The 61,128-nt window shown below is 45.8% G+C and overlaps 1 long non-coding RNA gene across 1 annotated transcript; it reads right to left on the reverse strand.

Moving 5' to 3' along the window:
• Positions 1-31,314: 31,314 nt before the first annotated feature.
• LOC119458382 (uncharacterized) lies at positions 31,315-57,852 on the reverse strand. The gene is made up of 4 exons (XR_005193496.2): positions 57,706-57,852; positions 53,076-53,202; positions 45,025-45,078; positions 31,315-40,240 (listed from the first exon to the last, which is right to left on the reverse strand). It is a non-coding gene; the product is annotated as an uncharacterized LOC119458382 (long non-coding RNA).
• Positions 57,853-61,128: the final 3,276 nt, after the last annotated feature.

Consider the following 61,128-nt stretch of genomic DNA (forward strand, 5'->3'; position numbering starts at 1 on the left):
AGCGGCGACCAACAGTAGCACTTGGAAGCACATGGCCGTGGTTCCTTTGCCGTACTGCGTGAGTGAGAGAGAGAGAAGTTTCACAGCTTTGTTCGGATACGGTAAGAAGAAAATTTACCTGAGGAGGTCCTATCTAATTCCATCGAAACGGAGAAATTCTTTTTCGCAGCAATTATACTCTAAGATATTTATGGAGTTTGTTGCATTTGACAGTACAAGTTCATATATGGCGATGGTGAGGACTAGATTATTCAGTTAGGCCATCAATCTTTTTCCATAAATTCTTGGTGTTATATAATATTTGAAAACCTATCATTAAAGTTCACAGCCCTAACTCAGCAATAAGAAACGATATGAGTCTCTAAACTGCACCTGTTGAGAGGTGTGAACTTGATGTACTATATACCGCTTTGACATATACCACTAATTTGAGAATAGCACTTTAGCAAAACCCTCTTAAACACTATAGCAACTTTACACAAGCTGTACACTTACGTATCACGTTTACCCCATTTAAATGCTCTAACAGATGTAGTTTAAGGAACTTCGATATCTGCTTTTGTTTCGAGGCGCAAATTTCTAAGGCTTGTCATTCGGTTTGTTCTTATTTACAGCGAAGCTGTTAGCCTCTAGTTGGTCGGAATTTTTCGTGTCCGCGTGCACTGTGCTCACACAAAAATTTAGGCCAATTCCGGAGACAGTGCAAAGAAGCGGGAAGCGCACTGTGTGCTGCTTCTCCAAGAGGCATCACATGACGTCATCAGGTGACATAATCACTTGACGAAGACATCATGGCGCGACGTCACGTTTGGCGAGATGACGTCATCAGATTATGTCATCAGGAGATATCGCCAACTTACGATGCAGTTCTCGTACATTAGAATTTCAATCCGAGCTATCATGTCTCCAGCTTGTGCGTCAGTCGTACTTGACCAAGCGTAAGTCGACACTTGACGAACGCTCTGACGCAGTTTACTTTGAGAAATGCAGTTAGTTCAGTAATGGACTTGAGCTTGGCGCAGTGCGTAAGAGAATGAGGATCTATACAGCACTTACGCACACGTGCGCGTGCGCGTGACGTATACGTCACTTGTTGTGGTTGTGCGTGTCTAACGTCGGCAACAGCTTTGTTCCACATAAACTTTCACAGCGTGGAATGGAAGCGGATTTTTTTTGTACCGCTTTCCGGTAATTTCTGAACAAAATTGGAGGCTTTGAATGAAAATACTTCCTACAGTCGATAAAATTAAGCTTCAGCGGTTGTTTCATCAAAACAATTCTATTTCTTCGTCTTGCAGGTATTTGAATCGAGAACTCGGAGTTGGCCCCCTGAGTAAGCCTTCTTCTTGAGCACGTGTCCCTGATCTTACCTCTGATCTTTCCCATGGTATTAATTCCTCCTTTTTTCTAACGAGAACGCGGTGTGAAGACGTGGTCATAAAAAAATAATTGTCAAATGAAAATATAGCGTATCATGAAAGCTGTGTATGTGGCTTAGTGTTTTCGACTGCTTTTTTGAAGTCATTCGAAGAGCAGCAATGTGCAGGAGTGCCGCTGCTAAAAGTCAGGTGCCGAGATAATGTCATTTGCCATGATTGCCACCACTCGTCTGACTCTTTCGAAAAAACAAGTTGGTTTGATTTTTCTAATTAGTTGTTTATTTACTACCTAAAGTCGTATGAAAACGCAGTAAGATGTTTAAAATGCTATCCCGGGAAAATCGTTTCAATATCGCAACTTCCTCCTACTTGTAAAGAATTTCAAATGTATTTTCTAAGACGTCAACTGCGCTCTGTACATCTCTAAAGCGATCCTTTGATGTTGTATTGACCCTTTTTGCAGAGCAGTTTGTTCTCTAGAAACTAGATGGAGCTTTCGGCGGCGCGCCGCAGGTTCCCTCATCGAAAGCGCACGAATACGAAACCGTCACCGCTTCTGCCCAGTTTCTGTTACTATAGCGGTAATACATCTTTGCTACAAGCTATTACAAAGTACAGAACAGCTACGTTCCAAGCTTGCGGCAAGAACAAATATATTGCAACTGAGCACACCCCCGAGCGATTAGACAGAAAATAATCTGATAGTGGTCACATCGACGAACTTCACTGAGTCAGAAACGTGGCAAGCCGCTGCTTCAAAGTATTTGCCAAATAAAGAACGAAGAGCAAAACACACTGATCCTGATTCAGTTAATAAGAGGAAAGTTTGGATGGCTTGAAATACATTTTTAGCCTCGCTTTTAGGACAAGCAGCATATAAACTACTCGCACCGTTGGAAAAAGCATAATGAGCTCCGAAAGCGCTTTTACATGTCCTCTGAAGCTGTGGCCAAAGCTTCGTGTCGTCGACCCAGTCAGCGTCTACGATATCTCCCGAAACAGAGGTTCCGTGAGCCGCTGCGGTCGTCATGTACATCCATTGTAAACACGGAGACAACGGAGGCAGCTGAGGCAAGCAATTGACGCGTCACCACATGATAAAACATGGCAGCGCCCACGGGTACGCCGCGAAAAGGGTCAATAGTACCGCATGGTGGTGTTGCAGAGCGTTTCTTTGTGCGCTTTATGCATTATAACTAAAATATAGCTGCATACGGTAAGGATTCTTATTAGAATGTTTTACCTTGGCGTGATACGTTACCGTAGTACGTTAGGCCCCTGCGCATGCACGTCATATACCGCTTACTACCGCTGCGGATACCGCTGCTTACTGTGATTACTTAACAACATGGTAACGGCCAGACGGCCTGATTCGGTTTGGATTTGCCTTTGCTGTAGTTGCTCTCCATCGTGGGATCAAAAAATAGGTGGTAAAATCAGCTATCGCTCAGTGTAACCTCACGCTGGGGTATTCCGTAATATTCTGTATCAGCAATGTTCGTCGATAATAGGTTCAGATAAAATGTTTGTTTTGATGCTGCTATAGGTCAAGAGAAACAGCAACAAGCCGGGAAGGTATTCTGATTTTCACCAGGCAGATGGCGCCACAGCGTTAGCGTCGGCGATGCAATACCTTCCGAGATCATAATTATTGACTGCATCAGTAACGTAATTTACGCTCCAGCACTGTACGCGGTGATGACGCTATGCTAAACCGTCGACCTCCCGGCATGTCTATAAGGCTGTTCCGCAGAGATGCGGTGCATGCGCAGAGGACCTAACCTATCACGTACTACGGTAACGTATGACGCAAAGTTAAAACACTCTATTGAACAGATTTAGCATGTTCGCCATATTCCTATCGTTTCCAGATATGCGAGATGCCAGTTTGGTGACACGGAGTTCCACCAGGCAAACACAGAGCTATCGTTGCAGTAACCGAGTGTATTCTACTTCGCGATTGGTGCAAATTTTCGGTGGTGGCGTAATCGTAAACACGTCGCCCTTTCAATTTTTTTTTTGCGACGATAACACTCATGTTGCACGAGAACGTATCAGAGGCGTTGCAGTTAGACGAAGCGTCACAGGATGCCGCCACTAGCATTGTTGCTACCGCATACAAGGTCGATCCAAATGGTCGCGAAGCTTCGGGCGAAAAGCGGTTCAGAACGAATTGTCACCGACATCAGCAAGGGTGGTTATGGGAGCAGCGATTACAGCGCGACTATGTTTGGAGGGAACAAACGTTGGGAAAGAAAAACGCGTTTTTTAATTAAAGCGAGGCACAGTTTGATTCATTCAACGAAAATAAAATTCCCAATCATTTTTATATAGGCATGGCGAAAAAAGAACAACTGTATTTTACTTGATCATTATCAATAAATACCTTTTTTCAGCGCCCAACGTAAGAGCGCCCACTGATAGCGGCGGGCGTTGATGCCGCTATCACTTGCAATGCAATTCAAGTGGACAGAAAGGCGCGCGCGTAAAGTTCACGCCCCCCTCACATGTTGTGTTACTTTGCTTGTCGACGTTTGTCTGAATTTGGTGACGCGGATAGTTTCATTGTTTCTTAACCTGTTCAGTCAAAAGTAGTGAGTTGCGACCGCCAGATAGTTGTTTGCTTTAGTTGTTTTCGTGGGACAGCATTGGCCGACGGGCTTGGCGTCCGACGAAAGGACGAGCACTCTACGCCCAAAGCGTTCGTCGGCCTTCGAAGAAAGTATGTTCCGTGCAGCGATGCGATTTCGACACCCGTATGGCTGAACAAATTTGTCCTGCATCGCTTTCCGCGCTGAAAGCTCGAAACGCCCATCAAGTCGAATGGCGGGGCATTTGAATGCGATATACAGCTCTAATGGCAGGCCTTCGAAAACAAATTTCGCGCCTTTGAGAAGAAAATGACGTCACTTCTGTTTTTAAAGGATATGATTTCAAATTATTTTTTCTTCCGCCGGAAGTGTTTCCGCCTCACACAGATGGCGCTAAGCCCCATGAACCGCAGATAAACCGCCATGTTTTGAACGTATGGGCTTCTATGGAAGCTTCGCTACCAGGTATATTTACCTTGCCGCATACCTCACCCGTAACCCGGTAAATCGCAAACGGTAAGGAGCTTGTAGACGAGGTAAAACTCATTGTGCATCGAGCCTAACATGTGGATTCCAACGAAAAGACGACGCCATATACCTGCAGTCGTCTATCCGTGTAGAGTTGTTCGGGTCAATTCTTACATGGATAGACCGGTCACCTTTCATTGAAACGAATATTTACTTGTTTAATACGAAGCTCTTATAATTTGCATAATGTCACCTTCTGTCCTGCACTGAACACCCTTTTTGACGGTGGTCGCAGCGACCATTCGGCCACTTTAGGCACTTGCACAGACTCTGACGGGACAGGTGGAACCTGCGAAAGGAAAAGCAACGTCAGTGATCCGCCATTATGCACGAACAATTTCCTAATCATCTTCATCATCATCAGCTTATTTTTATGTCCACTGCAGGACGAAGACCCCTTCCCTGTGATCTCCAATTACTCCTGTCTTGCGCTAGCTGATTCCAACTTCCACATGCAAATTTCCAAATTTCATCACCCCACCTATAGTTTTCTGCCGTCCTCGGCTGCGCTTCCCTTCTCTTGGCACCCATTCTTTAACTCTAATGGTCCACCGGTTATCTACCCTACGCATTACATGGCCTACCAAGCTCCATTCCTTTCTCCGAATGTCAACTAGAATATCCGCTACGCCCGTTTGCTCCCCCATCCACACCGCTCTCTTCCTGTCTCTTAACGTTAGGCCTAATATTTTTTGTTAGGTGAGGCAGGTGTGGAATCTTTGTAGGTATTTGCAAAGATGTTCACGTATGCCTCATGTACTCCTTGATTACGCAATGACTGTATGAGTGCTGGTTGCCCTAGTGAATCAAATGCCTTTTCATAATTCATGAAAGCCATATAGAGAGGTTGATCGTACTCCGCAGATTTCTCAATTACCTGATTTATGACATTGATATGATCCATCGTAGAATATCCCTTCCTGAAGCCAGCCTGTTATCTTTGTTGGCTGAAGTAAAGTGTTGTCCTGATTGTATTGGAAATTGTCTTGGTGAATATTTTATACAATACTGAAAGCAAGCTAATGGGTCTCTAATTATTCAATTCTTTAACGTCTCCCTTCTTAAGGATTATTATAATGTTGGCATTCTTCCAATTCTCTGGTACACTTGAAGTCATGAGGCATTACGTATAAGGTGCGGCAAGCTTGTCAAGCAAGATGTCTCCTCCATCTTTGATTAAATCGACTGTCATTCCATCTTCTCTTGCCGCTTTTCCCCGGCAGGAGAAGAATTCCCTAATCACTGTGGCCGAATTATTCGCAAAGCAGCCACAGGATGGCCAACTCGGCTCGCTACGAACGGATTTGTGCTCAACTGTTCATTGTGTCGATGTGATGTGTCGTCCAGATGCCAGCCTTTCTCAAACTGTCCACACAGTAAACAGTTGCTTTTAAGAAACGCATCATCGCTTGAATTATATACTGAGTGTTTTAGTTTAACGTTAACAGCATTTTTGTGATATCGCCGGTGGCATTCATCACAAATGTACTAATTCCGCTCTAATAATCGAAGAGGCATATGAAAACTTTACAATATTTCAATAATTAACTTTTCAACTAATTAGTACACATATTGCCATACACGAATTGAAGCTACTGATTTCACAAGACACACATTAAAACTAGCTCCAGTTTTGAGATAAGCGCCGTAAAACTTGCAGTAAAAATGCACTGTACCACTTACTTTTTTTTATCAAAACGCCTTTTCATACACTAAAGCTAAAAAGTTACTGGGCCGGTATTTTGTAGCGATGCCTTTCCGGTAATAATGCCTTTTCGCACTTATCACGCTTTGTCAGTGGTCAGAGCGACGGTCCGCTCGCGTTATCAACGGGATCAGCCGGCTGTGAGCGGTGGATGATAAGAGTAGTATAGAATAAGTCATAAGGGATCGCTACAAAATCGCGGCCCAGAACACCAATGCATTTCGTGGGAAATTTTTGAACGCATATCGCGAAACTGGTATCATCGTCAGAATTCGTTCAAAGTAAATATGACTTTGAAAGTCACTGGCTAAAATTCATAAATTACAATGCGTGACGTAAAGTAATTAGTTTGAAAGTTAATTAGCACAACTTTGTTAATTAGTCAAACATTCTAGTTCAATTGTTGTGCAGATAATGTCAGCCTTTGAGGGTAATCTAGCTCAAATAGAATTGTGCTACATGTCACTGATGATTCCTAAAAATTACGTTAATAATAAAATAAAACACCCGATATATACATGTATATATACATATATATAAACGATAAGAAAGGCAACTGAGGGGCCCCATTTTGATTAAACATATCTCAAGAAGTCAACAAACAACGACACCACGGTGAACATAGGGGACATTACTTGTACTTACAAAGTGAATTAGAGAATTGATAAATTAATGGAAATGAAAATAGATGAAAAAAACAACTTGCCGCCGGTGGGAAACGACCCCACGTCTTCGCATTACAGCGTGCGATGCTCTTACCAATTGAGCTACCACGGCGCCGTTTTCCCATCCACTTTCTGGGGTACTTGTTTTACAACTAGAACTAACCCTGGAAGTGTTAGCCAGCGCCACCGCTCACAAACCTTGGCGGCGGATGTGGAACATCCTTTCTGCCGCAGACGTCACGAGTACGCGATCTTTTAGGTTGAAGCTAACTGGTCAATAAACGCACACGTGCTACCTGTAGGCATCACTGCAGCCGGATTCCAGGCCTCCCGGCAGCGGATTTTTGCAATAGGATTTAACTGATACAATTATGCTTTCTTCCGTATTCGTTCTTTCAGCGCAGTGGATACTAGATGGTCCAGTAGCCGTCGTTGTCCATTGGCTAATTAACTAAGCCTGGTTAATTAACTATTTATTTATCGGTTTTTAACGCCAATGTTGCAATGGCACTATTGGATGAAGACGTCCCAGCAGGCAAAATCGATTTACGCGGTTTTAAAAACACCGCCTCTTCTTGAGATATTTACTCGTTGACAAAAATGTGCCTTTTGTCACTCCGATACCGAAACTAGGCGCGCAAACATCGGTATAGCAGCATTGCCGACGCTATTCTCGTCGCCCTCAGACGAACAGCAGCTTGTTGCGATGGTCTGCTGAGGCATCCAATCCGTCGTCGCACGCTCGTATCGCTAGCGACAGTAGGCCGCCGAGACACTATCTTCGCGAGATAACATGATAACAGGCAGGCACAGGCGGTCAACCCGTTCACGTAAAAGAAACCAAGAGTGGAGGAAGCCTCACGTCAGCAGTCCTTCGGGCACTCTTCGTGCGCCCGGTATCGGTAACGGAGCGACAAAAGGCAAATTTTGCTCAACGACATATATGTCAACAATGGATATGGCCTCTTTCAAACCGCGTAATTTGCTTTTACCTGCTGCGGAGTTCTCCTCCGACACTACAATGGTCAGCTGCCTTCTACTAAAAGTTCACGTACTACGTGACGCCATTGGTGAAAAGAACGTGCCATCCGCAGCCATGTCCTTGAGTAGCGCTGACTAGGACACCCAGGGTTAGATCTTGTACACACACATAAATACCCAAGAATGTGGACGTGGGAACAGAAACCGACTGAGCAGCCACGCTAAACCGCGACAAAGAGGCGAAGAAAGCTTTGCTCTGAGATAGTACACATTCCTCCACGGTCTAAGTCGAGCTGTTCACACTGACTGCTCCGAAAGCCCAGCTCTACGACGGTGCCTGAACTTGACCTTGATGGCCCGGGAAAAAGCGTGTCATGCTGTTTTCATTTTTGTCCATCCATTAGCACTAAGCCGGCTTTACAACATTTGTTTGAAGGTCTTTAGCTGTTCAAGCAAAGTATTTTTTTACAGTGAAGCTGTTAAGGACTACGTTCCAGAAGATCGCGTCCGTAGACCAACCGGTGTGTAACAATTACGGCTAAATGTGCTTAGAGGTTTGGCTTCATGCGTGTGGCGGTTTCTGGCCAGTTGTGCCTTAGTATAGGTGTCAAAATGGATGATGGATGGCCCATTATAATACTCCTCGCCACAGCCGATGCCTTTTTCACAAGTATCGCGATACTCGGCGGCGGCACGTCCCACCATCAATCGTTGAGCCCCTTTGTGTCGTGACGTAGCGATCGCGCTAGCGCTGTTATCAGCAGTTGCCCTTTGGACTCGCTATGGGACGTGCGCTCGTTTAACCAGATCTTCCAGGATCCTAACGATGTCGTGCAGTGTGCCGCGGCTATGAACGCTGTGGCTCATACGCTAGTCTATGACGATGTGGCGGACTTGGCGCAGGAAGCTCACTACTTAGCACTGGGCGAAAACAAGACGCCGGTGTCCTTGCTCTTTGATGAACATGCCGAAGACGATGAATATATCAATAATGACAATATATAAATTCACTGTACCAATATTCTCTATAGAAGACCCACCACAGTCACAGTGGCTTCCATTTTTACAGCAGTGCAAGGGCTCCGATTTTTTTCCTGACTCTGCATTTTCCTCAGCTCTGTTTTTATTACAAGAGGGGGGTTTAGAAACGGGAGACCCGAAGTTGGGGGATGCTATCGGCCAGGCCTACGAAATAACACTAAGAGAGTACGAAAGAACGCAAAATAGGTACAAAGGAGTTTGGGCTTTTGGGTGCGCAAAGCCGCTTAAGGACGCTACTTCTTTTAATTTAATTTGGGGTTTTACGTGCCAAATCCACGATCTGATTATGAGGCCCGCCGTAGTGGGGGACTCCGGAAATCTGGACCACCTGGGGTTCTTTAACGTACACCTAAATCTAAGTACACGGGTGTTTTCGCATTTCGCCCCCATCGAAATGCCGGGATTCGATCCCGCGACCTCGTGCTCAGCAGCCCAACACCATAGCCACTGAGCAACCACAGCGGGTAAGGACGCTACTTCTGAAACGCCCTATTGTCAGGAGCAAACTAAGAGCATGCGATGCAAAAATGTCGCGAATGATTATTGTGGCGTCATTTGGGGGCGTGCAGCCTTTCTCTTTGTATACCTGTGCAATGGCCTCATGCACGTCGTCACATGGTTGGGGCAAAGTCCCGGACGTCGACTTCTCCCGGAGAACAACTTCGAGCGCGACGTCACGCGGTGGGATTGGCGGCCCGAACGCTGACGCCTTGCGGAGAAGGGAGTCGCGTGTGACGTCACCCGGCACGCTCGACGGCTCTGTGACTGGCACCCAGGGGACAATGAGGCCGAATGTGACCTCTTGCTTCGTGTCCAATGGCTCTGATGCCGGCGTCTTCGCGAGGATGGTGTCGGGCATGGCGACAGGCGGCGACTGCGACGGCAGCGATGTTGGCGCCATCGGGAGGAAAACGGAGTCGAACGTGGCGTCACGCGCTCGACCCGACGGCGCTGCTGCCGGAGCTTCTTGGCGGCCGTCCTCCTGGGGGCTCGTTTCTGCAGGCGGCTCAGCGGTAGGCTTGTCGTCTGCTTTCTGCGGTAGTGCATGACGACAAAAAAAAAACATACACAAGGTCTACACGTTCTCTACAACACACTATAGGGTATATGTAGCCACGTGAATGCGCAGTTCATAAACTCTAGCAGGTCACACCACAATTAAGGGGTTTTAGAATAGGGGATCAAATAGTTCGGGTCAGCAGAGAGCGTGTTTGGTACACCGGTCGTACACCACACTTGTATAGGAAAGCACGCCAGTTGAGGGGAGTGGGAGGGCAAGCGTAAGAAGGAACTCCTGTCGCGTTTATCGCGATTGTTTCTTTCAAGGGCGACACCCGAACTATTCCACGGCAAAGGAGATGCCAGCGGCACTCGAAGTTCCCCTACTACATTTCCTACCAGCGGACCAACGAAGCCAAGTGATCATTAGCTTCGGTGTTTTGCTCAAGGCCGCCATATTCAATTCTATAAGCTATTGTCTGTAGAACTGAAACAAAAGCGTCCCACATTCGAACTCGAACTCACTGATGGATTCAAAATAACATGTTTGTAGCTCACCTGCATCGGCATCTCAACTAAGTATCACTGATTCAGTGCAAGACCAGAGCTTGCTTGAAAGTCACGTTCATAATCATGTATGCTTACGCGCACTGCCACGCACTCGCACATTCGTCTGCTCAAACTCGCACATACTCATTCACGCTCATCATCATGTCCGTCCACACACACACACACACACACACACACACACTCACACACACACCGTGGTTCACTGTTATTCATATTCACGCCCATTTATACTGAACGGCAGTCACTTATCTTCACACTCATGCTGGTCAGCGCTAAATCTCATACTTTGGTGCACCCACGGTCGCCCACAGGTAGGCACGCTTCGTCGCACTTGCACCACCTACCTAGTAAGCCTTAGTCTAAATGAGTCACATTCGCGTTTGAGTGCGTGCGAGTCTGAGTAAGTCTCGAGTACGAATGGATGTGAACTTAGTGAAGCCATGTGAATTGGAGATTTTTCGAGTCTCGGACACTGTTGGAGCTAGCGAGTTTGTACAACACATGTGACTCCATGTTTTTTTTAGAGTTCGTGAGACTACAGGGCGCGCCATAAATACTGTCACAAGGTTTATGCCTAATATTTCATTTGTGAATAAAAGATATCAGGAAATCTCAGGAAATCTCAGGAAAAAGGGAATTTACGCGATATATAAGGAATGCACCACGAAACATTATACTTAATTTCTCCCCTCTTGGCCCTAATCACGGTCCTTAAACTTTCCGAACACGCTTCAATCGCGGCCCGCAAGGCATTCCCAGGGAAATTTATCTCCATGCTTTCTCCAGCGATGCCTTCAGGTCCACCATGCTGGTGTGCTGAAGGGCGCGAGCTTCCTTTTCAATACGCAGAACTCCACAAAGTTTATTTCAGGGTAGTTCGCCGGTCACTCTTCAGCTGGAGAGAAGTCGGGCGTGACAACGCGACACCACTGCTGTGGTGTTAATTTTCTCCTCGATCGCTGTGCCGGGGCGCCGTCCTGCTGCAAATTTCAAGTGGTGCAGAGCTGAGGGCTGCGACGGAAGCTCTAGAATATATCTAGAATACGTGAGTGTCGATCTCTGTGCCCTTTGTTCCAAAAAGACAAGAGCAATGCGGCCAGTGGTGTCAGTTTTGAAAAACTCTCCAACTGGCTGAATCAGCAAGCTGGGACGCCGGAAGAAGCACATGAAAGTTCGATCTGAATGTTGTGACGGGCCCCTATACCGTCCTAAGCGCGTCCTGCAGGACCCAAATAAAGTTTGTCCAGTCCAGTCCCCTATACCGTGAAAATCTCATCGGTGCCCCCGAATCACGGCCCGTGTCAAGAGCAGCCAGCATTTTTCCCATCTTCCCTTTCTCTGCATATCCGTCAATCAATGTCTTCTCTGGAACTTGTAAGAGAACATCTTGAAGTCCCTTCGCACGGCTCTTCTCATCGTTCTCCCCCGCACATTCAGCTCCAAGGACTGCCTTTGCATGTTTCTCCGTGGCTGGCATTGGTTCTTTTTCTTACAAGTTTATTAAGGTGAGAGGTGCACCCAGAGAAAGGACGATCACAGTCGGTAAGAGCGCCACCTTTCACAGCCGAGTGAAGAATCATGCAGCGAATTTTTAGAGTTTTGGTGATCTGGGAAGGAGAGTGTCTGGCCTCGCTCAGTGACGAGATTGGGGATCGATGTGATCCAGGGCGCGCCATTTTCCGAAAAAACAAACAACTAAATATGCATGGAACATTGTCGATATACAGAAGAGAGATAGAAATGTTTGACGAATAAATGTGGAGAAATGTAAAACAAGTTCACCGACGATTGCGATACTCCCTAATGCGAAATTTGAGCGCAGCTCTATACGTTATTTCATTTCGCGATATATTGGCTGGCGCGAACAATCGGTCTCGTGCAGCACGTTGCAAAGGGAGCGAAGTGTGGCGCAACTGCCTCGCTAATCGGGAGATCAGGAGAGGCAGCGCGTGGGTGCGATTCACAGCAGCCGCCGCAGAAAGACCTCCGCTCATGTAGCGCTTTGTTTCCATACAGACGACGCGTGCTACTCTGCCGACATATCGTAGCCATCCTCACCGCACAGCCCAAATTATGCGCCATACGCTTTACTTCTCACGCTTTCGTTCCACCAACGACGAGAGCAGCCCTTCGTCGCGGGGAAGTCGTGCCACCCGTTTCCGCTGCGACAACACCCAAGGGAGCGTCACGTTTCGTATCCGCTCGCCATTGCCCCTTGCAGGAGCAGTGATCTCCGTCACACACACTGATACCGCGAATTCACCTCAGCAGCTGACGCCGCGGACGAGCGTGGCCTCCTCACTTCGCGCCATCCTCCTCGAAAGCGCAGATGAGATCGCCCATGCACGCGGCTGCGGATGCCTAGGCCGCCGGCAACTCAGCGCATGCGCAGGTCGTCTCCCTTCCGCTCCTCCTCCGCTTTCCGCCTCGTGATTCCACTGCACCCTGAGCTAGGGTTGCCAGATTGGGATATTAATAGCCAAATTGGGCTACTTCTTACGCGGCTTGGCGTCGAAAATTCCGAGTTGGCTACATGGCTATATTTGGGATATTTTTGTATTAAGGACTTCCGGGTCCCGGGGACCCTGACAAAATTTGGGAACGCCGGTTTATGAAAACCCAAAGCTCATTGCTGTGAAAAAGTTATGTAGGCAATCTCGAAGGCTGTGTTTTTAAGCAATGTCGGCGCTGAGTGGATGGCGTTAAGTCATCGCTGCCGTGTTTAGACGTCTTTCCAGGCTAAGCTCTCTTTTTGTTTTGGTTTCGGCGCCATCTGCTGCCGCTTCACGCGTGGTTCAGTAAGAAAACAGTTCTGAAAACTAAGCATGGGCAAGTGGGCGAAATACAGCCGTGCATATAAGAAGGAATGGGAGAAGGACCCCTCTTTCAAAGGTAAGTTTTACTTTATGTGCGTATTTGGTTTTAAAATCGTCTGGTGGTGCGTTGTTTCGGAATGGAGTAAAAAACTCGGCAAATTTCTTACTCTATTATAAAATTTCCGAAATTCATTCCGCATTCGAAGGCAACTATTGCATCTGCAAAGCATAGAGCAATTCAAAATTTAAAATATTGCAGATGAGAATGAGGATGTTTTAAGGTAGGGTCAAGGTCTTGCGTGAGGCTCCCACATGATCACGAACTTCGGCACAGGCACGAGCGCACTGTCGCACTTCGTACTTGCTCGTCGTCTGCCGTTATCTCAAGATTGGTAGCCACGGCACGGTGCGCATGGAGGACCGCTGCCGTTCCGTCCCCTCTTGCCCTTCTAGTCTTTGGAAACACACATATATTGTCGGCCCACCGGCTTTATTAAAGAAAGCATAATCGAATGCGCTATAGGATATTTATTGCGTTCCCTTTTTTGCAGAAGCAAGAACGCACGTGCGCCATTTTCAGTTAGTGTGACGTAGTGACGGGTACGGAGGGTGCGCCAGCCTGGTCGAGCCGAGTGTGTTCGCGAAGAACGAGTTATCAGAGTGCGCGGGCTCGTTTCCTTTACTGTTGTCTGCCCCGGCGGGCTGACCACCCGTAAAATGAGTATTTTTGGAACGTGAGAATGCTTTCACTAGGCTTAACAAAAGTGGTTGTTTATGACACAATAACAGGAAAATGAGCAAGAGGTATTTTCATTTATTGCGATAGCAATTATATGGGCACTGCAAGCGCATTTCTACCGTGGTCGTGGTCGTAGCGGTGAGGTTGCGTCTAAAGTTCAAACACGGTAACATCGTCGCCGCGCGCGTATGTGTTCTCTAGTGGAATTACATTACTTTATTTATTTTTTTCAAGTCCCACTCAAGGTAAGGTACACAGCCCTCCTCGGAAGTTGGGCAACACACGCATTCGTGCCTGCATTCACAAAAACTTACGCACACGTTTTCAGATTGCACGAATCTTGCCAGGGAATCCCTGTTTAAAAATTGCACAGTTCAACGCTTCGATACTAATACCACCAGGGTTATTGCCAGCGCCGAAATCCAGGTGGCAATTGAAACTGTAAACTTTAATTCACCTCTTCTGCTACGGGCCAGCAGGTCGTTCCGTTTTTGCACTCAAAGGCGAATTGCAGTCACAACTGTCCCTTCTTCGCACGAGGAAATTGCAAGAAGGTTTCAAGTTTTCTCCAGAGTCTCCAGTGTGCCTCTAAACAGCAGAATTTGCTAACTCAGCGTCAAGCTGCTTTCGAGCAAAAAATACAAAGCTGCTTTCGAGTAAAAAATACAAAATTGAGAGAAAGAGAGCGGGATAGAAATAACATGCTTATTTCATGAATCAAGCTTAGGAAAGGCATCACTATTCTAAAGTGCATTGAGCTCGGGCCGCCTCTTGGGCACTCGATCATGACCAGCCGAAGCTGATCCTAGAGGCTGGAGCTGGCAGTATTTTGCCCGACACTTATAGAAAAATGCCTCGAGTAAAGCGAGGCGTGAACTAAAGTTAGCTCACAACGTGGCTCAGTAAATACTGATAGCGTCATGAATCAATCGGAAACGAAATCCTTCGGCTCGTCGTAACAATAAGTGGTACCAAGTGGTTCATTTGGGAAAGGAAAGGTTGGCGCTATCTTCTGCAGCCCTTGAGGGAGCACAGCTCAGCGCCATAACAATAGGTGGTGTCCAAATCCACGTCTGAGTGGCAGCTCTCTCCAGAATTCTTTACGCAGATCTTGAGGCCACTGTTGCGCTGGTTGCATGCGGCGGAAGTAATTTTGGAGCCGGAAATACGCGGTGAACCATCTGCACCATCTATAAGACACCTGCAGAACATCGCCAAACTTTTGGCTATGTTTTTGGCTACTTTTGGGTCACAAAAAATTTTGGTCTGACTATCTTTTGGCTTTTGGCTTCAGATCATTTGGCTTTTTTTTTTTTTTGGGGGGGGGGGGAGATCTGGCAACCCTACCTCCTCCTACGCTATCGCCTTTCTTCCATCTCCCGCTGCGCTCCGCGTTCTGTGTCATTCTTCGTGGCGCTCGTTCACTCGGTTACGCCGACACCGTCGGACAACGCCGACGCACGCCGCAGCAACGGGCGCCTACGAGCTACGCTCTAAAATCAGGGGAACAATTATCGATCAAAGTGTGCAACAATAATTATGGCGCACGTACCCTGTAAATGTGAAGCTGAAAATCTACCTGATCACCGATGACCCTGTGTCTCTGTATTCACAAGTGTCCATTCTACCAGTGAGTATAAGCGACGAACTAAATGTGAACAGAGGGCCTATGCCTTTTGAATAAACGTTTGAAGTGCGTCAAAAAGAAAAAAAAAAGTACATGTTCTGTTCTAGTTCAGCGTACTCCAAGTTCGTTCCGATTCAGTTTCAGTTCGCTTACCGGATTCGGCGTAGCACGCTTTGTACCCGGTCTCTCATGTTGCTGGCATATGCCCGCAAAATAAACGACACTCACTCAGATTTACTTACAAAAGATTTTTTTTTTTACTTATCGCTTACGCGGACTAAGACTCACCCGCAATCTACTAAGTCGGGTTGACCCCGACCCGGCCGAGACGGAAGATAGGCAGAGAAATCAACTATCGTCCACTTTGCTATGTTTCCTCATTTCACTGCCGTGGGTGTGTGTGAAAGTATGGCCTCTAAGATCTGCTCGATCTCGGAGGTTGTGTGGAGAGAATAACAATGGACAAACCTCAGGAGGCTGCACATTTGCCTTGTTGCCAGCTTGATCGGTGACAGGAGCCTTTCGCTGCTTCCTTTTCTTGCGGTCCACGCTGCCCTTGGACTTCGCCGAAGAAGAAGACTTCGTCGAGGCAGATCCTCTCCTGCCTCCGGCGCCTTTTGAGGGAGTAACCGCAGCGGGCGCAGGGGACACGATCTTCGAATCGGGCCCAGGAGACAAGCCCTTCGACTCGGCCATGCTTACGCACCGGAGAGTAGTGAAGTTGCGCAGCGAGGACTGGAAAATAAGAGGCTGGTTCGGGACAGAGAGCGTCTCGGTGGAGCGAGCCGTAGGCTTCTTTCTTCTTCTGTCTCGTTCCTTCAGATGGTGATGATGATGATTATTTATTGGCATCCGCTTTAAACGGGACGCTGGCAAAAAAAATCACCTAGCCTGGACGATTTCTTTTTAAAATAGCGCAGCTCTTAGGCGCCCCTTCTTGTGGCGAGCGTCGGTGTTGTCCATCGACGTACCCGAGCGAACCAGCACAGCGAAAGATGAAAGCGAACGCGAAGCGCAGCGTGGGAAGAAAAGTGTAGTGCTGCGCAAGACTTGCGACAACCGCTACGAGATGGCGCCAGAGGAGCGCGCCATGGACATCTGTGATAAAGAGGGAGATAGCTTAAGTTTGAAGTTTAGTAAAGAAAAATTGGCAGTCATGATTTTTAATGATAATCAGGGCAGCGAGCATAGGATACAGGAGGTTACGCTGGTGGTGGTGGATAAGTACAAATATCTTGGAGTGTGGATAAACAATGGGGCTGAGTACCTAACGGAACATGAAAAATATGTAAAGGCTAAAGGTAGCAGAAATGCAGCTGTGATGAAAAATAGGGCACTGTGGAATTACAATAGGTACGAAGTGGTGAGAGGGATTTGGAAAGGGGTGATGGTCCCTAGTTTTACTTTCGGCAACGCGGTCCTGTGCATGAGATCAGAGGTTCGAGCAAGGTTGGAAGTTAAGCAGCGAGGGGTAGGTATACTGGCTCTGGGAGCACATGGAAATACGCCAAATCAGGGGGTACAGGGTGACATAGGATGGACGTCATTCGAGGGCAGGGAAGCCAGCAGCAAGATAGAATTTGAAGAGCGATTGAGAGAAATGGCAGAAAAGCGGTGGGCAAGGAGAGTTTTCAGTTATTTGTACATGAGGAATGTTGACACGAAATGGAGGAAGCTGACCAGAAAATTGTCAATCAAATATTTGGACTGCAGGAGGGGTGCAAACCAGGAAACAACGGTTAAGAAAAAGGTTAAAGAAACAGAGAGGGGTCTGTGGAAAACAGGTATGCAGACGAAATCAGCACTGGGAACATACAGAACTTTCAAGCAAGAAATTGCCAAAGCAAGTATCTATGATAATTCTAGGGGAAGCTCTTTGTTGTTTGAAGCCAGGACGGGAGTATTGCGGACTAAGATGTACCGAGTCAAGTACCAAGGTATAGACACGTTGTGCAGTGCGTGTGGAGAAGAAGAGAGGAAACGGCTGAACACCTCATACTTTTCTGTAAAAGGCTTAATCCTACAGTGGAAAGCAACGGGCTGATTTTTTCAAAGCATTGGGGTTTAGGGACAGTGAAGGCAAAATAGACTTTAAGCGGGTAGAAATAACCAAACGGAGGTTATCTGATTGGTGGATAAAATCAAGGCAGGGGTGAAATTTCACCCACCACAAAGTACAAAATATGTTAATAGTCATGGCTAGGTGGCGTATGCCACCGCCCGATTTAAAGGGTTCAGCCTCATCCATCCATCCATCCATCCATCCATCCATCCATCTAAAGCCCCGCCATCGTCTGCTCACCGATGACTTGCGGAGAACACGTCCAACGATACCATGCAGGGTCCTGCATATTTCGCTGCACATGTTCGAAAAAAGGTTCTGCCCTCATCGCTGCACTGTTCTTGCGGAAATTTTGCAGGGGTATCGTGTGTTAGTCTACGTCTTTCAGTGTAACACTTGCCACAGTTAATTGCCTGTTTTTGAAATAAAAAGTGCAATTTTGCCTGCACTTAGTCTTAAGGGTGGCGAGCTGCTGCCGCGACGGCAAAGCGGCCGGTCAGCCGGGTCAGGGATGGCCCGCTTTTGGAACACGCGGCAGCCCTCCCTGACCGGCTGATTTCTGCCACTGCCGGCAGGCGGCGACACAATTTTATGCTTGCGTCGTCGCGGCAGCAGCTCGCATGCTCATAAGTACAGATTTACACTTCTTTCTCAAAATCCAGGCAATTAACTGTGGCACACTGAACGACATAGACTCCAACATGCGATCGCTCTGCTTAATTTCAGCGAGAACAGTGCAGTAAATGAGCGCAAAACTTTTTTTCGAACATACGCAACGAAATATATAGGACCCTGTATATTGAAACAGAGCGCTGCATGAGCGGAGCTCTGTCTGCGGCGGTTGCTGTGAATCGCGCCGACGCGTCACCCACGCGCTGCCTGTCGTCATCGCGCGCGAGAGAGAGATTGTAGTTGTGAGTGAGGAAGTCGCGTCACACTTCGCTCCGTTTACAACGTGCCGCAGGATACATATTGTCCGCGCCAGCCAATATATCGCGAAATGAAAACACGTATAGAGAGAGGTACGCTCAAATTTCGCATTAAGGAGTATCGTAAACATCGGTGAATTTTTTTTTTTTTTTCATTTATTGGCATCCTTTTTGAAACGGAGCGGTGACAAATAGTCACCTATCTTGCTTGAGTTACTCAGTTGTGCTATACATGTTTTTCATTCTAGCATTTTTGCATACATCACTTTAATCTTTTTCTCTTCCTCAAAACTTCTCTAACTTGTACCGCTATCTCTGCCTGTAACGGATAAGGCCGTATCAATCTCTTCCCTTCTATTTTTCCGCCAGTACGCTAAACGTCTCTTGCTTATCTCGACTGCTGACCGGTTGATGCTTCCGTCCACTTTAAATTTAAGCGCTTCTGGAAGGTGTACGTTACATACGGTTCTCACTGGGTGAATGCCTTCGCATTCTATTAGGATGTGCTCAGTGGTCTCGGGATCTTTACTGCAGCATATACATGCCCCATCTAGTTCCGAATATTTGCTCCGGTATGTTTTTGTCCTTGGGCAAATGGCTCGAGCCTCAAATAGCAAGGCACTGCTGTGTTGTCGTGCAGATTTCCTCTTCTAATTTCTTTCTTCTCATTCTTGCAAATCTCCATGGCCCTTTTTGTTTCCATTCTTTGCATCCAATTCACTGTATCTGTTTCACTCACTTTCTTTCTGATGACTCCTGGTTGTGTACGTATTTACAGGTTCAATTTCCCTGTATTGGATGCCAACTTTCTTAACCTCTTCCTCCATTCTGTGTCCGCGCTTTTCAGGTACAGACATTTGTGCCCTTTAGCCGCCCATTTATTTTCATCCATGTTCCTGAGTATTTCTTGAAAACTAATTTTACTATGTGCTTCTCTGACTTCAAAAGCGGCCCCACCCATGTCACCTTGCACTGCCTCATTTGTGGTTTTACCGTAGGCTCCCAAAGCCAACCGGCCCACCAATCTTTAGTTAACTTCCAACCCCGACAAGACATCTGATTTTAAGCAAAGAATGACATTTGCGAACGTTAGCGCTGGTACCATTACTTCTTTCCAGATTCCGCGCACCACCTGATACTTATTGTAGCCCCACAGTGCTCTGTTTTTCATCATTGCTGCATTCCACTTCCCCTTCATTTTCAATTTATCTTGATGGGTGCTTGAGTAATTCTTTCCTTCGTTTACGTATACGCCGAGGTATTTATATTGCTTGTCTATGGGTATGACTTACTGTTGAATTGGCATCACGTAATTACTCGTCTCTTCATTAAAGATCATAATTCCCGATTTCTCTGTGCTAAAGTTGATGCCTAGATTTGTCGCGCGTTGCCACATATATTTGCAAGTGCCTGTAAATCTATTTTATTGTCCACTTATATCATCTGAGGAATGTTACAACAAGGAAATCATCTGGTTTCCAGCCCATACAGCACTGTGGGGCCACAATACAGCACTGTGGGGCCGTGGAATCTAGAAAGGAGTAATAGTGCCAGCGCTAACATTCGCAAATGCCATTGTATGCTTAAAATCGGATATATTGGCGGGTTTGGAAGTTAACCAAAGATCAGTAGGCCGGTTGGCTTTGGGAGCCCACGGTAATACCACAAATGAGGCAGTGCAGGGTGACATGGGTTGGGCCTCTTTTGAAGTCAGAGAAGCACAGAGCAAAATTAGTTTTGAAGAAAGACTCAGGAACAAGGATGAAAATAAATGGGCGGCTAAAGTGCACAAGTATCTGTACCTGAAAAGCGTGGACACAGAATGGAGGTCAAGAGGTCAAGAAAGTTGGCAACCAAGTACAGGATAATTCGAACTGTAAATGGACAACCAGGATCGAGTCATCAGGAAGAAAGTGAGAGAAATAGAGACAGTGAATTGGATGCAAGGAATGAAAGCAAAAAGGACCATGGAGATTTACAAGAATGAGAAGAAAGGAAATTAGCAGGTAATATCTGTAAAATAATACAAATGGCAGTGCCTTGCTATTTGAGGCTCGGGCCGATTGCCTAAGGACCAAAACATACCGGAGCAAATATTCGGAACTAGATGAGGCATGTGTATGATGCAGTAAGGATCCGGAGACCCCTCAGCACATCCTAATGGCATGCAAAGGGATTCACCCAGCGAGAACCGTACGTAACGTACAACTTCCAGAAGCGCTTGCGTTTAGAGTGGAAGGAAACATCAACCGATCAGTCTTGGAATAAGCAAGAGGTGTTTAGAGTATTGCTGGAAAAAAGCAGGGAAGATATTGATACCTCCTGATTTGATTCTTGCAGTCATTGGTAGCGGTACAAGGTATAGATATTGAGGGGGAAAATATTATTGAAATGTATACAAAAATGCTAGATAAAAAACATGTATAGCATACCTGATTAAATCAAGCAGGCTAGGTGACGATTTGTCACCGCCCAGTTTCAAAGGGATGCCATTAAATGATCATCATCAGCGTAAAACGGCTGCGGCGTGCAGAGGCGAAGGTGGATAAGAAAAGCTGCAGTTGCCGGTAAGCCTGACAGGCATTTGGGGATATTTGAAAGCTATCGCATCCCCCTCTTAAAGGCGAAGCTTAAGCGTCCTCCAAATTTTGCTTGTGTTTAAAGCTGACCCATTGTTGCCAATAGTTAGCTGTCTTTTTAACGCGAATAGTATTATTTGCCTGCTTCAGCCGTTTTGAGCCTATCTATCCATCTATCTGTCGATTTATGTATCTGTCGGTATATCTATCTATCTACCTTTCACGCCGGCCAAGTGACCCACTTTGTCAAAGTGCTTAGGCCACTAAGTATGTGCTCCTGATTATGATGCCATCGTGGTTGTTCCATTCCAGCTTCGTCGGCAGCTTCGTCGTCGTGACGTCTTCTACGCGGACTTAGCGGTCCAAGTTGTATAATAGCTTGGGCCACTAGGTATGGGCTTATGGTCTTGATGCCATCGCCGTCGTTCCAGCTTTGTCATCTGACACTCGTTATGCTATCGTCTTCACGTCATCGTTGTCATGCATTTGTTGTCACACCTATCGCCATAGTGATGCTGACATGGTCGTTGAATCGTCATTGTAGCTTCGTGATCCGACTCTTGTCATGCCTTCGTCGTCATGTATACACTCATCGTGCATTCCTCGTGGCAAAAACGAATACATGACTGCACGACGGCATCACTACGTCGTGGTCGTTCAATCGTCGTCGCTCCAGCTTTGTGATCTGACTCTCGTCATGCCGTTGTCGTCATGCCATCGTCGTCATGTATACACTCATTGTGCATTCGTCGTGGCAAAAACGAATACATGATGACTGAACGACGGCATCACTACGTCGTAGTCGTTCAATCGTCGTCGTTCCAGCTTCGTGATCTGACTCTCGTCATGCCGTCGTCGTCATGCCATCGTCGTCATGTATACACTCATCGTGCCTTCGTTGTGGCAACGAATACATGATGACTGCACGACGGCATCGCTACATCGTGGTCGTTCAATCGTCGTCGTTCCAGCTTTGTGATTTGACTCTCGTCATGCCGTCGTCGTCATTATACACTCATCGTGCATTCGTCGTGGCAAAAACGAATACATGATGACTGAACAACGGCATCACTACGTCGTAGTCGTTCAATCGTCGTCGCTCCAGCTTTGTGATCTGACTCTCGTCATGCCGTTGTCGTCATGCCATCGTCGTCATGTATACACTCATCGTGCCTTCGTTGTGGCAACGAATACATGATGACTGCACGACGGCATCGCTACATCGTGGTCGTTCAATCGTCGTTGTTCCAGCTTTGTGATTTGACTCTCGTCATGCCGTTGTCGTCATGCCATCGTCGTCATGTATACACTCATTGTGCATCCGTCGTGGCAAAAACGAATACATGATGACTGCACGATGGCATCACTACGTCGTAGTCGTTGAATCGTCGTCGTTCCAGCTTCGTGATCTGACTCTCGTCATGCCGTCGTCGTCATGCCATCGTCGTCATGTATACACTCATCGTGCCTTCGTTGTGGCAACGAATACATGATGACTGCACGACGGCATCGCTACATCGTGGTCGTTCAATCGTCGTCGTTCCAGCTTTGTGATTTGACTCTCGTCATGCCGTCGTCGTCATTATACACTCATCGTGCATTCGTCGTGGCAAAAACGAATACATGATGACTGAACAACGGCATCACTACGTCGTGGTCGTTCAATCGTCGTCGCTCCAGCTTTGTGATCTGACTCTCGTCATGCCGTTGTCGTCATGCCACCTTCGTCATGTATACACTCATTGTGCATTCGTCGTGGCAAAAACGAATACATGATGACTGAACAACGGCATCACTACGTCGTGGTCGTTCAATCGTCGTCGCTCCAGCTTTGTGATCTGACTCTCGTCATGCCGTTGTCGTCATGCCATCGTCGTCATTATACACTCATCGTGCATTCGTCGTGGCAAAAACGAATACATGATGACTGAACAACGGCATCACTACGTCGTGGTCGTTCAATCGTCGTCGCTCCAGCTTTGTGATCTGACTCTCGTCATGCCGTTGTCGTCATGCCATCGTCGTCATGTATACACTCATTGTACATCCGTCGTGGCAAAAACGAATACATGATGACTGCACGATGGCATCACTACGTCGTAGTCGTTCAATCGTCGTCGTTCCAACTTCGTGATTTGACTCTCGTCATGCCGTCGTCGTCATGCCATCGTCGTCGTGTATGTATACACTCATCGTGCATTCGTCGTGGCAAAAACGAATACGTGATGACTGAACAACGGCATCACTACGTCGTGGTCGTTCAATCGTCGTCGCTCCAGCTTTGTGATCTGACTCTCGTCATGCCGTTGTCGTCATGCCATCGTCGTCATTATACACTCATCGTGCATTCGTCGTGGCAAAAACGAATACATGATGACTGAACAACGGCATCACTACGTCGTGGTCGTGCAATCGTCGTCGCTCTAGCTTTGTGATCTGACTCTCGTCATGCCGTTGTCGTCATGCCATCGTCGTCATGTATACACTCATTGTGCATCCGTCGTGGCAAAAACGAATACATGATGACTGCACGATGGCATCACTACGTCGTAGTCGTTCAATCGTCGTCGTTCCAGCTTCGTGATCTGACTCTCGTCATGCCGTCGTCGTCAAGCCATCGTCGTCATGTATACACTCATCGTGCCTTCGTTGTGGCAACGAATACATGATGACTGCACGACGGCATCGCTACATCGTGGTCGTTCAATCGTCGTCGTTCCAGCTTTGTGATTTGACTCTCGTCATGCCGTCGTCGTCATTATACACTCATCGTGCATTCGTCGTGGCAAAAACGAATACATGATGACTGAACAACGGCATCACTACGTCGTGGTCGTTCAATCGTCGTCGCTCCAGCTTTGTGATCTGACTCTCGTCATGCCGTTGTCGTCATGCCATCGTCGTCATTATACACTCATCGTGCATTCGTCGTGGCAAAAACGAATACATGATGACTGAACAACGGCATCACTACGTCGTGGTCGTTCAATCGTCGTCGCTCCAGCTTTGTGATCTGACTCTCGTCATGCCGTTGTCGTCATGCCATCGTCGTCATGTATACACTCATTGTGCATCCGTCGTGGCAAAAACGAATACATGATGACTGCACGATGGCATCACTACGTCGTAGTCGTTCAATCGTCGTCGTTCCAGCTTCGTGATTTGACTCTCGTCATGCCGTCGTCGTCATGCCATCGTCCTCATGTATACACTCATCGTGCATTCGTCGTGGCAAAAACGAATACGTGATGACTGAACAACGGCATCACTACGTCGTGGTCGTTCAATCGTCGTCGCTCCAGCTTTGTGATCTGACTCTCGTCATGCCGTTGTCGTCATGCCGTCGTCGTCATGTATACACTCATTGTGCATCCGTCGTGGCAAAAACGAATACATGATGACTGCACGATGGCATCACTACGTCGTAGTCGTTCAATCGTCGTCGTTCCAGCTTCGTGATTTGACTCTCGTCATGCCGTCGTCGTCATGCCATCGTCGTCATGTATGTATACACTCATCGTGCATTCGTCGTGGCAAAAACGAATACGTGATGACTGAACAACGGCATCACTACGTCGTGGTCGTTCAATCGTCGTCGCTCCAGCTTTGTGATCTGACTCTCGTCATGCCGTTGTCGTCATGCCATCGTCGTCATGTATACACTCATCGTGCATTCGTCGTGGCAAAAACGAATACGTGATGACTGAACAACGGCATCACTACGTCGTGGTCGTTCAATCGTCGTCGTTCCAGCTTCGTGATCGGACTCTCGTCAACCGTCGTGGTCCTACCATCGTCGTCATGTAAACAGTCATCGTGCATTCGTTGTGGCAACGAATACATGATGACTGCACGATGGCATCACTACGTCATGGTCGTTCAATCGTCGTTTCAGCTTCGTGCTATGACTCTCGTCATGCCGTCGTCGTCCTGCCATCGTCGTCATGTAAACATCATCGTGCATTCGTTGTGGCAACGAGTACATGATGACTGCACGACGGCATCACTACGTCGTGGTCGTTCAATCGTCGTCGTTCCAGCTTCGTGATATGACTCTCGTCATACCGTCGTCGTCCTGCCATCGTCGTCATGTATACAGTCATCGTGCATTCGTTGTGGCAACGAATACATGATGACTGCACGACGGCATCACTACGTCGTAGTCGTTCAATCGTCGTCGTTCCAGCTTCGTGATTTGACTCTCGTCATGCCGTCGTCGTCATGCCATCGTCGTCATGTATGTATACACTCATCGTGCATTCGTCGTGGCAAAAACGAATACGTGATGACTGAACAACGGCATCACTACGTCGTGGTCGTTCAATCGTCGTCGTTCCAGCTTCGTGATCGGACTCTCGTCAACCGTCGTGGTCCTACCATCGTCGTCATGTAAACAGTCATCGTGCATTCGTTGTGGCAACGAATACATGATGACTGCACGATGGCATCACTACGTCTGGTCGTTCAATCGTCGTTTCAGCTTCGTGCTATGACTCTCGTCATGCCGTCGTCGTCCTGCCATCGTCGTCATGTAAACATCATCGTGCATTCGTTGTGGCAACGAGTGCATGATGACTGCACGACGTCATCACTACGTCGTGGTCGTTCAATCATCGTCGTTCCAGCTTCGTGATATGACTCGTCATGCCGTCGTCGTCCTGCCATCGTCGTCATTAAACAGTCATCGTGCATTCGTTGTGGCAACGAGTACATGATGACTGCACGACGGCATCACTACGTCGTGGTCGTTCCAGCTTCGTGATATGACTCCCGTCATGCTGTCGTCACGCATTCTACTCCAACCCAGTGATCCAAGCTGTCTAATAGACTCAATTGACGTCAATCTCGTCGTCATTTTATTGTAATCTTACTGTCATGATTTAATCGTGATTATGGCGCCCTTCTCATCGTCAGACATAGAATATGGTAGGGTTAAGAAGAAAAAATTACTTCATTTCCCGCTAAAAGGAACCATGTGTGGATGCGAAGTAGCGGGGAGATGGTTAGCTTGAGCAGGAGATGGTTTCGCGGCAGCGGCCCGAGCGCTTATCGCGGCGCTGCACAGGAGAGAGAATGAGGCGCGCGTGCTCCGTGATTTTCATACCGCGGAACTACCGTGGTGACCCAGCGGAGTATGCAGCTGTTGCACCACCTGTCGTGCGCGCCGCTCCGGATTCCTAGAGGAGAGAAAGGGGGAGCGCAGGAGAGGAGAGGGGACGCGCATGCGCTGTGGGGGTGTGTCACGCGAGCGCCGCACCATAGAGGATTCCTAAAGGAGAGAAAGGGGGACCGTAGGAGAGACGGGGAGGGCACGCGCATGCGCTGTGGGGGTGTGGGACGCGGGAGGGACGGACAGAGCCGCCGGCAAGAAATGCTTCGCATTTAAAAAGTAAGCCAAATTACCCCAGCCCGTGCCACTAGGTATAACGGCCTTTCATCATCAGACAGTCGTTATCACGCCGCCATTGTCACATCATCGTCGTAATGCCGTCGTGGTCGTGCCATCGCCACTCGAGCTTCAACAGACTCTCGCCATGCCGTCCTCGTCACATCGTCGTCATACAGCTTTCATAGTACCGTCACATATCGTTACGCCATTGTCATCAAACGTCATCCCATTGTCCTAGTGCCATTGTTATGGCATCGTCATTCGTCGTACAGTCATCGTCATGCATTCGCTGTCATCGGGATGAAGTCATGCCAGTAGCGTACCCAGGATCTCTGCCAGGGGGGGTTGACAGTTTGCCAATACCATCTAAATAGTACTAATTTCAATTTCTTCACGGGAAATTGTCAAAAAATGCGCTTTTTGTGAGTGTGCAGACGATTGCGCGTCTTACATCTTAGTTGCAGTACTCAAATGCGCAAGGAAAGGAAAGGGGTTAAACAAAAGAGGGGGGTTAAGTCGGCCTCAGGGGGGGGGGGTTACAACTCTCGAAACACCCCCCCCCCCCCCCCGTCGGTGCGCCACTGACGGGGGGGGGGTGGCATTGTCATCTTGTCGCCAATCTCTTTGTCATCGTTCCAAGCACTTGCGTGCCATTTTCTTCCGCTCTCCCAGCGTGGCGGTCCCGTCACGCGTGTCTGGTTTCTTCCGGCACCCCGAGGTGGCAGTAGTCTTCCACGCGAATGTGTGCCGCTGATCAAGACCGCCGATCAAAATAAAAGTGTGTGTGCATGTGTCTTTCTTCGGGATGACCGCCGTCACCGCTCAAGAGAAATAAAATTTCCTCATACCGTTGATCTAAAGTATGTGTCACCTCTAGGTCGTATGCTAACTGCTTCGCTGGTAATCCACTGGTAATCAATTCCACTGCTGTGAATGGCGCATGATTTTTTATTGTAGAAATTCACACACTTGTTTACTTAGTATGCAATTTTGCTAAGAGGGCTGTTGCCAAGATGACCACATGGTAGTTTTAACCGCGTAAGCATTTCTATGCCTACCCAACGAAGAAACGCGTCCGTCGGAGATCAATGTTTCCTTACACTAAGGATTCAGGAGAATAGACTGGTGAGCTAGTTGATACTGCATAACATGAGGTTGAGCGTTCTGTTTTCGTGCCCTTCTGCTGTCCTCCGTGCTCTCTTGCGCTTAACCTCAAGTTAAGGATTCAGGTTAGTGCTCAGTTTTACAGTGAAACTGAACCGAGCACGCTGAGGCTGTGTGCTCAATTAATGCATTCTCACCCTCTAATATTCGGCTGTGTCCCGATATTTGTCGAGTGGGATTCTGAGGTAGACTGGGTGTTGTTGACCAGTGAACGTTTTCGCACAAAGACGCCGGGAATGACCATTCGCCATGGTATGACCATGGAAGGGCGGATTTATTGCGGTGTTTGTTTTCAACTATGTCGATGGTAGTACTTTATCAGCGCTCAACGACCTCGTTTTTGGTATCGCGCGCTTACTCCACCTTTTTCTTCATTTATAAATGTACTGTTCGTGGCAATGAGAAGTACATATAAAAGGTGACCCACGTAACTTGCGCCATAATTTTAAAAATATGCGAGTGCCACATAGGTGGACTATGGCAATTTGTTTGCCGTCGCTTGGAGCAATAAATTAAGTCAGGCATTTATTTTATTTTGCTAAATTACAGAATTATTATTAATTAACTAATCAAATTTTATAATCAGAGCAATATTGCCAATCAGAAAATTGTAGGCCACCATGAAAAATCCATCTTTCTGCCTGTGTTCAAAGCGTACTACATAAAAGTTTTTCCAAGCGTTAAAGCCCGAAAAACATTAAGAAGTGCCACGTAACTAGTCACATGGTACTTTTCACGTGCTTTTGCGGACTTCTTTCAGGCTTGGAAAAAGCTTTTATGTAGCGTGTACTGAGCAGCGGAAAGATAGATTGAGACTCTCATTTGTCATAAGTGCCTACAATTTTCTGATTGACAATTTAGACAAATAGCCCCCAGAAAGTGTTTGAAGCACCCAAAGAATGAATGCTAATGCATTAAAATGCCAGGCAGAACATGTCCTTTGGGCATGATATCAATGTTAATGCGATTAGCATTAAAGTGGTGGTGCAGATGTAAAGTGGTGATGGTTAATTAAATATCGGCAGATATGCTTATGAAATGCGAGTTAATGATGAAATTTAAGTTGTTTGCTTGGGCTCGGCACATACACAGACAGGTTGCCAAACAGTCCGTGGTTGTCGCTAAGGCGTCGGGTCACGTGTCGCTGTACTCGCCAGACACACATACCCCCAATAACATCACCCGACTCATAGCCTTGTGCATAGAACACTTGGCTGGAATGGCTCAGGGAGGTAGCGGGCGTTATCTTGCTGTCGGTGGGTGGCGGGGCTTCAGTGTGCCTGCTGCTTAGCAAGGGGTGCACAGGTCGGGTCAAAACTCCCATCGGTGTTGAGAAGTACTCAACGCATTCGATGGATTGCACCATTTTGGTGGCAGCCTTGGTGCCATTGCTGTCCTCTTCTTTTTTTTATTACGATTAGCATTCTTTGGCAATTTTACTTTGCAGTATGTATCCAATATGTTTCACATAACCAGTGACCCATGTTGTCTACGAGCTGTGGTATGTGTTGGTTGCTGTCTTGCCATGCAGACAATATGGGCCACCGAGTACGTGCCCGAATTGGCAACTTGCTGTTGGCTGCTGTCTAGCCTAGTAGACAATCTTGGATCAGTTGGTGAGTGCCACTGGATTTGTGCCTGAACAGACATGTTTCTCACTAGCTGCATATGTGACATTGGTATGTGTCTTCACCAATCCCCTGTAATGAATGTGACCTACAATTTTCTGATTGACAATTTTCCTCTGATTATGAAATTAGATGTTATTAATAATTATGTAATTAAGCAAAATTCACATTATTTCAATATAGCCTTCCCCAAATACAGGTCTACAGGAAGATGGGAGACGTGATCCACAATGGTTAAATAGATGCTGCTGGAGCCAACGTTTCGACAAGGAGACTGCAGCTGTTGATGTACTTGTCGCTCCTAACCCGATGATGGAGGAGAATAAGCAGGTGCATTGCACAGGGCGAGACGAGTAGAGAGAGAGAGAAAAAAGGTAAAGGAAAGACAGGGAGCGAGACGAGTAGAAATGTTCAGAATGAGTGGCATTATTTTCGGCTTTCTTCATCTTCATGGAAGCACCGCCTCCACCAACCTCTCTGAACAGTTCGAGTTTTCACACCCTACACTGCACATGTCCATGAATTCTCCTACCCTATAGGTAGTGGGGGAAAGCAGTTGTTGGCCAGATGAAAATGAGTACATTCTCTAGCTGGAGCATTGACTCCAGAGACATCGCTTGTTCAACCACATTTGGATTCGCTACATTTGTGGGACAAAACTAAGTGAAATACCAATATTCCGTTCCTGGTTCTCCAGCTGAATTGTCTAGAGGTAACTAGTTTTAGACAGTGTTCCCAAGTGGCCTTGCGTGACGAAAAACGCAAACTTCTTTGTACGCCTTTTATGACTTTTTGAGTTCTTCTTGCATTTTCTTTTTTTTTTTGTACGCATGGCCAATAGCGTCCCCTGGCTTTGGGTCCCCTATTTATAATGCTATCCGATTCTGCGCTCACAAAATGCGCCGAAAATGTGTTCAGTTAGAGCTATTTAATGGGTTTTAGCAAATAACCTCTTAATGAACACAGATTACACCATCGAATAGAAATAACTTCTTTCTCCTCTCACATGCACACATACGCACGCACACACAAGGCTTTTTAAAACAGTTGTGTTCACTGAAACAGCCGGTACAAACGTTGACATTCACTTCACCTCTGACTGCCTCCATTTTTTTTTCTCCAGAAGAAAACCATTTTTTGCACACGAGTATTTGCACGTGACGTTAGAATGCGAAAAATGACTTTTGCACCACTCGCAACCCAAGGTGAAACTTTTGTAGCTTGTTTACTGACAGGCGTCTAAAACAAAATAATCTCTTTATAACCGCACGTTTTCTCGTTGAAGGTCGTTCAATTATGCAGGCTGACCATCTTCCAAGCTATGCCAGCTTCGAGAACAGTTGGTATTGCAGAGGTGATGACTGCAATTTCTGCCCAGGGAATGGATTTCCAGCCTTGTTGGGAACAACATTGGAACAGTTTTGTTGGCTAAGTAGGAGATGGCGACAAGCCAACATGTTTTCGTTGGGCAATCACACATGATGTCATAATACAGCTTCTTGTCTCGCACAATCTCCCAGTTCGAATTTATGTGCTTAGAACCAGTACGTCACGAAATCATTACAACCGGGTAGAAGAAATTATTATTCCCCTTCAGTGGACCTTAAAAAAAATTGCACATATCCCGTGCACTGAGGGAATTGGGGTAAGCATATAGGAGGCTATGGTGTAAGCGAAGCTTTCACTTCAAGAACGCCGCTGCGGCCAATCGAGCATCGGTGCATCATGCCATCCCCGGCGCACGTGCACTGCTACCTCTCCTCCTGTATCCTTTCTTTCGACACCGCACCTCTCCCCTTCTTCACCATCCGCAACCTCCTCTCCACAGTGCAACCTCACCCCCCAGCCGACCACAGCATCCAACCCCATCAGACTTCACAAAGAAAGTTTCATTTTAAAAAGACATAGAGGCAGGCAAAACCTTGACCTTAGGCTTGCATTCAACTCTCATTTATTACACCACTCTTATACTTCTCACACCACTGCTCTGTGGGGCATCAAAAAAAAAAAAAAGCCAGGTGGACTCTACAAAAATAAAAGCGTGAACATGAATGTGGACATTCTAACATCACAGCTAGCAAATTGTGTACACACTCGTATACATACATACATATATAATACAAACTCATGCACAGCAACCTTCAAGGAAGCTTATAGGAAGTTTCAGAATTGTCAAAACCCTTACAAGCAGTACTGTGCATACACACACAAAAACAAAGATTCGAATACCGAGAGTATAACTACAGAGGCATCGCAACATGAACATATGCCACAAGCACACTAAACCGCAAATCTCTCTGCTGGCCTGTTTGACTGTTTCAACTTAGCAATCACTTTAGCAATACAAGGATGCATTTAGAATGGCAATCCAACAGTCAATTTTCGATAGGGACACATAAAGTGCTGCTTTAAAAAAAATATGGCGACTTACACCGCAAAAACACAATTGAAACTCCAAATTTACAAAAAGAGATGTACATCGGCATCAGCCAAAGGGTGAGCAGAATTTTGGTCCAATTTGTATCACATATGGTTGCACAGCAAGTGCAGAATGTCATGATGATCTACAAAAGTTTCTCAAGATAGGACAACAAGCAAAAGCTTAGAAACTTAGGCGGGGTAAATACTGAAAGTATGCAAGAATTTTGCACTCGGAGCTATTTCGAGTATGAAACTCTTCCTATATCCCAAATCCAAACCATGATAGTGCAGCTTATGGGAGGCATGCACATAAGTCCGTGAGCCTCGAGAAATGAAGGTGTCCCTATGTGTAGGGAGAGACTGGTTCAGAAAGCACTGACACCACACAATGCTAAAATTGCATAAAGATGCACGGACAAGTCACTGATGACAGTGAGCGTACCGTCCAATCAACTCCAAAAACAAGAATCCTTTTCAGTCGTTATAGTTTGCATGGGTGTACTGCAAAAAAGGTAGGTGCAGTAGACGTGCTCTCTGGCTTACTCACGATGCCTACCATTAATTACTCAAGCGACTTTCACAGATGTTAAAACGAACACGCCTATACAGTGCTAAAACCAACTCAAGTCAGCCGATGCTTAACATTTACTTTCTCATTTCCCAAGCTGTAACACTTAACATTCCTTTCTACGAGGCAAGTCTAACAAAGATCAACAACCCAACTACCTCAAACCATACAACAAGGTTTGCCTTTGTCGTTTTTGTTTGTTTGTTACAATGTCATGGCACAGCCAACGCACGTCACATCCGACCTGCTTAGTGCAGTTCGCCCAAGGTAACTGAAGCTCTTTTGACACAGCGAAAACACATTTGCTCAGAAAAACACACCTGCACTTGTATGCTTGCAGTAACGGGTATGCCATTCCATACTGTGGGCGTGGCAAGGAACAACCAGGATTGTGTTTTATCCTAAAAGGCGGGCAGTTTATTACACTATGTACACCGTCATAACAGCTATCGCTAGACATTGGATGAGTTTAAACAATTTTTTTTTTCAGAACTGCAAGTGAGCACAGCTTGATCAGTGCCCGAATTCCTTGTTCATAAACTGCACAGAACTTGCTACAGGGTGACAGTTATTAATGCCTAGAATGAGTGAGTAAGAAGGCAAGTGCGATTAAACTAATGAAAGAAAAAAAAAGGCTAGTGCTAGAAGTACTGTCAAATCCATGTCTTCTGTCTTTTTTAGTATACAGTGTAATCTCGATACAATTCTGCATAATAAATTTTTTTTCTCTTTTTAAACCGAATACATTGTCATACGGGACAGAGGAGCAATGTATTCGGTTGGTATGATTTCTGGATGATACGTTTTATTTTCTGGTTCCCGTGAAGATCGTATGAACCAGATTCCACTGTAGTTTTCCCTTAATTCGATGTAAATTTTGAGGCGAAGATACTAAACCAATAGTGTCAGTCAGTGTCTGTACAACTTCAAATGCACTATATAAAGTGCATGTTCCAAATAACAGCAGCAGTCATAAATGGTACTACGATGACACAGCATAATTAGGAGCTTTACGAGTGTCTGTGATGAAATGGCAGAGGGAACTAAAGAATCTGCAGATCTGTGCGCAGTGTACAGTCACATAAAACGAGTGCACAATTTGTAGGAGCACAATTTGCACAACTCGCCTTGTCCACAGAGACATTATGGATGTCCATACAAAACTGTTACGACAGTTACATACGACACAGGCTGCTATGGCTGTGGCTATTGCTGCCCCACGAGACTTGCCACCATGCTAAACTACACTAGAAAATATTTGTTCATTTATTTACAAGTACTCTGTTCACTGTTCTGCACTCAATGCAGTGAGAATATTGACAAATACAACTAGCCCCAACTTACTGTTCTCCATAAATTTCAAAGCATTTGAGAACAAAAATAAACTTGAGGGGGAAGAAGCCTACAAAATAATAACAGTGATTAAGAATGGAGCATTAAAAAAGAAAAAAAAGCTCACAAACATTTACATGGAGCGCTGTTGCCCTACAACTGGCTTGGTTGTGAACTCAATAAAAATGTCTGAAAAGATTTTGCACATATTTTGAAAAGCCAGAGAAGGTGCCAGTATCTTGTATGTATTGGCAAAGTTGTGGCGGAAATAGTTGCAATACACTATGCTTGCAAGCCTTGATTTCAGACCTAGCTTAACACTTCATTCAAATATAATTCAGTAATAGCTTGAAGCCTGTCAGCTTGTGCCTAGTGTAAGCTAGCTAAATAGATTCTATTGACCACTGAAAATAGATTATTCTCTTAAGTTTTATTTGTATGCTCTCTTAGCTTTGCTTGTACAAGGTGTCAATATCAATTAAATAATTTTCCCGAGGTATGTACAGCGTCCAAAGCAGCTTCCCCTCCAATTTGCCAACCTATAATATTGTTAAACATCTACATTATGTACCTCTCTCTCACAACATCTCAGAAGAATCGATTACATTCTATAATGCAGCCTCAGCTAAAAGCCAACTCGCATGGATTCAAACTCCTAGGAACCACGGATTTTTGTTCGAATTACTCAAAGTTTGCAGAAAGGTGGTCAAAAATCGGCATTATAAATTCTGATGTGATGCACAGCAAAATGATATCCTGCATGCCTTCTGCACGACACTAAATGGAAGTGAGTCTGAATGTGAAATAAATGGATACTTCCCGAGACGCAGGATAAGACAGTGTCCCTATGAACGCAAACCTGGGCTACATCAGAACCCCAAATGCACTACCGAATCTGTGGTGCCACTTCAATACGGCACATGTCAACATGCAGAGAAGCCAGGGTATCAAACGTGGTTACATACATTTTGACTTGTCATGCCTTCTGTATGAAGAATTGCTTTAGTTTGGGAAGGCAACAAGTTTGAAGTAGCTAAACCAAACACAAGCTCAGTTTTAGTTGAGGTGCTTAAAAGTAGCTTGAGAATGCAGCAAGCCAACTAGAATTTTGAGATTTGCTTAATTAAATGGAATTCTAAATTCTCTTTGAGTTTGAATCCTTGCAACGCGATTGTAAATCTTTTTTGTACCCTGTGAATTGCCCCATCTTTCCTCTGTTGCAAGTTTCTGGCTAAATCTTACGGAGACGCTGCTTTGCGAGACTTGTTCGATAAAGCTGGGGAGCAGTTTGACGATGTACACACCTGGTCGTGCACTGGGAATGTGTGTAGCTCGCATCTATGGTCTACATATGAAAGGCACGGGCCTTCAGAGGCCATGACATTACAGGTAGGCCTGCAGCCTGTCCGTTTCTGATAGACCCATTAAGCTAGCCTCATGCAACAAGAGCCTCATATACTGCAATGTGCCGAGTCATGTTACATCCATCAGAAGACATTATTAAACAAAGGGGGAGGGAGGCTAAGGGGGTAGGCAATTTCTGTGTGCAAGTGCAGAAAACAAAAAAAAGTCAGGCTGAGGAGTCACCAATAGTAAGCGTGCTTCATAAAAGCATATGCCACAAGTTGCCTGCGAATGTATCCTTTTATGCAGTAAATCTGCAATTTAAGAACAAAATTCGTCAAACAGATGCTGCAAAATGCTCTTAGTGTACACAGTCAAAGCCATGCCACTGTGTGGTCCGCAGTACTTTTGCGAAGTGGATGACCTCAAGGTTGTATTTTGAAGTATGGGCGTTTTGCAAGATAAAGGAAGTGGGCAGTCTTGGAGATGGGCGATGACTCGGGATATTACAATACAGCTGCTGCAGCAATATGCCTGTCCTTGTTTTATTGGCAACCCTTTTTCACTTGGCTTTTCTTTTATGTGCAGCAGACCTGTATCTGGTGCTGGTCCAAGAGTAGTCTCGGTGCGAGTTCCCGCTGCTTCCAACACACTTTCCTCCTCCAGCAAACCACAACCAATCGCCTCTTGTGAGCAATGCGTTGTACGCTCAGGGTATCGACAACCATCTACAGGGCACTCGGGACAGGTGATGCACACAGTGCAGCAGCTACCACAGATTATGAAGCCAGCGATAGCACAAAGAGACTATTGCCTATTTTTTAAAATTATAATATAAGAATGAAAAATGAAAGAGGATGACAAGACAACTTGCCACAGGTGGGAGTTAAAACCACGTCAGCCGTATTTTGCGTGCAATGTTCTGCCAATTGAGCTACGGTAGCGGCCACTCTCCCGTCCACTGTCTTCGATATTAGTGTACTAGGTTAGCCTTCGGGGCGTGAGCCAGCGCTACTCACGGCATGCGGAAGACGTGGGCTCAGTTTCCACCTGCGCATAGTCTTATGGTCCACATTCATTTCTCTTGTTCCCCATTACTCTTACATTAAAATTTAAAACATTTCGCGCCAAGCATTTCTTGGCTTAATTGCCTATTGACTTCGCTGGTAGCCACTAACAAGAAATCTAGCCCCTCGGTTCACCTTCTTCTTGCACACTCCAGCAGCAGACACATTAAACTGGCACTCGGGCTGGCAGGCTGCCACAAAAATAATTACTCAGTGTTAATAGCCGGAACAGGCGACATGCTTCCTGCAGAACAGCTGTGTGACCATACTTCACTGACTTGTAACAGCGGCACGGGCGATCTGAGCCGAAGAGGCTAGCTTGCAGTTTTGAGAATATGCCAAACCGTCTGCAAATTCCACTGGTTGTTCTGGAGGAGCTGCTTGAATCCTCGAGTAAGTACTCGTTGGATGCGCTCGTGTTTCACCAAATCCACATCACTCGAACGAAAGCAGAATGCTGCAGACCAGATCACAGTGGGTGCCTTCTCACACACCTAGCGTCTGATTTGCCGAGGTTGTAGATCATGAGACTTACTGTTGAAAGCATGCCCCATGGAGCAGGTCAATCCAAAAGGAGCAGTGGGGAACGAATCTACTCTGAACTGATTGGCAGAAGACAAATTTTTCGTCACAGAGCGAGAAACACTCCGGAGCAACCAGCAGAATTCACCTCGTGACACCACTGAGTTTTCACACAGTCGGCAGGAGCATTTAAGAGTGGAGTTGTACTTTGAAGGCATCACCTGATGGTGAGCCATGCATGCTGATCTGAACAACCCATCACCAAAACCCAGCCTCGTCCAATCCACTGCAATATGTGCACCAAAACAGTAGTGCCCTTCCAGTATGTTCCATCTAATCTCCAGCAGTGATAAGGACTGCATTGTAGGGTACTCAAATAGAAACTTTGTTTCAAAGCACAGATACTTATCTGCAATAATAAATTCTCATTAGAAGCGCGATGATGAAAAGAAGAGAGAAGTCGGTTACATCAGGAGCGGCCAACTAGACCAGCATTTTATAGCATAGAGGACAAGCAGTCAAAATGCGGTATATGATGTTAAGGTCTCAAACTCTTGGGTTTTGCTGCAACTTTGAGCAATACAGTGAGCTCTTTTGTGACTCCGAATACGGCTGTCTGGTCGCCCCTGGTTTACACAGTAAAATTCCCAGACAGATTTTTACAGTCTCTTTAAATGGGCAGTAGCAGCAGTCCTTTTGCGAAGGGAAGTCAGAAAATGCATCAGGATTGCTTAATCATGAGCCTGACATACTTGGCCAGGGTGCCCTTGGCCTCTTGACGTGCGTTACATCAATTTCTCTGGGAACTAGATGAAGATGAAGACATCACAGGTGCCTGCCATGTTATCATCTTCACACAGTGTTTTTATATTGCACGCATTTCAGTCTGAAGTCATGTCCAAACAACTGCAGCACTCAACATTAAACGAAGACTTCCTTCTCGTCAAAAGCGGTTCAAATGTAAGGAAGACGTAATATAACAAACCGAGAAATTCACATAGAACAACACTGGGCAAATGCTGCCCCTGTGTTTTCTAACTATTTGACCGTCTCAGTTTGCACTGGTGCATCTTCCCCACTCAACATTAAATGTGCCCCACAAAGGCAGCACACGTTCATTTCATTACGCCACAGTGCCCCTAATTGCAACATTTAAAGTGCCACAAATCATGAAGAGCTTAAGTTCAAATCTGCAACCACTGCATTGATCCTCGTATTTATAGGCTTCATAGCCACGATGCTACAAAACCAAGTCATCATGGCTTCAGTGTTCCAAAGACATTTTCAGTAAATATGTAAAACAACAACAGATGCAAAGAGCGTTATAAGATGCAACTGTGCACTCGCGCAAGAACTCGTCACAATTTTGAAAACTTGCTCAAAGCTGGCATGCAGCCTTGCTTTCACGGGTTCATTCAATTTGCCTTCTTCACTTCGTACACCGCTTCTCGCATCTGGCCTATTAATTTGGTAAAGCACGACGCGGTGTTATAATAACATCTGAATAAAGCTCTTGGGAAAGCTCGGCCACTGTTGTGGAAAAGCAAGGCAGGCTGAAGGTGCACAGCATTCGTCATTTCTCTCGGCCCCTCAACTTTTAATCGGCAACACGAATGCCTAAGACAAGCAGTAATAAAATTTCTAAATCAGAAAATGCTACTCCGCTACAAGATTGCTGAATATTTTTGATGTTACTGTTGTTCGCTCACATGAATTACAGGTGCTTCCAATTTAAACACGTGGAAACAAAACCAGAGTGCCCATAGCTTTTATGCAACAGAAGACACAGCTGAAGTCGTAAAGTCGTACGAAACACAACGGATGTTGCTATACGTATTAGGCTTGTTCTTTAAGGTAAGTTCTCCTCTTGCACTTGAAAATTCTTAAACTTGACTGAGTTCTCTTGAAAAATATTGCATGCAAAAATGGTCACCTCACCAAGAAACCTCCGTTCCCCCCCCAATTCTAGTTTGGCCTTGCCTACTCATGGCGGTCAATTTTCAGAATTGACTACTAGCGAATTCATTGTACAAGTTATCTATGCAAGTCCCAACAGTCATGGCGTTAATGGGCACATCTCAATACAGATAAAAAGAAGACCGATATATTTCTCTAAAACCAAGGTAAAAATCCATCTGCAAAACCTAAGGAACCAAGTTACGACCCAATGCTGAAAAATATAAAAAGGTTGCTAACTTGGACGTAATATTTGAGAATGTTGACTGACACATACTATTTCACACAGCATCTACTAGAACTACCGTTAGTGCCATTTTAGGCAGTAACGACTTTCCACTTTTCATACACCCATGACTCACAAAGTTACAAGTCCTTCAACATCATTCTCCGCACACCATTGCTAAAACACACCACACCAAACTGTTTACAGTGTAATCGTAGAAAATAGTAGCCGAAGCACATCCCTCTTGATGCAATGCTGCATAGATGGCTCGTTGATGCGAGAAATCCTAACACAAAAGCAAATCTACCGGAAACCCCTCCAGGTCACTCACCACCCCTACAAAGAAGGGTTCCCTCACATCCGTCCACCACTTCTGCAAAGAGTAAATTCATTTGTCTATACAGAAAAAAAAAGGGAGAGTCCAGGCTTCAATATATGTACACAAATAAATACCGAGTTACCATAGACATGGACAGGCAGAGAATGTGGAGGAAGAAGTAAAAACACAAAAGAAAAAGAAAGAATTGGGAGGGAAAAGAATTGGGAACAATCACTCCCTCTGTACACCTTGTCACTGCCAGAGAGTAAAGAGAAATTAAAATACATAGTGAAAAGAATGCAGTCAACAAGAGTTGAATTCCACCTCAGCATCTGAGTAGCAGTGACACCTGGTGGACGGCAGACGACAAGCTTGCGTCAAAACTAAAACGCCGATGACTGTTGTCTTGCTGATGCTGCAACGTCGAGCACACTTGAGAACACCTCCCTCGGCAACGATGGGACGGGTGCAACGTCGCCAGGACAGACGTCGAAATCGTATGCAGGCCTCTCCACTGTTCCATTTACCTCTCGTCTTGATGCGCAGCAGAAGGTGCGGACACATCTCCGCACTGCAATTGACTTCCAACTCTATCGCCGTAACTGTCAATTAAACCAGAGGACACAGTTGGCAAACCACATGAAACATGTCACTCAAAATAACACCTGTTGACTTGGACTGCCGACGCCATCTCCAGAAGTCGATGCATTGGTCTGTCTCAACAGACAAAGTCCCTTCTGCTTGAATCACAAAACACGCGGCAACTGAAGGTCGGAAAGATTTACAGAACAATGGTATTCACAACTTGACCAGCGTGAAGACACCGTACTTAGGCATTTCATGTCTCTCTTATCACTGCACACATGGCTAGGCGACAAAGAACAGTGGCAACTGCAGCATCTTGAGAAGCAGTTGAGTGACCTTCCGCATTGTTGTGAACTTTCCTGCCAGTTGTACTGCTTCGTCTGCTGCTGAAGGTTCCACCAGATGCAAAGAGCCGTTATCCTAGTAGCTGTTCTCGTGCCCGGCAAGGATGTAGATGTTGGAAGGTCCGGTGGGTGTATCTGTTGCTCTGCTCTCCAGCACCACAATCCTGCAACGATACGTGCCAGTGAGTCCTACCAATTCTTGTTCTTACAATCCAAGCCAATAAACCAGCTGACTAACTATGCAATCAATCTTATTGTCTAGAGAAAGATTCTGTATTGTCTTTTCAACCTACACTAAACCTTCCTTATAACGAAGTGAATGGGGCAGTGAAAAAAACTGATATAAGCGCTAATTTGATAAAAGCGACTACACCAAGAAAGCTAAAAAAAGTACAGCTGAAATAGCACAACTCCACGGAAGTCTAATACGGGTGTCACGCAGCACATTTTCGATCGCAATTGAGCCAGATCGGGATGAAATTTCTCAGTCGTGATTGGTTCCTTTCTGCAAGCTGTGGGAAGGCTGGCCAACAAGGTCTTGGTTCGAGCGATTTTGGGCACGCCGGTCAAGCAGAAGGCAGCGCGGAGGACATTTGTCTGTTCTGTTGCGCACTACTTCCACAGCAGTGTAGTCACACCACTTCCACTAATAACGCACATGCGCAGAATCGAGGAAAAATGTGCGCAGGTGGCGCAGCTGATGACGGAGAGGGTCGCTCGCTCGCTCGGCACACATAAGCCCCCCGAATAACATTAGAGGAAGCGATATTCTTTTATCTTGCTGCCCGAGCCGGGAAGCGAGGGTAGGTGAGTAGGTCCGAGGCTTACCCGCGTCTCCCTGGTAGTGGAAGCGGAGTCGCGTGGTTGCGATCGCATTGTTGCATTTGCGTTGTTTCCACGGACACAAATGCACGAGCTTCGGCGCGCAGTTGGCCACGCATTTCGACTTGCGCAAGTGCCATGATAGTTATTCTTGATCGCGGTGCACAGCTTGTTTACGTAGGATCTAGCGGCCAGAAGACGTATCATACGATCGGAGTCTGGCAATTTCCTGAATGTTGGTGCCGAAAGAATGTGTTTTTCGGGAACATATGAACCAGTAAAAATAAGCGTAATTCTATTGGATCATTTTTTGTGTCCTCGATCCGGAATGTTGGCGCCGGGAGATCGTACAAAACAGGATTGCATCAACGAGGTTCTACTGTATATGCTACAAAATTTCAAGATTACAACAGCGATACAAACACCAATACCTGAAAAGCAAACAATAAAAAAAAATGGCAACGGATACTGGACAGCTTTGAAACATTCTTAACTCATTCGAGCACCGAAAAACCACACCTACTGTCTAGGTGCTTACTGACTCGCAACAAACGCTTACAATGTTCAGAGATAGGGCATGTAAGAATTATCGTAGACAAAAAGAACATGACAGGCCAGTAAAACATGACCACATAGCTGTTGCTAATTAAGTCACCTAGCCAGCCCTTCATTCTACAGACTTGGCAAAGCTATGCGCAATGTTCAGGCATTGACACAAGTTCATTTTACATGAGCCTGTTCTGTAAGTCTCCCTTCCGTGCTTACATGAAAAGCTTCTCTGAAACACTGTCACCATTGCCAGATCAAGCAGCACAGGTCCTCCACCGTGACTGGTGTTCTAAGCAGTTTCGACATCTAAATAAATTTTAAGAAAGCAATTCGTTCCTTTTTTTTCTGCCTGTCTGTCTTGTCTCTATCACTGTTATGCAATTAAACGTCATATTGTCAGCTTAGCCCAACTTTCAGTATGCACAACATCTTTATACTTCAACACAAGATTTTGCACTTACCAATGCTTTGTTATTGCTCAATTTTATTTTATGGTCCAGATCATTCAGCACAACACCTGGCACTTTTAAAGTGCCTGGCTTGATGGGAAAGAAAGAAAAAGAAAAAAGAGCACAGTTGGCTTCGCCAGCACTCTCCCCACCAGCATCAGTCAGCTAGCTTTTATTCAATGACTGAAGCCGTAGGCAAAAGCCAACACCGCATTCTTTATTTTTTTTTCTTTTTAATGATAAATCTTGCCCGTAATGTTGCCTGGTGTTGTGCTGAATGATCCGGACCATAAAATAAATTTAATCAAGAACAAGGAACCAGCAGGCATGAAATCTTGTTTTAAAGTTTTAAAAGATAAAAACAAAAGTTGTTCTAGTCCTGGTAAAAACAAGAGGCATTGCACTGAAATTTGAACACTATGCTGTTCTTGTCAACTAGCCAAAGCAAGAAAAAAGACAAATTATAGCAAAACTGTGGGCATAAGTAGCAAGAGACAATAGAGATGCTGTGGCGTGTTGCTTGCCACACGAGTTGTGTGGCAAGATAAAGTAGCTGTGGTAGTGGTGGCTGTTGTTTATTAACTGCGACAGTATGGGAATTTTCGCTACTGAAGAGCCCACTAGAATAAAATCACGGCTTAAAAAAAGAAGTATGCTAAACGAGAGAACAATGTAAATAAAAAAATAGAAACAATAAAAGCGTTCACAATTGTTTAGAGTGAAAGAAACACACTGCATGCTCCGCAAACATACTAAGAACTTGAGAAAGTTGCAAATCTATAAAAATCATGCATAATGCAGAGTCTGCGCGTGGCCCTTGATGGGCATGAGCAGCCTCTGCTCATGTACTTCACAGCAAAGCGCACGAAAAGTTACTAACACCGAAAATATTTTATATTGAATTAACGACGAACAAGGAAGAACACACAAAAACACATGAAATGTCTACTGACACGAGACAGTCATGATGACATTACTGTGCAACAAAGACTGTCACTCAAATAGCATTATTCACACGAAAAAAATCAAGCAAGGCCTTTACAGCTTCTTTTTGTTTATAAGAACCAGATGAGCGACAGAGTAATTTCTTCGCAGATAAGTAGGCTTATACGAATATTCAATATTTTGGAATAATTGATCGAATATTATGCAATTAAATACTTGCTTCGGCTCAAATTTCAGTATTCAAAGTAAACGACTATACATATATTTCCGTGCATAAACCGAACCCCAAGTTACAACACCTCGACAATAATAATAATAATAATAATATTAATAATAATAATAATAATAATAATAATAATAATCTGCACATATAACTTGCAGACATAACTGCATACAACATCTGAATCCTCTGTAAATACAGTCTCCATTTGTGGGTGCATGAATCATTTTCGTCTTATCTTCGGCCAGCTGCTCTGCTCACTGAACATCTTTGATAACGCAGATGGCAGAGAACTTTGCCCTAAAGGTGGCTTCACAGAAGCACTGGCCGCTGCTGCTGTGAAACCACACCTTAAGGTGAAATCTGCACTGCTTGAAGCTACAGCTCAAGTAAAAATTCCCATGTAAACCGCGCCCTGATTTTACTGTTAATTTTCTAACAAATTTTCCGGCTGTGCATTTGCAGAACAGAACATGTTAAACTCGTGTGTTAAGCTCGTGTGTGAACGGAAAGCATCAAGCTGAATTTGAGTGATACATCATAAAACTGCCGGCGTTGTTCAGTGAAGTTCGCACTTCACAGTCTCGCGATGAAGTACGACAGGCAAACACAAAACGCTCCCATGGCCTCAACCACCACAAAATTTGGGTAGACTAAAGCACCACACTGGGCAAGAGTCTACACACAGATTTTCTGCACAGCTGGAGTTGTAAGAAATGTTGAACTTGCCTTTTTGCATGACAATATCTGAATAATAGCGCTTTAAAAATAAACTGACTTCAGGGATGAACCTGTTTCCTTTTGTTTTTTGTTTTGCAAGGAAAGAACCAACTTTCATAGGTTTCTTAACATCTGGCACTTATGTCAAGATTTTATGCAAATCCCACAATTATTTGAACTATTCACATTGAAATTATTCAACACTAATTACTATTCATTACAACTTTGCTTCGAAACAAAAAATTTATATCCACATGAGCCTACAGATAAGGGATGGCTGTTCAAGACATCAAGAAGATCACAAAGTGTCTCCTTACGTTGGTCAAATTGTGCACATTCGGTGAGGATGTGCTCTACAGAAGCTTTCGGGGCGCGACTACGTACAGAGCCTGAAGTGGGCCTTTTCCACATATACGGTGGTATGAATGCAAGTGTTGGACATGTGCCGTCAGCATTAGGCATAAGAGATCGTTTTGCATTATGAAAAACAATAAAAAAAAGAAAATAAACTTTAAAAAAAGACACGGGAAGAAAGCCAACGACATAAGCGTTGACTGCCACCTAAATGTTTATTGGAAGGAGAAATGATTGGGCGTATAAAAGCACACAGTAGCTACACAAATTGCACGCTCTTAACTTCTCAGGTAATCCTCCTGTCATGCACTCTTCTTTTACGTCCCGTTTTTTTTTTAGTGTGTGTGCAGTTTTTCATTTAGCATTCATATCACCTTGCCATACTGAGCTTGTGTTTATCGCAAAGATGCAACGGATTAGTGACTCCAAAAAGAATTGCCCGAGGAACCTCGTGGGCAAGGTCTATGCAAGATTTGTTAGGTGATTTGTTTTTCAATTCCAGCTTACAAAGTCATAAACACCATCACTACACTCAATCTATCTAAATGCTTTCGAGATACCAAGAAAGGCTATTCTGAGCACATGCAAGACTGACCCCCAGTTCTTGCACACACAAAGATAACACATCAATGTTTCACCGAGCTTCAGCTGGACTTCTAGTAGGGTCAAGGTAAACATTGCAATCCATGTGCAAGTGGGACGCCTTCTAGTATTACCCTAACATAGAATATTCGTGCAAGAACATCACTGCATGCAAGCTCTACCCAGCTCCTTTTTTTTTTTTTTAAAGTTTGATGGCAACTTTCTTGAGTAACGCACATCGACCATTCAAAATGAATGAATTGAAAAAAGACCAAAAAAATCTTCGATACAAAGTGCGAGGACTGACCTTTCTGCCTGCTCGCAGGTTGGGTCGGCCGCCGTGAACCCAAAATACTTTGCGCTGACCATGCAGGAAGGGTAGAAACGAGAACATAAAGACATGCACAAAGAACCAACTCAAAGAACAGAATGTGCTCAGTGAAAGCAAAACATCAGAAAAAAACAGATAAAAGTGCTAGCTCACGTTGGCATGAAAGAAGTTTGAGTGCAATCGTGGCCTAATGGTTAAAGGTTCGAGCAGATGCATTGGGGGGCTGAGGTTCAATCGCAAAATTGAACACTTAATTAATTTTTTATTGAAGAGGTCCAAGACAATGCGAGAACAGAACCCACCTATCGTAAAGCGCCTAGGATGAGCCAAAGGATGTGTCGCATTAAAATAGACAGTAATGCAGGCAGGCATATTTAGGAAGTAATCTCACCCGAGTGTACCAACTGCGCCCAATTAGCATGATGAATCCTGCACCCGGAAGACAATGCATAAGTGTTTCCCACAGCAACAGTGATTATCTGTCTTCTGAAACAGTTGTAGCTTCATCACGTTGCACTGCTTGGAGAGCAACAATTGTGTACACCAGAGTATGACGATGCAGTGTATGCAATGCAACATAGAGATTCTGTACCGTTCCCAACAGGTAATTGGGCAGTTAGCCACTTAGTAGCTGCGCAATAATTTGAAAATGAATGAAAGACTGTGCTCCCCCCTTCTACGTAGCATGCGCCTGTGCACCCATTTACGCTAAACACAGAATGCAAAACATTAAGCCCAACAGCTGCAATTGCTTTTTATTCCGACAACTGTGGCGGGCAGGTAGCATCAGAGCAGCACTAAATAAGCAGATGTTTCCAACCACGTTCTCACTTTCACTGGACACAGTTGCGGCAGTGTCGGCAGGCAACACACAACACTGCTATGCACGTGTGTTCGCGCAATGTGCACAACCACAACATCTTACTTAACATGCTCTGCTCCAGTGCCTCACTTACTTATTACAGTGGAATCTCGATGATACGATCACGGCTAATACGAATTTCCGGATGATACGAATTTTTTTGTGGTCCCGGCCGAGCCCCATTACTTTGCAACGTGCTAGAGACGGTTGTTACGAATAGATTTTTGACCCGCCTCGGTTGATACGAATAAACGCCGCCCCATCCAACGGCCCCGAAAGAGAACAGCGCGCAGTCACGCGCTTTCTCCCTTTCTCTTTTGGTGTGGAGGCGCGGACGCGGCGCCGGACAGCGCGGAGGCCGCGACTGTGCGCGAAGAGAGGCGCTTTTCTTGCTTTTGCGCTTCGTGGGGAAGCACGGCCGCCGCAGCAAGCGAAGGGCAGCGAGCGAAAGTTCGGGCGGTCTATCGCTTCAACGGAAACTGAGCGGCGTAAGCACAGCGCATACAAACGTCAGAGCCGTGTGGAGATCGCTTTCAAGATACGGTGCGCGCGACAACCCCGACAGCCGGCACAAGCGCAAAGTACAAGAACGCATTTGTTGGCAGAGTAGAAGCCCCCCCCCCCCCCCTCCTTCCCTCCCACCTGCGCTGCCTTCCTGCTTTGCTCCTTTCGCGCGGGAGATTGCGTCGCCAGTTACCCTTGGGCCCGGTTTCCCCCCCCCCCCCCCCCTGGCCTTTCACGTGACGGAAGCAGGGCAGGGCTCGACTGGCGCGCCCGGCCGTGACGGAAGTCGCGTTTGCTCTCCGCTGTGCGTTCTCTCTCCGTGCGTGAAGGCGCGCGAAAAGGCGCGCCTTTTCCAAGGCGTGCTCGCTACCGCCCTTGTCGGCGAGATTTTCCAGCGGAAGCGGCATTATAACCGGTATTTCGTCTCACGCGGCTGCACTGTAAGCGGTATGCGTATACATGGAGTTCTATGGGAGGGTAAACAGCAGTCGGAAAAGGCCGCGTTGTAGCCAGTTCTGCACTATAAACAGTTATGTTATAAATGATCTATACTGCAAATGCTTTTTACGTGCGTGTGCCTGAGTGAGTTCACCTCGACTCTTTAATTTAGCTAGTTTTAATTGTGTTTCGATGATACAAATTTCGGCCAATACGAATATTTTTCGTGACCCCGTGAGATTCGTATCATCGAGATTCCACTGTATGCAGCAATTTTACAGGCGACTTCGCAGAGAACCACCTCGACAGTCAAAGATCTCCTAAGAACAATGGCCCGGGGTGCCCAAATAGTTCAGACCCAGTCCAAACATTGCATCCTACCTATCATCATCATCAGCCTATATTTATGTCCACTGCAGGACAAAGGCCTCTCCCTGCGATCTCCATTTACTCCTGTCTTGCGCTAGCTGATTCCCACTTGCGGCTGCAAATTTCCTAACTTCATCACCCCACCTAGTTTTCTGCTGTCCTCGACTGCGCTTCCCTTCTCTTGGTATCCATTCTTTAACTCTAATGGTCCACCGGTTATCCATCCTACACATTACATGGCCTGCCCAGCTCCATTTTTATATGCGAAGCATTTCTTGGCGAACATTTGCCACTTTGACAGTATCTATCTATCTAGCCGCCTACGTCTTGGTGCTCTCATGGTCGTATCGTTAACTTGGTATTTACCAAAATTGGCATACTATGACAAGAGTGTATGACAAACATAAATGATAAGTCATGACATGAATATCATGACATGTGTGTCATGTAGGTCATGAAACAGCTGCCTACGTTTTGGTGCTCTCATGGTCGTTTCGTGAACTTGGTAGGTACAGTATAGACCACTTATAACGTAACTGCTTATAGTGCAGGACCGGAAATAGTGCGGTCTTTTCAGACTCCCGTTAATTTTCCCATAGCACTCCATGTATACACGTATCGCTTATAGCGCAGTTGCGGGAAACAAAATACCAGTTACAGTGCGGCTGCCTGGGAGTACGGAAGTCAGCGGAGACTGCGAACGCTCCCCTCAAACGGGTGCCCCAAGGAATGCTCGAGGAAGAAAGAGAGATGAAGTGAAGGAGAAGGGCACGTGGTGTAAACGAACAGCCAGTGAGGCTGAAACCAGAATCTTGAGTGCGAGTCGCGAAATATCACGACGCGAATAGCGAGCGAGGGCCTCAAAACTGCCAACGCCGGCCAACGCTTGCTTCACGATAACGGCAGTAAACGAAACTTCAGGGAGCGGGCGGCACCGGCACAGCACGGCGAAGGGCGCACGCGAAGACCGTGGAATGTGAGGGAGGAGGGCGGCAGGGAAGCGGATTTTGCCTCGGCAACTCCGCCACTTTGGTTGCTCCTCTCGCCCTCCCTCGTAGCTCCCTCACTTTTGACTGTCACCGTGCGCTCCCGCCGCCGTGCAGGCACCGCCGCTCCAGCCGGCCCGGCGCCAGTTCCCCGAAGTTTCGTTTTCTGCCGTTATCGGGATGCGGGCGTTTGCCGGCGTGGGCAGTTTCGTTGGCCGGCCTGGGACAGCGCCGCTGCTTCCCTCTGTGCCATAGCCGCAGCGCGCAAGGTCAACACAAGACTACAAAGTAGAGGAAGCATAAAGGAGAGAGAAGGCCGGTTTCACTGCCATTTTCTACGCGTGGCTACGGTAGCGTGGCTGAGACGTCGGTACGTACACGCATGTTCCGGTTCAATGCAGAATCGGCGACCTTGCCATTTGAGAGAGGGTGAAATTTCCGCCGCATTTTTTTTTTTCGCGCGCCACATTGAGGGGTCTCTCCTAAGCTTTTACTCTATGGCGGTGCCGGAGCAATGCCGGTCGGAGGCGCCGCCGCGTGATTTGGTTCAAATTAACGAGATTCGACTGTAAATTGAATGCAAACATTCTAGCCGCATTCCTCGACTGTCGCATACACGTGGCGGCTTGGTGCACATGTTCTGCATGTGTGCGGGCCTTGAAAATTGTTGCTTTGGTTATAGTGCGGTACCGCTTATAGTGCGGATATTCGCGACTCCGGCGACTTACCTTATAAGCGGTCTACACTGTATCAAAATTGACATAGCATGACAACAGTGTATGAGGAATATAAGTGATAGATCATTACATGAAATGCGTGTCATGTAGGTCCTAAAACAGCCGCCTGAAATGACAATGACCCAGCGAAAAAAACATACACTCAAAAACCACAGAAATTGGTTCGGTCATGGGTACTAAGTGATTCGCGAAAGAAAACACTAAAGAATTATGCTAGAAGTCATAGTCATGAGCATGACTCAGCAAAAAAACATTACCACTCAAAAACCACTCAAATGGCTTCTGACGTGGGTACTAAGTGAAGAAAATGCTAAAAGATAATAGTATAGAAGTCATAGTCATAGCATGACTCAGCAAAAATGACAATGACTCATCTAAAAGATTAACACTCAAGAACCACTGCAATGGGTTCTCACGTGGGTATTAAGTGAAGGAAACACTAAAGAATGGTGGTAGAAGTCATAGTGATGAGCATGACTCAGCAAAAATGACAGTGACTCAGCGAAAAAAAGATTAACACTCAAGAACCACAGAAATTGGTTCCGACGTGGGTACTACATGAAGGAAACATTAAAGGAAGTCATAGTCATGAGCATTGCGAAGGCTTTCACCTTTAGGTCTCCTAGACGTTGCTAAAGGGACTCCCGAGGACTCATGATGTGAATGTCATGACATGCGTGTCATGTAGGCAGTGGCGCACCGACGGGGGGGTTTCGGAGGTTGCAACCCCCCCCTGAGGCCGACTTAACCCCCTCTTTTGTTTAACCCAGTTTCTTTCCTCTCGCATTTGAGTACTGCAACTAAGATGTAAGACGTGCAATCGTCTGCACACTCGCAAAAAGCGCATTTTTTGACAACTTCCCGTGAAGAAATAGAAATTAGTGCTGTTTAGATGGTATTGGCAAACTGTCAACCATCCCCCCTGGCAGAGATCCTGGGTGCGCTACTGCATGTAGGTCATGAAAGAGCCGCTTACGTCTTGGTGCTCTCATGGTAGTTTCGTTAACTTTGTAGACTCCCCCGCACACTGCTCCGCATAACATGTATTCCCACAGGACGTGGGATCTGCCGGCTTTTTTCCTCTTAATGTCAACTAGAATATCTGTTATCCCCGTTTGATCTCTGATCCACACTGCTCTCTTCCTGTCTCTTAAGGATAGGCCTAACATTTTTCGTTCCATCGCTCTTTGTGCGGTCCTTAACTTGTTCTCAAGATTCTTTGTTAACCTCCAAGTTACTGCCCCATATGTTAGCACCAGTAGAATTCAATGATTGTCCACTTTTCTTTTCAGCTCCCAGTCAGGATTTGGAAATGCCTGCCGTATGCACTCCAATCCAATTTTATTCTTCTGCAAATTTCTTTCTCATTATCAGGGTTCCCTGTGAGTAATTGACTTAGATAAACGTACTCCTTTACAGACTCTAGAGGCTAACTGGTGATCCTGAATTCTTGTTCCCTTGCCAGGCTATTGAACATTATTTTTGTCCTCTGCATATTCATCTTCAACCCCACTCTTACACTTTCTCAGTCAAGGTCCTCAATCATTTGTTATAATTTGTCCCCATTGTTACTGAATAGGACAATGTCATCTGCACACCGAAGGTTGCCGAGATATTCGCCAGTGATCCTCACTCCTAAGCCTTCCCAGCCTAATAGCTTGAATACTTCTTCTAAGCATGCAGTGAATAGCATTGGAGAGACTGTGTCTCCTTGCCTGACACCTTTCTTGATGGGTATCTTTCTACTCTTCTTGTGGAGAACCGAAGTAGCTGTGGAATCCTTGCAGATATTTCCCAAGACATTCACATACGGATCCTGTAAGCCTTGATTATGCAATGCCTCTATGATTGCTGGTATCTTTACTGAATCAAATGCCTTTTCGTAATCTATGAAAGCCATAAAGAGAGGTTGATTGTACTCTGCCGATTTCTCGATTACATGATTGATGGCATGAATATGATCCATCGTAGAATATCCCTTCCTGAAGCCAGCCTGTTCTCTTGGTTGGCTGAAATGAAGTGTTGGCCTAATTCTATTAGAAACTATCTTGGTGAATATTTTATACAATACTGAAAGCAAGCTAATGGGTCTATAATTCTTCAATGCTTCAACGTCTCCCTTCTTATGGATTAGTATGATGCTGGTGTTCTTCCAGCTCTCTGGTACACTTGAAGTTGGGAGGCATTGCGTATAAAGGGCCGCAAGCTTTTCAAGCATGATACCTCCTCCATCTTTTATTAAATCGACTGTTATTCCATCTTCTCCAGCAGCTTTTTCCCTGGTCATGTCTTGCAAGGCCCTTAGAACTTCATCGCTAGTTACAGAAGGAGCCTCCAATATGCTGTTCATCTCTACTTCGATTGAAAGTAGCTTGGCTGCTCTGGGAACTGTACAGATCAGTATAGAATTCTTCCGCTGCTTTTACCATGTCATCGAAATTGCTTATGATATTACCCTGCTTATCTTTCAGTGCATACATCTTGCCTTGTCCTATGCCAAGTGTTCTCCTCACTGATTTCATGCTGCGTCCATATTTTACTGCTCCCTCAATCTTCTCCATGTTATAATTTCGAATATCTCTTACCTTCTTCTTGTTGATCAGTTTTGACAGTTCAGCAAATTCTATCTGATCTCTTGAGTTTGACACTTTCATGTTTTGTTGTCCTACCTATAGCCATGTGCTATATATAGTATGTATCTTAACTTCGCCGCAGCAGCTGCAGGCCTTTGGAGGGGGTTGCCATGGTATGCCCTAAAGGTCCATGTTGGCTACTCATTGCTATAGGAAGATCTTTCACCTTGTTTCTTGTTAGAAAAGCGCTGTGTTTCTGCACTCTAGGAGTAAAAAAGTGATTGATCAATTGTTTGATCCGACGGAAATGTGTTAGTGTTAACTAACAGCCTTAACTAACCAACAGCCTTAGTTCTGGCCTCACAGCTTGAAGAACGCCACAAGCTGTTTAACAACGCCTAATGTAACACTTCTTATTTTGCATCAATCGGATCCACTCACATTCGCACATCTTAATTTTATCTTGCAGCAACATTCCTCAGCACAACTCTCCATATGGCTTGTTGAGGGCACTGCATCCATTTTAAACTGTTAGCGATGACACATACTTTCACAAGACATGCCTGAACCTGTCAAATGCCACAGGCAATCTGCCAAGTCCCCCGCAGCACCACTGATCCGATTCCCTCTTCTCCCCTTTTCCTAAGGTCTCACGTCACACCACCTCCCCCTCCTCCCCTCCACTTGTGATGTGCCACACTTCCCTCCTCTTCTCTATTCTTTTCTCCTTTCCCACGCCCCGAGGTAACCAACGGACGCCACCGGGTTTTCGTTCGCATGAGCGTTCTAATGCTGACACACTAAAAGCATGACTGTGGCTTCACTTGTCTAAATTGATGGTTTGCCTTCGCCATAAGGAATGGAGGTGTCAAAGATGCTCACCAGTGGTGCTGCTACAGTTCCACCTTTCCAGCTTGCATGGCTTTACAGAGCTGTTCTTATTATTGGACTTAATTTTATTGAAGTCTTATCGGTGCCCACTGACACGTTAGCCAGTCAGGGTTTCATGTGGATATATCAAGTCGTTTGCACTGTTAAGCTCTGGAAACTGCGATAAAATTTTCAATCTAAGAACAGGACGATGAAAGCGGTTATTTGATTTATGTTTGTTTTCTCTACTTGTCACAAGTACTGGGTGAGGTACAGGTGGACACTGGAGTGCTAACAAGTGGTTTATATTGAACACAACACCTGTATTTATGCAAGGGTAAGTGGCAAGAGAAAAAAAGAAAGCTCCTGATATCAGAAGGCTTTTAATTCCCCCGATACACACAATAAATTGGTACAGATCACATCGAACATCATGTGTTGTGTGCAAACACACTACATCTCCATTATTAATATGCTCCAGTTGCACTCTGGTTGTACGCCAAAGCTTTCCTTATCACCCCCTCCTGCAGTAAGCACAGATAATAAAAATTATCCGTTTTCAGTGGTCAGTACAACTTCATCAAATAACACTTTACCTGCTCATACAATCTGAACACAAGGGCAAGCCAGCCAGCCTTACAAGATTCTATGCTAGTAACTGCTCCACGAGAAGAAAATGTACACCCACCTGTCTGATCCAAGGACACGGAATATGCGCGTGGAGTCGCTGATCTCCTGGACGACCTCATTGTTGAGGAAGCTCCGGCCCTGCATGCCATGTTTATGGAACGCCAGCACGCAGTCCGTCAGGCACACTGCAAGGCAATACCAGCAGAAGAGGTAAGTCTTGCAGACCACTGAAAGTTTTGGCACACTTGCTCAGGTTATCTTGTCTAGAAGAAAAATGGGCATTGCTATGCTGTTGTGCAAAGGGTGTCAAAGTAAACCCCAACCAGAACCAAAAACTGTACCTGAACCGGAATTTTAGCCAGAACTGAACCTGAACCCGAACCAATTTTCAATTTCCTGAACCTGAAAACAACCTGAACTGAAAAAAGTAATAATGATAACCAGTTCGGCATGAAATTGTTCAAACATATAGAGTCATAATGGCTGCTCAGTGCATAAGTGATTCTTCGAATTAATCGCTTAGTAAAAACATAGACCAATGAAACGGCGCAATTCTTTAACAGACGTTGGCTTAGGGAATTCAGCGACGGCCCGAAATTTGGCTGATCTGGGAGTATCCCATCCTTGGATACGACGTAACCGAGGATTGTCAGCTGCCGAGCAGCAAATCGGCAGTTCTTTAGGTTTAGTTGTAGGCCTGCGTTAAGCGCGTCAAAAGACACCGTAGGCGTGGAAGGTGTGTTGTGAAGTCCGGCGCAAAAACAACACAAGCAAAAACAACAAGATAGCACAAGCATGTGTGCCACTTCAAGCCGTGCAGAACAGTGTCCATCATGCGCTCAAAAGTTGCGGGCGCATTACAAAGTCCAAAAGGCATTACGTTAAATTTGTATAAGCAGTCACGTGTTACAAAAGCTGTCTTTGGCCGATCGGCATCTGGCATGGGTACTTGCCAGTACTCGGAGCGCAGATCTAAAGACGAAAATAATTCTGCGCCCTGTAAACTGTCAATGGCGTCATCTATGCGCGGAAGAGGGTAGACGTCCTTGTGTGTGATCTTCTTGAGGTGCTGGTAGTTGACACAGAACTGCACAGAACCATCTTTCTTCGTAGCGAGGACGACAGGGGATGCCTATGGACCGTTGGAAGGTCGTAACACCTCCCGGCGAAGCGTGTCGTCGACCTGTTCATTGATTACACGACGCTCTGCAGGAGAGACACGGTACGGTCGTTGCCGCAATGGCAGTTGCGAGCGAGCAGTGAGCACCCTTGAACTAGTACAGCAATGGTCATCGGGGAAGGTCTGTAACTTGCACGTCTTCGATCGCTTGTAGATGGCCGAGTCATTGCCCTCGGAGCAGCATCACAGAGTATGGAAACGGGTTGCAAACGATAATGGTGCTGTAGCCCTGTTTGATTTCCACTGTCGCAAAAGGTAGCAGCAGGCCTGTCCGAGTAAGGAAGCGGCTCAGATGGAGACAGCAGCGCAACAGCGTCTGAGATTCCGCTGCATTACATGGGCACGACTGTTGACGCGCGAGGAGGAACGTGGGTGTCGTCGTGGACAATTAGCTTCCTCGACCGGGAAGTATTGGCGGTGATCGGCAAATCTAACAGCAGCGAGAGTTCCATCTCGGCCCATGCGCAATGGATAACGGCATTGTGGCGCGAGAGGAAATCCCAGCCGAGGATAACGTCGCGAGAACACGAGGTGAGGGTGATTAATTCTGTGGTGCACAGAAGGTTGTCAATAAAAACACGAGCAGTGCAAGTCGCTAAGGGGTGGATATGCTGAGCACTGGCTGTGGCATCTGTATTCTTCGATACAGCTTCTTCAGTTGGCACACCCCTCTAGCAGATTTTTATGACTGACAAGTTGCACTGTGTGCAAAAAGGCGATAGACGATAGGTACGTGCTGACAACTATACGGCCACCTAGGCAGAGATGCTTGCACTTCTGAACTCAGACATGGCAGTTGTGTTCTGCAGCCAAGACATTGTTTTAGGGGCTCCACGCAATCACCATTTCTGTTGATGCTACCATTCGGCATTTACATCAGCTCGTTACCATCACTAGATAAACCATAAAACCCTTTCACCACCAGGATACACGGAGAGCTGAAGAAGACGACGTCTTTGAGGAGGAAAAATATAAAAACCAAGTTCATCAGCACGGTGTAATGTAACCACGCATAGCCCTGCAGTCACGAATGAATGCCGTCACCTGCGCAGTAGCCACGGCTGTAAATGGCACGGGATATCTGCTTTTGCTGTGTGCCGTGATTAAATCCAAATTTGGTGCCTCCAAGCCAATTTAATACTCATTCAATTAAATATTCACTTGAGACATCCTTTTAAAAATATCGATTGTTACCTGCAATGTGCCAGGGAGCTCATTTCTTCATCTTCCTGAAGAAACCTGTGCAAGTGCCATGTGGGCAAGTCGACAGCACTATGCGGCTAATCGCCATGAGGCCGGATAATGTTTCCCGCACCAAACCGATTTGCGAACGATTGTAATTTTTATTTCTCTGAACAGAAACTGAACCCGAGCCGAATCTGAGTGTATTGAACCCGAACCGAACCAGAACCAAATTTTTTCTTTTCGGTTCAACACTCTGGTTAGAATAATCAAACTTGCAAATAAATGCATGTGTGCACATCATTATCCTATGTTTGATTACTTATTCAAAACGAGAATTCGTATTCGATTTGTATGAAAAAATGTTAACACAGTCAAACTTCAATATAACAAAGTACTTGCAGTGAAAAACTTCATTAAGTCGCGAATTTCGTTAATTCGAGGTTCTAGTTTCAGCAGCAAAAGTAATTTCACAAGTGCCCAGGATATTCCTGGTGGATAGTAGCTTGTCAGTAATCCCTCATAAACAAATCGCAAGAAGGTCGAGCCATAATAGCGTGGTTACGAGTACTAGGGCACGCGTTGCAGATTGCGCCGAGAGCAATGCATCGGCGTGACACACAACGCCCGAGATTAATATTTTGCATCGCGTGGCGCCGTAAATCTTGGACGCCATGGCTGACCACGCTTACTGCCTGCAGATGGTGGGCAGTAAGCGCCCTGTCATCAGATGGCGCGCTCAAATTAAAACAGAAGTGCAAAAACATGTGGGTATTCGTTCTAAGAAAAAAAGAAAAAAAAATGCTGCAGTTTTACCACAAAGGCAGAGCATTGGTGACGATAGCAAAGAGACAACTACACGAAGTAAGGTTTGTAGTTTTATCGCTGTCACGCGCGCTTAGGCAAAGACACTCGATGACCAAGTACACTCACTGTCGTAATGCGAGCGAACGGTTTGCACCATGCCCTGGAAACTTGAGATTATGCGACTGCCAACAACAGACACGTGGGAACAAGATGCGCATGAAGGTACCAGCCATCTCAGCCCGGCCTTTGCACTTGCCGAAGATTACCTTGAAGATACGATGCGTGGCCCGCATATGGAGAGCCATGCGCACCTACAGCAAGGGTAGAGGAGATGCGCATGCTAAAGAGAGAGGGCGGATAGGCGCATGTCTCCTGCCCCCCTCTAGCGCGTGCTTGGTCATATTACCACATGCTCGCCCCTTCCCTGCCCCCTTGCATTGAAGGAATCGTCAGCTCTTGCGTTTCTCCGAGACCTCCGAGCTGCCACTCACAAATTGTTACGCGACAAATGACACAGTGGTTTTCTGCCTACTGCGTCCCTGCGCACGCGCTTTGAACGCTGTTTTTGCTGGTCTAACTTTTCATGTGGAAGGACCACTTGCAAATAACTTTTTCTTCAGCTGACATTTTTATGGGTTTCTGCTAGATTTACCAGCCATACGGGTTCCAAGTACATGCTTGAAATGGCCGAATACTTCGTTAAACTGCAACTGTGTCCCGAAATGACTTCATTAAATCAGACAAAAAAACATCAGCGGGAAATTAAACTAGTTAGTTACATCGCGAATTTCATTATATCTAGGCTCGTTATATTGATTTTTACTTAAGCCTTTACTGACGAGCTTTGCTTACAGCCAAGTTTCAGTATACCATTGCAGAGTTTCTTCCGGAGTTTCTGTATTGAGGATGAAGTTTCTTGCTTCAGCCAACAATGAATGCCAGGCAGCCAACATCATCTAATGGCTTAGAGCAGGAACACAGGAAAAGAAAGAAGTCTCGCAGGCGACTCGTCTTCTTTTGAAAGCATGGTCAGCGGAGACAGACCGATGCAAGATCATTGACTGGAGTTGTGTCACACGCGTGATATAAAGAAAATGAAATGTGCATGTATAGTTCACATCTATTGAAAGCTCTCTGTACAAATTCCAAACTAAGCCATAGGTGGTGCGGAATGAAGCTCACTTCCAGTTTTTTTCCTGGAGTTTTCTCCCGGCTGGCGAAAAAGTTTCTGCAAAATATTTTTTTTCTTTTTATTTATTATGCCTATTCTCTGTGTGTGTGTTGCACATTTAAATTGAAAATGAAGTTTTTTTTCAGGTATTTATATCTGCCGTCATTAAAGGACTAACATGTGAGCAATATGTGCAGATATGTTGTGCGATAATCAGTTGCATCTTAGGCGAGGCTACACACATCCCCAGCAGCTGTCAAATTGCTGCAGTGCCAACAAGCCCTCTAGTAGTGTTAGTGAAGATATTTTATGCCCTTGTCTTCAGACATGCCCTGCTAGTGAACTCACCGATGTACTCGACCGTGAAGTCGAAATGGAGCTCGGCAGGTTGCACGTCGCTGGGCTTGAGCTGGCCTTCCAAGTCCAGCAACTTGACTTGATCTGCGGCACAAAGCACAGGACAATTATTATGCCAGTATATTTACAGCCAGCAGTGAGTCAGACAACAAAGCGCACTATGAAGTCAACAACCGATTTTCCGGACGCCCGATTTTTCGGATATGGCCGATAATTCGGATGCCTTCGCGGCATCCCCACGTACCCCATAGATTCAAAGTATATGAACGTCTGAAATTTCGGACACAAAAAACCTTCGTCGTCCGATTTTATGGTCTTTTTTCCATGACCACAGGTCCGAAATGGCATTATTCGTAGCCACCATCGCCGTCATTTTGATTATCCTGCTTCATCGAAGCGGCAATATTGTACGCAGATACGCTGGCGTAGCCACCACCATGGTAACGCTAGGTCTAGCTACTTCGACGATCGCTACCACGTTTCTTTCTGTTCAGTACCATGTTTTTCACCGAAGCTATTCGCCACTGTTAGCAATGGCACCGACTCCACCTTTTTAATCCTCGCCAATGTCTTGGAATCTCGAAAAGCACGGCGAATTGCATAATTCCGGTTCCTGAAAGTCAGCTTCGCCCCACATGAGTGTTACGCAGTGAAGCATACACAAAGTATTGCGGTGAAGCATACCAAGAGTGGGACGGGGCAATTGTCATGGGACATGGTATGTATTCCTGAATTATAAGCGCATGCACCCGCCGTCTCCTATCACAGTACGAGCACGATACGCCTAATAAGTGTACTGGCAGGCCTTTCGAGTTATTTCGAACGTGCCTGTGGTGATCTGAGCTTTTTGGAGCAGTAAAAGGCATGCATTAGTTTTTTCGGACTGCCTGACTTTTCGGACGTTATTGAAGCCCCTAGGGAGGCCGAAAAATCGGACGTTGACTGTACCTGCAAACAGCTTTTTCTGGTCATGAAGGCGAAGCTAAGGGGGTGGAGATTTTGCTTGTGCATTATCACCCCTTTCAGTTTTGGTTATGTTGCGATGCTTGTTTAGTTTCACAAAGGTAAGCTGTAGCTGAAGTCTAGCTTGTCAGGTGAGCTGAGCTGCAGGCGAGTACACGGAAATCTTCGCCACCAGATGCAGTGGCAGTGATAATTAGTTCATTGAAATAAGTAAATAAATTGAAAATTAAAAAAAGAAAAGGGAGAAAGGAAGGGAACTAATGCTGACCACACTCTAACTGTCAAGCACAGTCTTCTGACTCCTGAATGGCAGCACAGATGCCATTTCACTTTCAAAGGGGACATAAAACGTGTTCAGGCCCAACAAGCGCCAAAACTCAAAGTGCTAACTCCTCAGACTGTCATGATGACTTGCAAATACAGTCGATCCCGGATATATGAAACTCAAACAGAATCGCAATATAGTTGGATATATGGATAATTCAAAATATAAAATATCTGTAGCTTATGCGAAAACTCCACACGTCTCGGACAGTCTCCCAATTTTTTTTCCAAGGCTGCATCAAATGCCCAATACCAACTTTTCGTTTTTTGCTCACGTATGTTGTGAAATGTTCTTCGATAAACTGATTGCAAACTGAAGCCCACGGATGTTCAGGATAAGGTTGAAATACACGCAATGTGAAAGCAGGCCAGCCTATTAGTGCCGTGCCGCCAACAGCACAATGCTTATGGCGCATTAACGTGCCCGGCCGCATGTCCACTACAGTACGCCGTTTATGGCCAATTGTCATACGTCAGCAACGCATCAACCAGGTGGATGCTGCTAAATTCAAAAGTGGCTCTCAGCACACAGAACACCCAAGTCATTCCCAGTGACGTGTCCCTGAGAGCACAAATAAAATGCGTTGAGCATGGACTGTGGGCCAGTGAATCGCACAGGGAGTGTTGTGCATTGCTTCCTGATAGTCTTTTCCCGAACAGTGGATGTGGCGTGCGGTGCTTTCGTTAAGTGCAATGTCTAAATATTCGTCCGAGTGAGGGTGGGAATCACAGTCATTTTGACCACTTCTGGAACCCTAAAATGCCGTTCACGGAAACTCTACAAGACAAACGTGGCAGTGCAGACAAAGCCAGTTCAGCATTCCATGCCCGGATCCACTCAATGAAAAGACAGTGCCACCCACGCTTTCTTGTGGAACACACGTGTCGGACCGGGTGCCCTTCTGCATTCTAAAATCAGCGTGACGATCCTCCTTCCAATGAATGCAAGCAGTGCTTGGAAAGGGCCTAGTTGGTGTAGCTTCATTCTTCTGTTGTGCTGTGGCAACGCACTTGTCGTGTGTTCCTTGTTTTCTACTAATTTCGTGTGTCACCGTGCCTGCCACAGCACAACATAATGATGAAGATCTTTTGAATAACGAACAGTAGCAGGTAGTGTGCTTCACTGCACGAGGGTGTTTCCACTACTGATATGCTTCACTGCAATACACTGCTGTGCTGCAGTGAAGCTTACTAAAGCAAATCCGTCGTAATACCCTTACTGCTCGAGCTATGAATACTTTGAGAGACGCACCTTGCTCATTTTTGCTGCTGCCCTTAAGATTCAATGTCTTGTTTGACAGCATCTGCCAAAACAGTGCCGTTTTGTTGGCAGTGAATATTTCCGATGAAGCGAGAAGTGATCGCAGTCCATTTCCCAGGGGAAGTGCACTTGCAGGGGTGCAGCGTTCGATATATAGAATGTGGCGATGAATGGGAGTACTTTTACATGGGATTTCCAAGGGGGTGTCACAACGGTTCGACATAGGCAATAATTCGAAATATTCAAGTTTTATATAGCCGGGATTGACTGTAGAGGATTACCTTGTTTATTTTTTAGTTGTTTTTTTTTTCAAACTACATGCATAGTAAATTAGACACCTAGGCTTTCTGTAAGTTTTGTAGGTTTCCTGTACGTTCTCGCCGATGAAGCTGCTTGAAAAGCGCATGAAGGAAAAAAAACATTTATTTTATTTTCAAACCATTCCATTTCCTTTTTTCTTTTCTCTGCGATAAAAAGAAGCGAAGGTGCGAAATAAAGTTGAAAGTTGAGCCTTGTTTTGACACTTTATTGAGGACCGACGCAACCCAGCACCTAAGCAAGCTAGTGCATGATGTAACATTGCAAAAGTGACACACACCTGACTCCACTCACCATCGGTTGCATTCACTCATCCCTTCTATGCAACTGCACCTGTTACCTAGTCTTCCCCGAAGAGAGCAAGAAACGGTACAATGCTGCTTAAGCCTGGGTGTTTCATTCACCAGTGAATACTTGCGCTTGATTAGAATGGCCGATAACGCAGAATGCAATGCCTGTAGTCTCGAAGAACCTACTGGACACCTTCTGTGTACTGCCAATCCTTTGCAAATAAAAGGCTTGCCCCACACACCGCTCTAAACCAGTTA

The sequence above is a fragment of the Dermacentor silvarum genome, chromosome 7, assembly GCF_013339745.2.
Source record: "Dermacentor silvarum isolate Dsil-2018 chromosome 7, BIME_Dsil_1.4, whole genome shotgun sequence".
Taxonomy (NCBI): domain Eukaryota; kingdom Metazoa; phylum Arthropoda; class Arachnida; order Ixodida; family Ixodidae; genus Dermacentor; species Dermacentor silvarum.